The sequence below is a fragment of the Homo sapiens genome, chromosome 6 (assembly GCF_000001405.40).
Source record: "Homo sapiens chromosome 6, GRCh38.p14 Primary Assembly".
Classification (NCBI taxonomy): domain Eukaryota; kingdom Metazoa; phylum Chordata; class Mammalia; order Primates; family Hominidae; genus Homo; species Homo sapiens.
The window spans coordinates 114,962,127-115,034,215 of record NC_000006.12 but is presented as its reverse complement, the minus strand read 5'-3'; the positions used below and the strand labels follow the sequence as shown (position 1 = coordinate 115,034,215).

At 36.7% G+C, this 72,089-nt stretch overlaps 1 long non-coding RNA gene across 2 annotated transcripts, besides 4 other annotated features; it reads right to left on the bottom strand.

Annotated features, from left to right (window-relative positions):
• Positions 2,018-2,568: an enhancer, noted in NCBI's record as "OCT4-NANOG-H3K27ac hESC enhancer chr6:115352812-115353362 (GRCh37/hg19 assembly coordinates)". NCBI's record gives its function as "activates a minimal SCP1, AML or CMV promoter by ChIP-STARR-seq in primed H9 embryonic stem cells {active_cell/tissue: H9 hESC(primed)}" and the evidence as "EXISTENCE:reporter gene assay evidence [ECO:0000049][PMID:30033119]".
• Positions 31,723-32,922: an enhancer, noted in NCBI's record as "BRD4-independent group 4 enhancer chr6:115322458-115323657 (GRCh37/hg19 assembly coordinates)". NCBI's record gives its function as "activates an origin of replication core promoter dependent on BRD2, P300/CBP, MED14 and CDK7 cofactors, and independent of BRD4, by STARR-seq in HCT116 cells {active_cell/tissue: HCT116}" and the evidence as "EXISTENCE:reporter gene assay evidence [ECO:0000049][PMID:35650434]".
• Positions 31,934-42,787, bottom strand: LOC107986639 (uncharacterized). Of its 2 annotated transcripts, XR_001744318.2 has the most exons (3): positions 42,584-42,787; positions 35,797-35,959; positions 31,934-32,626 (listed from the first exon to the last, which is right to left on the bottom strand). It is a non-coding gene; the product is annotated as an uncharacterized LOC107986639 (long non-coding RNA). The 2 variants fall into 2 exon arrangements; XR_001744317.2 differs by lacking the exon at positions 42,584-42,787 and having other exon boundaries at positions 35,797-36,078.
• Positions 32,244-32,343: an enhancer, noted in NCBI's record as "active region_24975". NCBI's record gives its function as "activates an Ori minimal core promoter by ATAC-STARR-seq in GM12878 lymphoblastoid cells {active_cell/tissue: GM12878}" and the evidence as "EXISTENCE:reporter gene assay evidence [ECO:0000049][PMID:35858748]".
• Positions 36,322-36,411: an enhancer, noted in NCBI's record as "active region_24974". NCBI's record gives its function as "activates an Ori minimal core promoter by ATAC-STARR-seq in GM12878 lymphoblastoid cells {active_cell/tissue: GM12878}" and the evidence as "EXISTENCE:reporter gene assay evidence [ECO:0000049][PMID:35858748]".
• Positions 42,788-72,089: the final 29,302 nt, after the last annotated feature.

Sequence of the window (72,089 nt, the reverse complement as noted above, 5' to 3'; positions counted from 1 at the left end):
CGGCTTAGGAGGAATCCCGGGCTGCGGGCATTCCTTGGCCCAGTGGCCAGATTTCCGGCATGTGTAGCAAGCTCCTGGGGGAGGAGGTTCTGGAGGAACGCCTGGCTGCTGCGGTTCAGGCGTTTGGAAGTTCTTGTGTGCTGGAGATGTGGCTGGGGTTTGTCTCACAGTGGAGGCAAGGAATTGCAACTTTTTTCTGTTATTGTACACCTTGAAGGTGAGGTTAAGTCCTGTTGTGCGGTTTGAGGGCCAGATTCCAATTTTTGGAGTTTTATTTAATGTCGGGAGCAGATTGGGTAATAAAATGTATATTGAGAATAAGACGGCCTTTTGACCTTTTAGGGTCTAGGGCTGTAAAGCCTCTCAGGGTTGCTGCCAAACGAGCCATGAACTGGGCTGGATTTTTATATTTGATGAAAAAGAGCCTAAACGCTATCTGATTTGGGATAAAGAAAAAGGAGCATTAACCTTGACTATGCCTTTGGCTCCAGCCACCTTTTTAAGAGTAAATTGCTGGGCAGGTGGGGGAGGGCTAGTCACAGAACGAAACTGTAAGCCAGACCAGGTGTGAGGAGGGGAGGCGATAAAAAGATTATAGGGTGGAGAAGCGGAGGCTGAGGAAGAATTGGGACCTAGCTTGGCCTGGCAAGGAGGGGAGAGGTCAGATGGGTCTGTAGAAAAGGAAGATTAGAAAGACTGAGTGATGCTTGGGGTTGGGACTGAGGGGACAGGCGGGAGGGAAAGAAGGAAGATTTGGGACGAGTTGCACTGGGCACAGAGACTAGGAAGGGACTGATGTGTAAAAGAATGCCTGGATATCAGGCACCTCAGACCATTTGCCTATTTTACGACAAGAATTATTTAGATCTTGCAGGATGGAAAACTTCAAAGTGCCATTTTCTGGCTATTTGGAACTACTGTCAAGTTTGTATTGGGGTCAAGCGGCATTGCAGAAGAAAATAAGGCATTTAGGTTTTAGGTCAGATGTGAGTTGAAGTGGTTTTAGGTTTTTGAGAACACAGGCCAAGGGAGTAGAGGGAAGAATGGAGGGTGGAAGGTTGCCTATAGTGAAGGAAGCAAGCCTAGAGAAAAGAGAGAGTAGAGAAATGGAGGGAAGGGGTTCGGGGGTTCTTACCTTCCAGAAAAGTGGGAAAAGGGGTTGGGGTGCAGAGATAAGAGGTTGGGGCATGGAAATAAGGGATAGGGCACAGAAATAAGGGGTTGGGGCACGGAAATAAGGGGTCGGGGCATGGAAATAAGGGATTGGGGCACAGAGATACGAGGTTGGGGTGCAGAAATAAGGGACTGGGGGTTCTTTCCCCCTAGAAAAGCGGGACTTGCCACTAAGGGTGAAAGAGAAGGGGTTGAGGGGTACTTGCCCCTGCCCCAGGAAAGCAGGACTTGCCGCTAAGGGTGAAGGAGAAAAGGGTTGGGGGGTACTTGCCCCTGCCCCAGGAAAGCAGAGAAGGGGTAGAGAAAAGGAGAGAAGAGGTTGGGGTACTTGCCCCTTCCCCAGAAAAGCGGGACTTGCTGCTGAGGGTGAAGGACCAAGGTAGGCATCACTGCATGGTCTGACACCTTTGAAACATGGGTGAATAATCAGAGAGGTGTCCCTGCAATGATTAAACACCAAGGGAAGGCTGCCTTCCCAGTCTGTGACCAGCGCCGGAGTTTTGGGTCCACGGATAAAATGTGTCTCCTTTGTCTCTCCCAGAAAATGAAAGGAATTGAAATTAAGAGAAGGGAGAGATTGAAGAGTGGAAAGGAGAAAGTGGTTGAGGGACAGTGAGAGGTTGGAGAAGAGAGTAAGAAGAGGCTGCTTACCTGATTTAAAATTGGTGAGATGTTCATTGGGCTGGTCGGTCTGAGGACCTGAGGTCGTAGGTGGATCTTTCTCACGGAGCAAAGAGCAGGAGGACGGGGGATTGATCTCCCAAGGGAGGTCCCCCGATCCGAGTCACGGCACCAAATTTCATGTGCATCCGTGTGAAGAGACCACCAAACAGGCTTTGTGTGAGCAACATGGCTGTTTATTTCACCTGGGTGCAGGCGGGCTGAGTCTGAAAAGAGAGTCAGGGAAGGGAGATAAGAGTGGGGCCATTTTATAGGATTTGGGTAGGTAAAGGAAAATTACAGTCAAAGGGGGTTTGTTCTCTGGCGGGCAGGAGTGGGGGTCGCAAGATGCTCAGTGGGGGTGCTTTTTGAGCCAGGATGAGCCAGGAAAAGGACTTTCACAAGGTAATGTCATCAGTTAAGGCAAGGACCGGCCATTTACACTTCTTTTGTGGTGGAATCTCATCAGTTAAGGTGGGGCAGGGCATATTCACTTCTTTTGTGATTCTTCAGTTACTTCAGGCCATCTGGGCATATATATGCAAGTCACAGGAGATGCGATGGCTTAGCTTGGGCTCAGAGGCCTGACAGTCATGTTTGTCAAAGATCAGATGGTTGTAGATGTGTGGCAGTATTTCTGATGCCTCTGTTCTGTTCCATTGGTTTATATATCTGTTTTGGTACCAGTACCATGCTGTTTTTGTTACTGTAGCCTTGTAGTACAGTTTGAAGTCAGGTAGCGTGATGCTTCCAGCTTTGTTCTTCTTGTGTAGATTTTTATCTTTGATTTTTCTGTAGTATATTTAAAGTTTTTTTAAGATAATATGTCATTGGCTCTTCTTATTTTACACAGTCTAACTTTTTTTTGTCTTCTAATGAGTGCACTTAGACCATTTAATTTTAATGTAGTTATCAATGTGGTTATATTTTTTATCCACCATTTAATTATTTGTTTTAATTGTCTTCTCTCTTTTTGTTCCTTCTTTCACAATTTCCTATTATTTTTTGAATGGTTTTTAGAATTTTATTTTAACTTATCTACTTGCGTTTTGTCTATTTCTCTTTCTATTATTTTTAGTATATATACTAAAAATATATACATTTAGTATGTATTTAGTATATACTAAATATACTAAACAAAATATACTAAAAATATATACATTTAGTATATATTTAGTATATATACTAAAAATATATACATTTAGTATATATTTAGTATATATACTAAAAATATATACATTTAGTATATATTTAGTATATATACTAAAAATATATACATTTAGTATATATTTAGTATATATACTAAAAATATATACATTTAGTATATATTTAGTATATATACTAAAAATATATACATTTAGTATATATTTAGTATATATACTAAAAATATATACATTTAGTATATATTTAGTATATATACTAAAAATATATACATTTAGTATAAATACTAAAAATATATACATTTTAGACCTATATACATTGAAAACATCACCCCTGCAGTTGAAAACCCATGTGTAAGTTTTAACTCCTCAAGATCTGAACTACTAATAGCCTTATGTCGACTGGAAGCCTTACAGATAACATAAACTGTCAATTAGCTCATATTTTGTGTGCTATATGTTTTATTTACTGTATTCTTACAATACAGTAAGCTACAGAAAATAAAATCCTAATTAGAAAAGTAATGAGAGAAAAATATATTTACTATTTGTTAAGTGGGAGTGGATCATCATAAAGGTCTTTATCCTCACAGTCTTTATTTGAGTAAGCTGAGGAGGAGGAGAAACAGAAGGGGTTGTCTTGCTGTCTCAGGTGGCAGTGGAGGGAAAAGGTGGCGGAGGTGGAAGGGGGGACAGGAGAGGCAGACATATTCTTTGTAACTTTTATTGAAAAAAATCTGGATATAAGTGGACCCATGCAGTTGAAACCCATGTTGTTCAAGGTTCAACACCATATACTTTTTGCTTTGTCTTTCATATTTTGAAGGACTCAAGAGGAGAAAGTCTATTCTAATTACCCAGAAGCATACCATTTTGGTTACTCTTTCTTCATTCCTTACATTCCAGGTTTTCTTCTGTTAAAATTTCCCTTACATTTGAAGAACTTTATTTAGCATTTCTTTTATATCAGGTCTGTTGGCAACAGATTTTCTTAATTTTTCTTCATCTGAAAATTTCAAATTTGTTTTTCCTGAAAGATATTTTAAATGAATATAGAACTTTGTGTTGACATTTTTGTTGTTGTTTCAATACTAATACCACTTAAGAATGGTATATTCTCTCTCTGTCTTCTGTCCTCCTTCATTTTTTCCTGGTAAGTAATCTAAATGAAAGTGCAGCTCTCTGATATGCAGTGTGTCATTTTCTCTGGTTGCTTTCAAGGTTTATTCTTTATGTTTGGTTTTTAGCAGCTCTATTTTGATGACTCTGAGCATGATTTTCCTTGAGTTTATCCCTTTGAGTATCAGATGAGCTTTGAATCTGTATGTTTGTCTTTCAACAAATTTGGGGTGTTTGGCACCATTGTTTTGTAAAATATTTTTTCTGTATCAGTCTCTTTTTATTTTACTTTCCTCAGTAATTCAATGTTAGAACTTTTGATATTGACCCACTTTTCACTGAGTCTCTGCTCATGTTTTCTAAAAAATCTTTGTTGTTTCTGCTCTTCAAAGTGACTGATTTCTATTGATCTAGCTTTAAATTCATTGATTATTTACTGTTATCTCTCCCACTTAATTGAACCCAGTGAATTTTTCTTTTAGATCTAAACTTTTCAGTCCTTTAGTCCCTATTTGTTTACTTTTTTGTCTCTCTTTCTCTCTTTCACACACACACACACAGACACACACACCACTCAGCAAAACATATTTATTTCCAAAAATTTCAGGAATCCATCTTTATCTCATAAAGAATGATTATAATGACTGCTTTTTAAGTCTTTGATAATTTCTGGTTTTGGCATCTGTTTATGTTTTTCCCCTTCAAATTGGTGAGATTCTCCCCCTTCTTTTGGATTATGTTCTAGATATTTCATATCATGTTGTGGAGCTCTAGGTCCTATTAAAACTCGCAAAGAATGTTAATGTGTGTATGTGTGTGTGTTTGCTGTCTGTAAACCCAGTTAGATTTAGGATCCAACTCTGATCTCACCATCTGTGTGCTGTGGTTATAATGTCAAGTTCAGTTTTCACACTCAGTGATATGTTTTTTAGATCTGTACTATGCATATACCACCCTAAGGTTAATCTAGGCATGGTCAGTGGTTTATATAACAGCTTGTGCTGTGTTTGTTTAGATCTAGCCCATGCATGTGCGGCTGAAGACTTGGTATACCCATGAGTCCAGGACTTGAGTTTTTGTGCACACAGAATTAGTGAATAAAATTCTTTAGCTTCCTCCACTTTTTCTTTTTTATTTTTCTCTACATTTTCCATATCCCAGAATGTCCTTTTCTTAGTTAATCTAGTTAGAAGGAAAGATTTATTTCAGAGTTTTAGTTCCTGTGCACTTGTACATCTGTGTGCAACTGGGCTGCCCTATAGACAACATAGTAATTAAAAAGAGTGAAAAAAAGAGTTTCCAACACATATAAGCTGGTTCTCAGGAGACAATTTTCTTGATTTCTCTGGCCAGAGGGGTTGATTTTTCTCTCTGGATTTCACATACCCACACTATTATTTTTATTGGGGTAGTGTAGCTGGCAAAGAGATTAATCTCAAGTCAAAGCTGGAAATTAAAGAAAAAAAATAAACAGGAAAGTTGACAGTGATTTTTGTTTTTCAACTTTTGACTTCTCTTGCCAATTTTCCTGTTATTGCTTATTTTTATGTCTTCTGTTAGCTGTTTTTCATATTGTGCTCAGTTGACAGTTGTAATTAGTGAAGGGCATAGGCTGTAGTGGGCCTACTCCATCTTGATTAGCACTAGAAGTAAAGAATATGATTTTGAAGGACCTATGAGAGATTCAAATAATTATATCTAGTGAACAATATGAGTCTGGATCTTTGAGTTTCTATTGAATTCAATTTGGGATTCATATATAAGTATATGCTAATTACATTTCTAGGAATGACTGAGAGTACCCAATTGGTGAATGTAAATGAATAAGAAGAGAGCACAATCTTGGTGCCAGCAACATTTAGGTAACATTTGAAGAAAGGGATGCATGCAGTCAGGCTGAAAGGGAATGAGAGATATTTGTGCATTACAAGGAAATCACAGAGTATGAATTCTTATCAACTAGAATGTTGCATGCTACAGAAGCTAAGAAAAAGAAAGCTTTATAAAGCAAGAAATTGTTAAAAGTTTGAAATTCTACCCAGAGATCAAGAAGCATGACATCTGAAAAGTATCCATTTAATTTAGGGACAAATATATCATTGTTGGCCTTGAGAAAAGCAGTTTAAGTGAAGTTTTGTGTGCCAAATAAAAGTAATTTGACTAGCGAGAGGGAGGTAAAGTAGATGCCACAAGTTTAGACAACACAAACAAGAAATTAGTCTGTAAAGGGAAGGAGATAGGGCAGCAGGTAGAGGGGGAAGTTGCTTTTGGAGAGAGTGAGAGATATTTCTGGTTTTATTTTAGTAGATTGTTTTATTCCTGAACTGGATTTGGCCTTAGTATAGTACCTGAAAGTGCCAATGAGGAAAAAAAAACAGTATATAAGAAAAGGTTAGAGGCAGAGAACAAAGAGAAAATAACACAAAGAATGAAATCCCTGAGATGATGGTAGGGAAAGAGATCATAAGCACAGGGGGAGATATTAGTTAAGAATGAACAAAGGACAACTCTTCCGAATAGCACTGAAAGTTTTTCCTCAGAGTTCCCAGTGGGATTTCTTGGCCTTATTCTCTTTTCCACCTTCTTACTGGTTTCTTCTGGGAGCACTTGTCTAATGAATTACTAGCATATAAATTCTCATTCCAGAGCCTGCTTCTGGGGAATCCAATCCAAGACAACCCTAAATTTATTTAGCCCTGATTTCAAATTTTTTACAGGATTCCAAATTCATCCATCCAAATGCCTATTTCATATTTCCACTTTTAAAAAATAATAAGTATCTCAAACATAGTATGTTCGTATTAGTTCATTCTCACACTGCAATAAAGAAATACCAGAGACTGGGTAATTTATAAAGGAAAGGGGTTTAATGACTCACAGTTCCACATGGCTGGGGAGGCCTCAGGAAACATACAATCATGGCAGAAGGTGAAGGGGAAACAGGCACTTTCTTCACAAGGTGGCAGGAGACAGAAGTACAAGCAGGAAAAATGCCAGAAGTTTATAAAACCATCAGATGTTGTAAGAACTCACTCAATATCATGAGAACAGCATGGGGAAACCCACCCCCATAATCTAATCACCTCCCTCCCTCGACACGGGGGGATTACAAGTCTCTCCCTTGACACGTGGGGATTAAAATTCCGGATTAGATTTGGGTGGGGACACAGAGCCAAACCATGTCAATGCTCAAATACAACTCTTCTGAGGTTTTTTTGTTTTGTTTTGTGTGTGTTTTTTTGTGTGTGCTTGCTGTTTTTCTTTCAGTCTTTCTCCTTTTGGTAAATGGAAATATAATTTCCTCAAGACAAATAGTCATCTTTAATTTCTCCTTTCCCTTTAACCTACAACCAATGAACAAATAGAATTGACTGAGAGTTACAGAATTTGTTAAACTCCATACGCATACTTTCATCTGTACTGCTACCACTCTTGCCAATCCCCATTACTTTCTACCTGTACTATTCCAATAATCACCTAACTGATTATCTAATATGTGCATCCCTCCAATCTAATTAATAGAATATTAGCTGGAGAGCTCTTTGTAAGTGTATCTCAAATGATGTCCTGCACTGCTGTGGTTTTCTGTTTAACTTAGAGGAAAATCTCTAATTATCACATCTACATTCAGGGGGATATGAAACATGTAACAACAGGTGTAGAATAAGCATTCACCCGACAGAAGACATATTGGTCATAATATGTATTGCTGAATCAGTACATATTAGCAGCATTGTCTATAAGGCTCTACAAAACTATTCTCTCCTTCACTCATTCTGGCCAATCAGGAAGTCTTTATTCCAAAGGTTCCCTTTTTCCAGAATCTCTTCATGGCTTACTCTCCCTTGTTGTTCACGTACTATCTCAGATATTACATACTTAATGAGATCTTTTCTGACCAATCAATGTCTAGTCCTTACCTAGTCCAAGTAGTCACTATCACACCTGTTTGTTCCATTTTTTATAAGACTGAAAAATATATAGATTTATTTAGTACACTTATTTATGTATTTTAACCTACCAGTTGGAATTTAAGTTCATCAATAACTGAAATTTTATTTTGTCTTCTCACCAGTGTATCTACAAAACCAAGGAGAGTGCCTGACATGTGGCAGATATTCAGTGCTCACCTGTTAAATGATTGAGTACATGAATAAATAAATGTAATCATAGATGGATAAAAGAAAGTGGCTACACAATCTAGAAAGTAAATTAGATTATTATTTTGTTAGCTTAACTATCATTTTTTATTTTTTGCTCACCAATGGGTTGCAGACCTATACATCCAAATTCTTATTAGAATGCTCACTGTCAGCTAATTCTGGATATAAATTCATTCTTTTACTTTGAGGTATTTCTCTTTTATTTCCTGTCATGACAAATGAGGTATACTCATCCTATCATGGGGTGCAATATGGTTTAAAAAGTAGGTTCTGAATTTAAATCTAATGGGTCTAAAACCCATTGCTGCCACTTATTATCTATGAAGAAGTTATGTAACCTCTCTGTTATTCAATTTTCTTTATTACAAAATAGTGATAATGAAAATATCTGCTTCATAAATTTGTTGGGAGGATTATATGAGTTAATTTATATAACCCCTTAGTACTATGCCTGGTAAAGAGAAAGCACTCTCTATATCATAGGTATTAGTATTTGCCAAGCAACAAGTGTGAAAATAATCCTATATCTCTCTAGGTCTCTTACTTTCCCTATCTGGTAGGAACACAGTATCTGCAAATTTTGCTATCCTACATGTCTTGAATTCTAACTCTAATTGCCATTCATATCTGCACCACATCTTGACTATTTACCACACAATACAGAATACTCCTGTATTCTTCATCATCCCCTTACTTGTTCATTTTAATCCTAATGATCTTGCCAATATTAAAACTGATATATAACATCCCTGTGTATCATTTCTCAACAGCTTTCTATAGCCTTCAAGACAAAACCTAAACCAAGCATCAAGAAAAGCCTGTCATTTCTCATCACTTCCCTCTGGAAAATCTATTCTTCAGCCACATTGAAGGGTTCACAATTGATATTAGGTGTGGTATTATAAGTGGGGGTATTAGTTAAGCTTCCTAACTAATTTCCAGCTTTCCTTATGTTCTTGAGTCTTTTATTATACTGTTCACTGCTTGGAAGGGAAGCACTCTCTTGACATTCTCTTTCTTCTCTTTCTCCTTTGAATACCTTTATTATTTTTAAAATAATATTTAAAAAATTTTTATTTTAGAATCGGGGGAGGAGTGTACATGTGCAGGTTCATTACCAAGGCATATTATATGATGCCGAGGTTTGGAGTATGAATGAATCCAACTCCCACATTTATCTTTAAAAGTAGCCTTTACAATTGATGCAAGTTCTCATAACCTTTTTACTGAATGACTTAATAATGAACAAAAACTCGTAAAGGCCTATTTCATGCCAAAGTACTTGTGGTTATTATTGCCTCAATATTGCCAATATTCTGCAAGCTAGGTTTCTTTTTCTAGGCCTCCTTTTGTTTGTCCCAGAAAATCCTACATTTGACTTAACATTTAAGCCCATGATCTTTTTGTGGCTAAGATAATTCATGTTTCCAAGTGAGTTTTCTTTTTCCAAACACCTTTAATTTTATGTATTTATATTCTCTCCTCCTAACACCTGAAATTGTCACTGAAAATCTTCTTTGCTAACTTCTAAAATATCATTTTCAAGTTCCTAAGTTTATATGAAGTTTTGTGAATATTAAACTTGGAACAGAAAATACTGATGTTTGAATGGTTATATAATAGTTTATTTACAGTTATCCAGACTTTAATGAATAAGAAAATTATTATAGTTGCATTACAGGTAGAACCTTGATTTTTTGTTAAGTGGGAAGTAAGCAATGATGATAATTTAAGTATGGTTGGTTACATCCAGACTGTGTAATTTTTATTTATATTTCTGAAAAATAAAACTAATGAAAATAACTTTGTTAGTCATGACAGTTCTCTCAACATGTTTAGTCCAATTTCACACCTATTTTTAACAATTTAGGCACATCAAACTCTAAGCTGCAGGCATCATAAGACTAGTAGAATGATAACTCCCTGGTGATAAAAGAATGCATTGCTCTTGGCAACGTCTCATCAATAAGCCAGAATGAGACATGTTAAGGACCACAGTGTGATACACAGCTTGTAAAGTGGCAAATGTTATGTTGCTAAGGATGAAGAAATTCAGGTGTAAACTAGAAACTAGAAACTTTTATTCTCTGGTGAAGAATCTTCCCAAGGTAAATTACATAGAACTTTAGAAAAAGAATTAAGCTTCCAATTTATCATGAAAATAAATGGAATCTTGAAACTATGGCAGTAAAAGACCTGCTACTTGATACCATCCTCCATATTACCAAGGGACTTCCATACAATCATTAAAAACTGGTGAATGTTTGCTATCAACATCTTTGTACTTCCAAACTAATGTTTTCTCTTGGCAGGGTTCTCTCCAGTAAGGCCGTGAAATAGTTATCATAGAATGCATAAATGGCACATTATCCAAAATATAGGGCTCCAGATTGTTTTCTTGGAGTCTAAGGGGCTTCACAAAAGTAGCTCCATGGCTGTTGTAGTTGGAGAAGTGCTGGGACAATGTTGAGCAGATGGGACTCCAGTCTAAACCAGTGGTTCTGCCAAAATGGCTGTTCTCTTACCTGATTACATGAGTGATGTTTACATAGACTTTGAAAAACGAATTCAAAGATGTATTGTAACTGGGATGGGGGCTAAGCTATTGAAGTTACCTTATACTTCAATGCCTTAAAATATATGCATGTATAACTTTTGCAAACCTATTTAAGAAAAAATGAATTCTAAGGCTATTGCAAGTCTTAAATCCACTACTCTCAAGTAAGCTCATTCACGCTTTAAAGTACTTCGGAAGCCACTTAAAACACTAACAATTTGAAGGTGTTTATTGGAGAGTAAGCATTTTCTTTTACATTACAAATAGTATATTTCTTTTTAGTGAAAACTGCATAATCAAAATGTATAACTTAAAATAATGTAAATGTGTTTAGTGTGATTTGGACCAGTTATAACTATTTCATAAGCCATCTATATAATATAAAGCTGTAGGCAGATTCCAATGCTCTGTAATTATGTAACAAACATTTCACAATATAATGCATAATCCTTAAAGTAACTCGAGTGGTTTCTGGTGTGTTATAATTGTTCTTTGCTGTAAATACTACATAAACAATTTGTAAGCTTTTTATGCAGCACTACATTTTCTTTCTTCCATATGTGGTAGCTATTCTAAAATATATCTCTTTTTGTTAACTGGGAATGTATCACTAACATTTCTGAAAATGATTATCTCAAGTCTTTGGAAATTACTTATACATTGGTATATAAACATATAACTCTGGATTAGGACTAACATGATAAGATTCAAAGTGAAGAACATATCTCATCTGATATTTGTGAAAGGGACTCACTATCAATTAATTATTTGTGTCATATACACGTCTACAACATATTAAGCATCCTGGAAAATTTGCGAGTAATAAATAATATGATGTGGCTTCTGCACCCAAAACCTTATATATTGTTTAAGGCAATAACTATTAAACATGAAATAAGGATACAACAATGATGTATTCGACTAATCTCTCATTTCCAGTATGTCACTTTTTTTAGTTGATCGGCAAAATTACTGATAGGGTAATATGGTTTGGCTGTGTCCCCACCCAAATCTAATCTTGAGTTGTAACTCCCACAATTCCCATGTATTGTGGGAGGAACCCAGTAGAAGGTAATTGAATCATGGGGGCAAGTCTTCCCATGCTGTTCTCATGATAGTGAATAAGTGTCATGAGATCTGATGGTTCTAAAAAGGGGAGTTTTCCTGCACAATCTCTCTCTTCTCTTGTCTGCACCATGTGAAACGTGCCTTTCATCTTCTGGATGATTGTGAGGCCTCCCCAGCCACGTAGAACTGTAAGTCCAATAAATTTCTTTTTTTATTGTAAATTGCCCAGTCTCAGGGATGTCTTTATTAGCAGCATGAAAACTGACTAATAGAGTAAATTGGTACCAGCAGAATGGGGCACTGCTAAAAAGATACAGGAATATGTGGAAGCAATTTTGGACCTGGGTTACAGAGAGAATTGGAACAGTTTGGAGGGCTCAGAAGAAGACAGGAAAATATGGGAAAGCTTGAAACTCCCTAGAGACTTGTTGAATGGCTTTGACCAAAATGCTGATAATGATATGGGCAGTGAAATCCAGGCTGGGGTGGTCTCTGATGGAGATGAAGAACTTGTTGGGAACTGGTGCAAAGCTGACACTTGTTAAGTTTTAACAAAGAGACTGCTGCCCTAGGGATCTGTGGAACTTTGAACTTGAGAGAGATGATTTAGGGTATCTGGCAGAAGAAATTTCTAAGCAGCAAGGCATTCAAGAGGTGACTTGGGTGATGTTAAAAGCATTCAGTTTTATAAGGGATGCAGAGCATAAAAGTTCAGAAAATTTGCAGCCTTAAAATGCAATAGAAAAGAAAATCTCATTTTCTGAGGAGAAATTTAAGCCAGCTGCAGAAATAATTTGCATAAGTAACAAGAAGCCAAATGTTAATCTCCAAGACAATGGGGAAAATGTCTCCAGGGCATGCCAGAGGTCTTCACAGCAGCACCTCCCATCACAGGCCCAGAGGCCTAGGAAGGAAAAATGGTTTCATGGGCTGCACCCAGCATCCCATGCTATGTACAGCTTAGGGACTTGGTGTTCTGTGTCCCAGCCAATTTAGCCATGACTAGAATGTGCCAATGTAGAGCTTGGGCCATAGCTTCAGAGGGTGTAAGCACAAAGCCTTGGCAACTTCCCCATGCTGTTGAGCCTACAGGTGCATATAAGTAAAGAATTGAGGATTGGGGAACCTCTGCCTAAATTTCAGATGATGTATGGAAATGCCTGGAGATCCAGGCAGAAATTTACCGCAGGAGGGAGGCCCTCATGGAGAACCTCTGTTAAGGCAGTGTGGAAGAGAAATATGGGGTCAGAGCTCCCATACAGAATCCCTCCTGGGGTACCACCTAATGGAGCTGTGAGAAGAGGGCTATTGTCCTCCAGACCCTAGAATGGTAGATCCACTGACAGCTTACACCATGCACCTGGAAAAGCCTCAGACACTCAATGCCAGCCTGTGAAAACAGCAGGGAGGGAGGCTGTACCCTGCAAAGCCACAGGAGTGGAGCTGCCCAAGACCATGAGACCCCACCTCTTGCATCAGCATGACCTGGATGTGTGACATGGAGTCAAAGGAGATCATTTTGGAGCTTTAAGATTTGATTGCCATGCTGGATTTTGGACTTGCATGGGGCTGGGGCCTGTAGCCCCTTTGTTTTGACTAATTTCTCCCATTTGGAATGGCTGTATTTACACAATATCAGTACCCCCATTGTATCTAAGAAGTAGCTAACTTGCTTTTGGTTTTACAGGCTCATAAGCAGAAGGGACTTGCCTTGTCTCAGATGAGATTTTGGACTGTAGACTTTTGAGTTAATGCTGAAATGAGTTGAGACTTTGGGGGACTTTTAGAAGGGGATGATTAGTTTTGAAATGTGAGGACATGAGATTTGGGAGGGATTGGGGCAGAATGATATGGTTTGGGTTTGTCACCACCCAAATCTCATCTTGAATTGTAATTCCCACAATTCCCATGTGTTGTGGGAGAAACCTGGTGGGAAGTAATTGAATCATGGGGGCAGGTCTTTCCTGCACTGTTCTCGTGATAGTGAATAAGTCTCATGAGATCTGATGGTTCTAAAATGGGGAGTTTCTCTGCACAAGGTCTCTCTTCTCTTGTCTCTTCTCTTGTGCTCTTCTCTTCATTTGAGATGTGCCTTTCACCTTCTGCCATGACTGTGTGGCCTCCTCAGCCATGTGGAACTGTAAGTCCAATAAACCTCTTTGCTTTTGTAAATTTCCCAGTCTTGTGTATGTCTTTATCAGCAGCATGAAAATGGACTAATACATAGGGACTACCATGAATTCATGCTACCTGAAATCAATAGGCTCTCAATGCTTTTTGCCAAATATTTTATGCATCTCTTTCCTATCATAGTTCTTGTAAAATTGTCCCAAATATTCTTTGCTTGTCAATAGATTTTAGTTCTACTCCCAAAAACCATACCATTTGGAGATCAAATATGATGTATGAATGGAAAAAAAATCAAGGCCCTTAGACAAATATTCCAATTCATTCCTTAGCACAAACATACAAAATACTCATTTTCTTTATGTTTATTTGCTTCTCTTGTAGCAGATAGATAGGCCTACTCTTTGTGAGGTGAATACTTTCACATGCAACTTATTTATAATTCTTCTCTTCTAAAACTCTGATTCATAATTTTCTTCTGTCAGTACATCCTCCAGGTTCTACCTATCAGCTGCATCCTCCCCTCTTATCAGAAAACAAGCCCAAATCTCAGCCATAATGAATATACATAGACAAAAATCAATCACAACCAAAATAAACAAATAATTTTTTCCCTTTAAAGCAAAGGCTCTTTCCTCTCTTACAATCAAATTTTGAAAAATCTACCTGCCAACTCCACTTCATCCCCATCACTCTTCATTTTTCACTTTAGTGTCTTCCATAACCACTATACTGAAAATCTTCCATAAAGGTTACCAAGGTCTTATTAATAATTCTACTGTAATTGTGTTCAAGATATGTGAAAACTAAGAGACACAACAATATTTATTTTGCGAGTATCTCTTTAAGCTATGTAATGCTGTTACAGAAATGAGCAGGACTTAGCACACTAGCCTTTAATAAATATGTGCTGAATTAAAAGAAATGAAATTCATCCATCTATGAAATCCAAGAAAGCAATAAAATAATCAAATCAATGGCCTTTGCCTGATTTTTAATCATTCAACATTTTGAATAGCATTTCTGACTGTTGAACCATAATCTTCTCCTTGGAATTTTTTCTTCTATTGACTTTTATGAAATTATTCACATTTTATCAGTCAGAACAGGATTTGGCAGAATAAGCTCATTTGGGAATTGATGCACCAAACTAAAAGTTTTGAAACAACTTAGAGGTAGCCATTGGCATAGTAGCAGGTTTCGTTTATAGACTGAGAAATCAGGAAACCTGATTGTACAGTGGGGATACAAAGTACAGTGGATACAAGGTTAAACAGTGGATGAGAGTTGAGTCAACCGGGCATCATAGAAGAGGTTTATCACAGGGGATTATCCTGAGATGCATATTCAGCCTGGAAAGTGGTGGTCAAGAAATAGGCAGATGGTTAAGATGCAGCAAGAGGCCCATACTGCATCAGAGATTAAGGCAGTAGGGAGTCTCATATGTAGGCACAAACCTATATCTAGAGAAACAGCTAGCAACCTGGGAATACACTATCAACAGAAAAACCCAGGTTTGGGCTTAAGATCCAATTTCTTCAGTTGAATACAGAGCCAAAGAGCCCAATTGGTAAATTTTTGATTTGTATAAGGTATCTGTTTACTGAGCTCTCAAGGCTGGGCCTAGGGTGAGGCAAACAAGGCACTTGCTTTCAATACAAAATTTGAGAAGAGGTTAAAAAAATTGAATAATCAAGATAAAGAAGATTTTAAAGTAATATTCTAAATAATAAAATTAATGCAAAATTAATAAAGAACAAAATATTACAGATTTAGACTCTTAATCTCTTTTAACTTTGACAGCAACATAAGAGATACAACAAGATATTAGATACCTAGCTGCCAAATAACTGATATAAAAAATAAATATTATAAGCACATAAAAAGAGAATAAAACTCTAGATCTGTGAAGAGTGAAAAGTCTTTGGAAGTGAGGCAGAATTTGCTGGCTAGTATTGAAGACAGTTAATACAGCCATTTTTCTTAATTATCTCCACCTACACATAAAATGATAGAGTAAGTTTTATTCACCAGATTCTCTCTTGGAGATAGCATTGTATGTTTTTGGAAAAGTTACTGTAGCCTTGTAGTATAGTTTGAAGTCAGGTAGTGTGATGCCTCCAGCTTTGTTCTTTTGGCTCAGGATTGACTTGGCGATGCGGGCTCTTCTTTGGTTCCATATGAACTTCAAAGCAGTTTTTTCCAATTCTGTGAAGAAAGTCATTGGTATCTTGATGGGGATGGCATTGAATCTATAAATTACCTTGGACAGTATGGCCATTTTCACGATATTGATTCTTCCTACCTGTGAGCATGGAATGTTTTTCCATTTGTTTGTATCCTCTTTTATTTCCTTGAGCAGTGGTTTGTAGTTCTCCTTGAAGAGGTCCTTCACGTCCCTTATAAGTTGGATTCCTAAGTATTTTATTCTCTTTGAAGCAATTGTGAATGGGAGTTCACTCATGATTTGGCTCTCTGTTTGTGTGTTGTTGGTGTATAAGAATGCTTGTGATTTTTGTACATTGATTTTGTATCCTGAGACTTTGCTGAAGTTGCTTATGAGCTTAAGGAGATTTTGGGCTGAGACAATGGGGTTTTCTAGATATACAATCATGTCATCTGCAAACAAGGACAATTTGACTTCCTCTTTTCCTAATTGAATACCCTTTATTTCCTTCCCCTGCCTAATTGCCCTGGCCAAAACTTCCAACACTATGTTGAATAGGAGTGGTGAGAGAGGGCATCCCTGTCTTGTGCCAGTTTTCAAAGGGAATGCTTCCAGTTTTTGCCCATTCAGTATGATATTTGCTGTGGGTTTGTCACAGATAGTTCTTATTATTTTGAGATACGTCCCATCAATACCTAATTTATTGAGAGTTTTTAGCATGAAGGGTTGTTGAATTTTGTCAAAGGCCTTTTCTGCATCTATTGAGGTAATCACGTGGTTTTTGTCTTTGGTTCTGTTTATATGCTGGATTACATTTATTGATTTGCATATATTGAACCAGCCTTGCATCCCAGGGATGAAGCCCACTTGATCATGGTGGATAAGCTTTTTGATGTGCTGCTAGATTTGGTTTGCCAGTATTTTACTGAGGATTTTTGCATCAATGTTCATCAAGGATATTGGTCTAAAATTCTGTTTTTTGGTTGTGTCTCTGCCCGGCTTTGGTATCAGGATGATGCTGGCCTCATAAAATTATTTTGATTAGTATCATAGGGGTATTAGATTTTAAATAACAAAATATGATTCATTGATGCTTGTGTGTAAGGTGTTTAACTAATAACCTTTTTTTTATGAGGACTGAAGGTGGTCTGGGTTACTATTATAAAGTTTGAAGATAGAAGCCGGGTAGACCTGAATTTTCTCTGTGTAATTGGGCAGCAGGGGGCAGGGAAAGCGTGCATGTGAGAGCATGGGGACCAAAGGCAGTAAATCTGAGGAACATATTGTGTAGGAGCAAAAAGAGAAATCTTGGTTTTGGGACAATGCAGTGAAGTGTTTTCATTAAGCAATTTAATAAAAAAATCCCAGTTATTTTGTTTGTTTTTGCTATTTGAAGTGTACTGTTATCTGCCTTTTATATGTCCCCTAAAATATCAGCATTGTTCATTAATGTTTTTATGGAAGTCAGTAGTGCATGTAAACAATCTTAAGAAGATCAAAAGAGAGTACATATTTATATTACACATGAAACAAGTATAAAGAGCCTATGACATGCATGTTTTGTTGGATATTTTTCATAAGATGAAAAAGGGGTGCAGAGAGTGTTTTGACTCAATATGGCTAAATTATTCTTATATATCTCCTTCCAATGTTTCCATAAAATTGCAAGAAAACTGGCAATAGCATTGATAGCTAAAGAGAAGGTCATTGGTGGTTATTTGGGAAACTTTGTGCTACCTCCATTGTGGATGGTGTGAATCATAAAACAACACTTCCTTGACTGTATCCTTGTGATCTATCCTTCAAAGCAGAGCAAGGCAGGTATCTTAAAATATATATATATAGGCAAAGACCTTCAAACTCTTCCCTACTGTAAGTTCCTACCTCAGAATACAGTAAGCACACTGAATAGAAAAAGTTATATGCTTACCTCGTATATAATAAAGACATTTTATGGGACAGGAAAAAAATTCTGATACATTTTCCCAAAATTGATCTTCTAAGGCATACAACTAGCTGAAAGAGGAAAAGTGAACACAGATATACAGGAAGTTTAGTTAGGGGGAAAATTGAAAATAAAACGGGAAAACATAAAACTGCTAGAAAAAAATAGAAGTGGAGTGTAGTCTTTCATTCATTAAATTGCTCAAAATAGACTCCAAATGCCTCCGTACTCTTAGAATAACTGACCATAAGTGTCAGAGTAATTCTGTCTTTATCCAGCAGCCCTGGAGAGGTTCATTGATGCTTAGGCATTGCAATTGGGCTGTACACATTAACCTGAACTTTGTTTTTATACTGCAAAGTTGTGAAGGTATTGAGAAAAAGACACTGCCGGGAAGATGCCCATCCCACCTCTCTAAGCTGTATGGAAGCAAGAGGTCCTATAAAATCTCATTCCAATTCTAGGCTAAAACCAAAATCAGATAGATAATCACTCAGTGACATTGAAAGATATTGAGCATGAAAGAAAGTATTTGATGACAAAAGGGAAGAATACATTCCTGCAAATAATTTCATATATAAACAGAATAAATTTAGTCTTTTTTTGGTCCAAAAATTTTCATAACTTTTAAACATTAAATGCATAACACAACACAAAGTGCTAAATTACAATGGAGAAACAAACATCAAGTTTTGCAAAGAAATGATTGTGTCCCAAGACTTTTATGTCCAACCAGATTGTTGATTATGTATAAAGGTGACCATGATGTGACTCAGAACCTGTAACTCTAGTGCATATTTTTTGAGACTGTATTCATAGATCAAACCAACTTAGAAGCTAATCAAAGTCAGAAACTCAAGCATAGAAGTAGATTATTCAATTGCATGAGTATAGAATAGAATGAAGGCAATTAATCTCATATTGCTTAGACTGACTACATTAAATTAAACTGGTCATTGTTGAGAAGCAGCTGTTGTATCACTGGTTAAAGCCCAGATTCTGGAACTAGGCTGCCTGAGTTCCGATTGGCATGAGCCATTACTAGCTCTATGTATCAGTTTTCAAATCTATAAAACAAGAATATTAATAGCATCTACCTCCCTAGGTTGTTGTGAAAATTATGTATAAAATTATATGTATGTCACATAGCAAGTGCTTGATAAATGAAAGATATTCTTATTGTGGGATATTTAAATAGTTTTTTTCATTATTATAAATACTATTTGATTGTTTTGGTATGTTTATTAATATAGGTGCCATTATTCTTATTGGACAACACTTAGAAATAGAATTTCCAGGTCAGAATATGTGATCATTTCAAAGGCTTTCGATACTAATTCTCACCAGAAAGATACCCAAGAACAGATGTAAAAATTAATTTCTCCCTCTTCCCTTTAAAGATAAGTCTTACAATTAAAAATGCATATTTTAATTAACAGGTAATAATTAATATGCTCATATTTACACATGGAATTTGTAATTGTGATATCATTAGTAGAAATTTGTTTTCTTTTGTAAATTGCCCATTTCTGAATGATAGCTATATTTCTTTTTTTTTTTTTTTTTTTTGAGATCAGAAAATAGAGTTGTATTTATTTATATTTTTTTTATTATTATACTTTAAGTTTTAGGGTACATGTGCACATTGTGCAGGTTAGTTACATACGCATACATGTGCCATGCTGGTGTCCTGCACCCACTAACTCGTCATCTAGCATTAGGTATATCTCCCAATGCTATCCCTCCCCCCTCCCCCCAACCCACAACAGTCCCCAGAGTGTGATGTTCCCCTTCCTGTGTCCATGTGATCTCATTGTTCAATTCCCACCTATCAGTGAGAATATGCAGCATTTGGTTTTTTGTTCTTGGAATAGTTTACTGAGAATGATGGTTTCCAATTTCATCCATGTCCCTACAAAGGACATGAACTCATCATTTTTTATGGCTGCATAGTATTCCATGGTGTATATGTGCCACATTTTCTTAATCCAGTCTATCACTGTTGGACATTTGGGTTGGTTCCAAGTCTTTGCTATTGTGAATAATGCCGCAATAAACATACATGTGCGTGTGTCTTTATAGCAGCATGATTTATAGTCCTTTGGGTATATACCCAGTAATGGGATGGCTGGGTCAAATGGTATTTCTAGTTCTAGATCCCTGAGGAATCACCACACTGACTTCCATAATGGTTGAACTAGTTTACAGTCCCACCAACAGTGTAAAAGTGTTCCTATTTCTCCACATCCTCTCCAACACCTGTTGTTTCCTGACTTTTTAATGATTGCCATTCTAACTGGTGTAAGATGGTATCTCATTGTGGTTTTGATTTGCATTTCTCTGATGGCCAGTGATGGTGAGCATTTTTTCATGTGCTTTTTGGCTGCATAAATGTCTTCTTTTGAGAAATCTCTGTTCATGTCCTTCGCCCACTTTTTGATGGGGTTTGTTTTTTTCTTGTAAATGTGTTTGAGTTCATTGTAGATTCTGCATATTAGCCCTTTGTCAGATGATTAGGTTGCAAAAATTTTCTCCCATTTTGTAGGTTGCCTGTTCACTCTGATGGTAGTTTATTTTGCTGTGCAGAAGCTCTTTAGTTTAATTAGATCCCATTTGTCAATTTTGTCTTTTGTTGCTATTGCTTTTGGTGTTTTAGTCATGAAGTCCTTGCCCATGCCTATGTCCTGAATGGTAATGCCTAGGTTTTCTTCTAGGATTTTTATGGTTTTAGGTCTAACATGTAAGTCTTTAATCCATCTTGAATTGATTTTTGTATAAGGTGTAAGGAAGGGATCCAGTTTCAGCTTTCTACACATGGCTAGCCAGTTTTCCCAGCACCATTTATTAAATAGGGAATCCTTTCCCCATTGCTTGTTTTTCTCAGGTTTGTCAAAGATCAGATAGCTGTAGATTTGCGGCGTTATTTCTGAGGGCTCTGTTCTGTTCCATTGATCTATATCTGTGTTTTGGTACCAGTACCATGCTGTTTTGGTTACTGTAGCCTTGTAGTATAGTTTGAAGTCAGATTGTGTGATGCCTCCAGCTTTGTTCTTTTGGCTTAGGATTGACTTGGCGATGCGGGCTCTTTTTTGGTTCCATATGAACTTTAAAGTAGTTCTTTCCAATTGTGTGAAGAAAGTCATTGGTAGCTTGATGGGGATGGCATTGAATCTATAAATTACCTTGGGCAATATGGCTATTTTCACGATATTGATTCTTCCTACTCATCAGCATGGAATGTTCTTCCATTTGTTTGTATCCTCTTTTATTTCCTTGAGCAGCGGTTTGTAGTTCTCCTTGAAAAGGTCCTTCACATCCCTTGTAAGTTGGATTCCTAGGTATTTTATTCTCTTTGAAGCAATTGTGAATGGGAGTTCACTCATGATTTGGCTCTCTGTTTGTCTGTTGTTGGTGTATAGGAATGCTTGTGATTTTTGCACATTGATTTTGTATCCTGAGACTTTGCTGAAGTTGCTTATGAGCTTAAGGAGATTTTGGGCTGAGACAATGGGGTTTTCTAGATATACAATCATGTCATCTGCAAACAGGGACAATTTGACTTCCTCTTTTCCTAATTGAATACCCTTTATTTCCTTCCCCTGCCTAATTGCCCTGGCCAGAACTTCCAACACTATGTTGAATAGGAGTGGTGAGAGAGGGCATCCCTGTCTTGTGCCAGTTTTCAAAGGGAATGCTTCCAGTTTTTGCCCATTCAGTATGATATTGGCTGTGGGTTTGTCATAGATAGCTCTTATTATTTTGAAATATGTCCCATCAATACCTAATATATTGAGAGTTTTTAGCATGAAAGGTTGTTGAATTTCGTCAAAGGCCTTTTCTGCATCTATTGAGATAATCATGTGGTTTTTGTCTTTGGCTCTGTTTATATGCTGGATTACATTTATTGCTTTGCGTATATTGAACCAGCCTTGCATCCCAGGGATGAAGCCCACTTGATCATGGTGGATAAGCTTTTTGATGTGCTGCTGGATTCGTTTTGCCAGTATTTTATTGAGGATTTTTGCATCAATGTTCATCAAGGATATTGGTCTAAAATTCTTTTTTGGTTGTGTCTCTGCCCGGCTTTGGTATCAGAATGATGCTGGCCTCATAAAATGAGTTAGGGAGGATTCCCTCTTTTTCTATTGATTGGAATAGTTTCAGAAGGAATGGTACCAGTTCCTCCTTGTACCTCTGTTAGAATTCAGCTGTGAATCCATCTGGTCCTGGACTCTTTTTGGTTGGTAAGCTATTGATTATTGCCACAATTTCAGATCCTGTTATTGGTCTATTCAGAGATTCAACTTCTTCGTGGTTTAGTCTTGGGAGAGTGTATGTGTCAAGGAATTTATCCATTTCTTCTAGATTTTCTAGTTTATTTGCGTAGAGGTGTTTGTAGTATTCTCTGATGGTAGTTTGTATTTCTGTAGGATCGGTGCTGATATCCCCTTTATCATTTTTTATTGCATCTATTTGATTCTTCTCTCTTTTTTTCTTTATTAGTCTTGCTAGTGGTCTATCAATTTTGTTGATCCTTTCAAAGAACCAGCTCCTGGATTCATTAATTTTTTGAAGGGTTTTTTGTGTCTCTATTTCCTTCAGTTCTGCTCTGATTTTAGTTATTTCTTGCCTTCTGCTAGCGTTTGAATGTGTTTGCTCTTGCTTTTCTAGTTCTTTTAATTGTGATGTTAGGGTGTCAATTTTGGATCTTTCCTGCTTTCTCTTGTGGGCATGTAGTGCTATAAATTTCCCTCTACACACTGCTTTGAATGCATCCCAGAGATTCTGGTATGTTGTGTCTTTGTTCTCGTTGGTTTCAAAGAACATCTTTATTTCTGCCTTCATTTCGTTATGTACCCAGTAGTCATTCATGAGCAGGTTGTTCAGTTTCCATGTAGTTGAGCGGTTTTGAGTGAGATTCTTAATCCTGAGTTCTAGTTTGATTGCACTGTGGTCTGAGAGATAGTTTATTGTAATTTCTGTTCTTTTACATTTGCTGAGGAGAGCTTTACTTCCAACTGTGTGGTCAATTTTGGAATAGGTGTGGTGTGGTGCTGAAAAAAATGTATATTCTGTTGATTTGGGGTGGAGAGTTCTTTAGATGTCTATTGGGTCCGCTTGGTGCAGAGCTGAGTTCAATTCCTGGGTATCCTTGTTGACTTTCTGTCTTGTTGATCTGTCTAATGTTGACAGTGGGGTGTTAAAGTCTCCCATTATTAATGTGTGGGAGTCTAAGTCTCTTTGTAGGTCACTCAGGACTTGCTTTATGAATCTGGGTGCTCCTGTATTGGGTGCATATATATTTAGGATAGTTAGCTCTTCTTGTTGAATTGATCCCTTTACCATTATGTAATGGCCTTCTTTGTCTCTTTTGATCTTTGTTGGTTTAAAGTCTGTTTTATCAGAGACTAGGATTGCAACCCCTGCCTTTTTTTGTTTTCCATTTGCTTGGTAGATCTTCCTCCATCCTTTTATTTTGAGGCTATGTGTGTCTCTGCATGTGAGATGGGTTTCCTGAATACAGCACACTGATGGGTCTTGACTCTTTATCCAATTTGCCAGTCTGTGTCTTTTAATTGGAGCATTTAGTCCATTTACATTTAAAGTTAATAGTGTTATGTGTGAATTTGATTCTGTCATTATGATGTTAGCTGGTTATTTTGCTCGTTAGTTGATGCAGTTTCTTCCTAGTCTCGACGGTCTTTACATTTTGGCATGATTTTGCAGCGGCTGGTACTGGTTGTTCCTTTCCATGTTTAGTGCTTCCTTCAGGAGCTCTTTTAGGGCAGGCCTAGTGGTGACAAAATCTCTCAGCATTTGCTTGTCTGTAAAGGATTTTATTTCTCCTTCACTTATGAAGCTTAGTTTGGCTGGATATGAAATTCTGGGTTGAAAATTCTTTTCTTTAAGAATGTTGAATATTGGCCCCCACTCTCTTCTGGCTTGTAGGGTTTCTGCCAAGAGATCCACTGTTAGTGTGATGGGCTTCCCTTTGAGGGTAACCCAACCTTTCTCTCTGGCTGCCCTTAACATTTTTTCCTTCATTTCAACTTTGGTGAATCTGACAATTATGTGTCTTGGAGTTGCTCTTTTCGAGGAGTATCTTTGTGGTATTCTCTGTATTTCCTGAATCTGAACGTTGGCCTGCCTTGCTAGATTGGGGAAGTTCTCCTGGATAATATCCTGCAGAGTGTTTTCCAACTTGGTTCCATTCTCCCCATCACTTTTAGGTACACCAATCAGACGTAGATTTGGTCTTTTCACATAGTCCCATGTTTCTTGGAGGCTTTGCTCATTTCTTTTTATTCTTTTTTCTCTAAACTTTCCTTCTCGCTTCATTTCATTCATTTCGTCTTCCATTACTGATACCCTTTCTTCCAGTTGATCACATTGGCTCCTGAGGCTTCTGCATTCTTCACGTAGTTCTTGAGCCTTGATTTTCAGCTCCATCAGCTCCTTTAAGCACTTCTCTGTATTGTTTATTCTAGTTATATATTCTTCTAAATTTTTTTCAAAGTTTTCAACTTCTTTGCCTTTGGTTTGAATGTCCTCCCGTAACTCAGAGTCATTTGATCGTCTGAAGTCTTCTTCTCTCAGCTCGTCAAAGTCATTCTCCGTCCAGCTTTGTTCCATTGCTGGTGAGGAGCTGCGTTCCTTTGGAGGAGGAGAGGCGCTCTGATTTTTAGAGTTTCCAGTTTTTCTGTTCTGTTTTTTCCCCATCTTTGTGGTTTTATCTACTTTTGGTCTTTGAAGATGGTGATGTACAGATGGGTTTTTGGTGTGGATGTCCTTTCTGTTTGTTAGTTTTCCTTCTAACAGACAGGACCCTCAGCTGCAGTTCTGTTGGAATGCCCTGCAGTGTGAGGTGTCAGTGTGCCCCTGCTGGAGGGTGCCTCCCAGTTAGGCTGCTCGGGGGTCAGGAGTCAGGGACCCACTTGAGGAGGCAGTCTGCCCGTTCTCAGATCTCCAGCTGCGTACTGGGAGAACCACTGCTCTCTTCAAAGCTCAGATGGAAATGCAGAAATCACCCATCTTCTGTGTCGCTCAGGCTGGGAGCTGTAGACCGGAGCTGTTCCTATTTGGCCATCTTGGCTCCTCCCCTGCCAGAAAATGATATCTATGTTTCTATTGGAGTATTTGTATTTTACTTGATGATGACTAATCCAAAAGTTAGTTATTGCTGAAAAAAAGAACTGTATTATTAAAGAAAAAATTATGTACTAATAGATTAAGTATATTACTGTATATTAAATTTACAAAGATTGAAAATATTGAGAGAAAGTTTTTATCTTTTATAGTGAGAAATCATAAATATATTCTCAACAAAAATAGTAAGAAACAAATACACACCTAGCAAATCAAAAAACAAATTAATGAGCAAGGCAGCTAAAAAAACAAATAAAAGAAAAATAGAAAACTTGCCAACAAAATGATGACAGATGTTTGAACATATTAGAGATGCCAATAAAGTTAAGTAAATTAATCTCATTGAATGGTTAAGTTTCTTAGGATGGGCTTTAAAAATAAAATGACTCAAGTACGCAACAGTTTTTAAATAGAGGCAAAATTAAAATAAAATCTTACAGACAAAATAAAAGTATACATGTAATTTAAAGAACATTTGAGAAAGTTTTACAAAAGAGAAAAAAAATGAAAGGGTATTTTCAAGCTATTTTTAAGTGTATGAGTCCAGAAGTTTTCTTTTTTCTTTTTTTTTTTTTTTTTTTTTGAGACAGAGTTTTGCTCTTTTTGCCCAGGCTGGAGTGCAATGGCACAATCTCGGCTTACTGCAACCTCCATCTCTCCGGTTCAAGTGATTCTCCTGCCTCAACCTCCCGAGCAGCTGGGATTACAGGCTCCTGCCACCACACCCAGCTAATTTTTGTATTTTTAGTAGAGACAGGGTTTCGCCTTGTTGGCCAGGCTGGTCTCAAACTCCTGACCTTGTGATCCGCCCGCCTCGGCCTCCCAAAGTGCTGGGATTACAGGCATGAGCCACCACAGCTGGCCTCTTTTTAATTTGATATTAGAACAAAATAAAAAAATTAGATCGCATAGTCTGTAATATAAACATACCTATATGGATGTATAAGATTGAATAATAATTAAGGAATGAACTGTTCAATAAATTTAGTATTGGGGAAAAATCAAGTTTGCTGGCTCGCAATTCATACAACACCAAATTGAATTCCATGTTATTTAAATATTTAAAAGTGAGAAATGAAAGCACAATAAACTAGAAGAAAGTAGATGTAAATTGTTCATTGATTCTGGGGTGGGAAAGTTTTCCTAAGCTTACACAGAATGATAAAAAGTATCAATGTAAATAGGCAAACTTGGCAATGTATAAACAAAAGCATTTAGATGCAAAAGAACACCATAAATAAGTTATAAGGCAATTTAAAATCTAGAAACATATGGGCCACAAATATGACAAACGTTAGGTTAGTGCCTTATATAAAGAGGTCGTAAAATAGAGAGGAAAGCACTAATAAACCACTAAAAGGGCCATGAACAGACAATTCCCAGAAGATCCATCTTCACTGGTAATGAAAGAGATTAATATTAAAACAACAATGACATTGTTTCAATGTAAAATTAGCTAAAAATTTTGTAATTTGTAATTCTCAATATGACTGAAGAAAAGGTGAAACAGTCACTCTTCTACCCTCCAAGTGAGAGTTCATTACATGAACTTTTATTCATTGGGAAACACATGTGAAGAATTTTTAAAAATCTCCTCACTTGCCCTTTTATCTTCAATATTTTCTAAAAAATAAATCACATATGGCCAGGCACCATGGCTCACACCTGTAATCCTAACATTTTCGGAGGCTGTGGTGGGCAAATTGCTTGAACCCAAGAGTTCAAGACCAGCTTGGGAAATATGGTGACACCCTGTCTCTACAAAAAAAAATTCAAAAAATTAACCTGGCATGGTGGCTGACACCTGTAGTGCAAGCTGTCCAGGAGGCTGAGGGAGGAACACTTGAGCCCAGCAGGTCGAGGCTGCAGTGAGCTGTGATTGCACCAGTGCACTCCAGCCTGGGCGACAGAGTGAGACCATGTCTCAAAAAAAAAAAAAAAAAAAAGAAAAGAAAAGAAAAATAAATAATTATATATAGATTTATATATATGACTTTTGTATAGAATAATATTTGTTGAATTATTATTTATAAAAGAAAACATTAGAAATAGTTTCTATAGGTTCTTGGTAAGTTATAGAACATAAATATAAGGGAAAGGGAAAAGTATATTCATTAAAATGTGTTGAAACAGTATTTAATGGGATGGACATGGAAAAATGGACAATGGAAATGTTAGTTATGTAATATTTAATAAAAAATATATATAACCATCTGCAATAGTGATACAAATATATATATCTTGAGGGAAAAATGGAAGAAAATATGCCAATATATGGATCATTACTTTTGAAATGTTAAAACACTGCTAATTTGTGTTTTTATTTTTATGCCTTCAGTAATTATTCCTAATGACGATGACTTTTGTTATCAGGAAAAAGTAGCATAAAATACAAATATCAGGAAAAAAGGTGATATGGGCTGGAGAGCAGACATAGCCTTCAGAGGCCAGGTACCATGATGGCCCATGGCTGCCCTCCAGAGCACCTACACAGCTTATCACTTGCAGCCACTATCACTGCATTCACATCAGAGCCAGAGTGCCTAGGTGGGGGCAAGTGCTCATAGTCAGCATATTTGCCACCCTTAATATATTTGTTTGTAACTTAATATATTTGTATATATGTACATATATACATAACACACATTCATAAAGGTATACATTTCTCTCTTTTTTTATATATATGTATATTTCTCTTTTGTGAGTACATATGTTAGGGAGGGATTCTACACATAAACTACTGAATTTATGAGTCAGAGGGCATCAAACATGGCTAAACGTCAGAATTACCTGGGAGACCTTTAAGTAAAAAATGACATACCCAAGCCTTATCCACAGATATTCACATTCAATAGGTCTGGGAGGTGGGAACTGGACATCATTTTTAAGTCTTTACGGCTCCTTGTGTGTAGAGTCGAGAATCATTGCACACGGAATTAAAAAAAAGGATTTTCACTTGCAGCCAAATACTTCAATACTATGTTCAATAACTCCTATAGTGCATTTAGGTATTACAATGCTATTCAATTAAGCCCCAATGATGATGTCTTGGTCTTCTGGACAAAATGATGAAACGTTTTAAAGACATTAAAAGCAAATATTTTAATTTTTTTGAATGGTATGCTCTTCAATAACATCCAATAGTGGCTTTTGGGAGTTTTCAATTAAATCTTTGAGCAACTTTATAAATGTTGACTCACATTTCAGATCAGGGTGCTAGGAGGTGCTTTTGGTGTAACAAGTCCTCTCAGATTATTAGCAAATATTCTGCAACTTTCTGTATGTTGAGGTCTCAAATACCTCTAATAGGTGGTCATCCTTTTCCCCAAGGGTAAGAAGGAACTACTTTAGGAGAAGGAAGCCTAGTAAAGACTAGTTTCAGCCAGCTTGGGTGGATTTCACTGTGGGCCTCACTGTTTATTCACTGAATTTCAATTTCAGGAGTGATGGTAAGAATTAAAAGTGAGGCTCCCTGTGAATCTCCAAGTAGAGGATGCACCAGAACCGGTCCTACCCTCCCCTGTGTTTTCCACTTCAACTGCCTGGTCCACGCTCCAATACATATAATGCTCTTATTATTTTTCATCATTTCCTGTGGGATGTTTTCTTTGGGTCTCTAGTGAGATCCACAACCATGCTGTATGCTCTGTTTATTGCAGAACTAAATGAAGCATGCCGGGCAGCATCTGAAAACAATTAAAAATAATTGAAATGAGCTGTGGACTCTACTAGTCTCATTAAGTTTTTTATTTCAGCCTCTACACATTGGGAGATTTAGATCTGAAACTCCAATCCCTGTGGCCTCCTGCTGGCAGGAGAGATTCCCCTTCCCAGGGCAGATAAAGGGCCATCAGTTTTCAATGTTAAGGCTGCACTCAAAACGATCAGGAAGGGAAAAGGCCTGATCACTGCCAAGAGGATTCTGTGGGAGGAGATGTCGTTCTCCACTAGCTGCCTTTGAGCAGCTGCTTTATGAATTAATAAACATCACTATGAATATGCACACTTCTCTTATTAAGAATTCACAAGCGTATTAATCAGTCAGCTCACTGAAACTCAAGGTATTAAAGTTAGCTTTTCTGTTGTCTTTCTTTGAGAGAGACAGAGAGAGAGAGAGACAGAAAAAGACAGAGAGTGAGAAAGAGCCAGGCAGCCAGACAGACAGAAGAGACAGAGAGAAAACCAAAATATTTCAATTATTTCTCTATATAAGGAGGCAAGACAATAAAAAAAAAATGTTAAGTTACTGAAATGAGATCATATTTCAAAAGTCCTCATTAAGGTAACTTGGATATAACAGCCTAAATATCTTAAAAGTTATATTGGAACCCATTTGATGGTTTAGTTACATGAAAATAACATGCATGCTTTTCTACAGAATAAGTTAGTTATCCTAGGAGATACTGTTACTGAGTGGCAAAAAAAAAATCATTTTTTGTAACTAGGAAGGTCAGGGAAATTTAGCTGCGAGGTAATTATTCTTATTCAGATATTTAACATGATTCAGTGACAGGTATGAGGAAATGAGATTAGCTCTTTCCATGAAGAATGACTCAGATGTGAGCTTGGAATAATGTGTGTATAAGGAAGATAAAGGTAGGTATTTTATTAAAGTGATGGTACTTGTGAAGATTATTCCATAGGCAGCACTATGCATTTGCATGTTTGACATAAAATAGCACTGGGAAGATTCCAAGTATAATTGACCTTTTAATTTTCCCTATTTCAGAAGGATCTGATTACCCCTAAGCTCATCTTAAAATGTTCTTCTCCTTTCAACTTTAGAACTGATATTACAATTTATTCCGGATGATCATGTTGATGGGACTAGGAGAATTAGAATCCCTTTAGTTTGTTTCTGTGAGTAAATTAGCTACAAGGGAAAACATTTGTTTCCGATAGAGGATCTTTTTCACTTAATAGTATAAATTCATGATTCTCCACATCAATTCTACATTAGGCAACAAGCCCTCCTTCCTGCCTCATCTAAAGAAAAACAAGAACTTTCCAGTTTCTTTCCTCATACAAAGCATTTTGTTTATAATAATAATAGCCAGCACTTATTAAATACCTACTATGCACCAGTCATTGTTCTCAGTGGCTTACATGCTCTTTCTCATACCAGACAGCTGCCTATGCGGTAAAATATTATTATTATTTTGATTTTGATTTTTATACATAAGGAAAGTATAACTGACGATGAAAAATAATTAGCTTATATAATGTTTAAAGGCAGAGCTAGAACTCAGACCCTGACATTTTAGCTCTTGCATCTGTGTTCTTAACCATCATACCTACTACGTTTATGGATATTGTCCACACTGCACTGGCCTCATTTAGATGCAAAATCCAGAAGAGAGGAGAGAAGAGACACCCTTGAGGTACTGAAACAAGCTCAAAAAGTCTGGAAAGGGGGAAGAATAGATTATGAGGAACTTACTCGTATAAGATGAAGACTAAATCAGGGTCTGGAATTCTAAGGGTCTTGTGCTCCTTGTAAAGGAGGATGAACTTTATCCTAAGGCCATGGAAGTCTTTCAGAGTGCTTCAATCATGGCAGTTGAATGGTCAGGCTTTACATTTCAAACAAACACTGACTGTAAACTGATGAGGAGAAGCAGAGAATAGATTAAGAGGATACAATCATGGTCCATTCACAGGTACAGATGGCTATGTTTTTTGCCCTGAGCGTGCTGGGAGAATGTAGTTAAACATTATGTGTTGATAGATGAAGTTCTAAGAAAGAGTAGGTGACAATATGTGTGTGAATTATAGTAGGCCCTAAATACATTTTATTTCCTTTTTTTCAAAAAGATAAGTGAATAAATTTTCCAGAATTCTCCTATTAGTACATATTCAAGTAAGCAAGTACCAGAAGCCCAGGAAAAGATTATAGGTTGTAGGGGATTGGATATGGAATGTTATGGGAACATTTAATAGTTCGGTGTAACTTTTTCTAGTTGTGTCACTCTTCTTCCTCCTAGTCCTATAGCCAACACTAATTTCCACGGCTGTATGAAATTGCAACCCTCTATTGAGGTGAATGTGAAAATGATTTTGAGATGATTATGGCTCTATATAATTACGTTTCTTGCATCATAAATTGCAGATTTATACTATTAAGACAGTTTAAGGAAAGATAGCAATCAAGACTGGATGAAATAGCATAAAACACAAAATTCTCTGTATCCTTAAAATCTTTTTTTAAATCATTTTTGTTATTCTTCCACTTGTTCAGAAATAAGAAATCTTACCTATAAGTTACAGTTCCTTTTTGAAATTCTAGTATATTGGAAGTGACTCCTGCTGTCATTAGAAAGAAAATGGGAATTAGAATCTGAGAATTAAAAGATTCAGTAAAGAACAAAGACTAGAATTTATTTTTATGAAACAGTCTTAGTGTGGATAAAAAAAAAATTCTTAAAGGCTTGGTATTTTTTACCTATTAGCGGGGAGTGAAAAATAACTATGATGTGAATAACTCTTGAATTATGTTTTCGAAGGAAGTGATATTGAGACAAGAAGTCTTCTTCTGATTGAAGGTTTTTCTCAATTGAAGGGTTCGTGGTCTCACAGGCTTCAAGGAATGAAGCCGTGGACCACAGCGGCGAGTGTTACAGCTCAATTAGAGAAACGTACAGACCCAAAGAGTGTGCAGCGCCAAGGTTTATTAAAGTGAAAGTAAAGTAAAAGCAAAAGTAAAGCTTCCACGTGGTGGAAGGAGACCCGGAAGGGTTTCCGTTTCTGGCTTGGGTGTCTTATGCTTATATCCTCTTATGACTCCTCCCCTTTTCCTTTTTCTGTCCCATAGGATTAGCTTATTTTCTATCTGCTTGTGGGTTGGCAGGCCTGATTGGTTAAAAACATCAGGCTGCAGCTAAAGCTTAAACTCCCTATATGATTGGGTGAAGTTTCAATCACTTAGTTTGCAGCAGTGACTCATTTTTGCTTAGGAGAAAGTCCCCTTTGATTGGTTGAAGTTTCAATCCCTTAGCTTGCAGCTATGACTCATTTTGGCTTAGAGGAATGTCCCCTTAGGGAAGTCCCTGTTGACCCAGGAAGTCTAGCTAACTTAGCCACTTAGTGCCTCAGTACCCCCTCTCAACAGGAAAGCCCAAGTGCTGTTGAGAAGTTGGGCAATGATCATTCTAGCTACTTCCTGCTGAACTGGGGCACAGAAGGGGATCTGCAGTTGAGGGTTCCTCAGGAGGGGAGTCTTCTTCAGTGTCGTGGTGTTAGAACAGGTTGGTAGGTCAGTCTAGGGGTCCTCGATAGTAGGTGCTAGTGGTGGTCATTTGGGGCTCCATTTGTAGAACCACTTGCAGTTTCATGGATTCTATTCTGGAAGAGACAAATTTTACAAGGAGGTTAAAAATGCAGGGTCCAAAGATAAGCAGCATCACAATAGTAGAGGGCAGAAAACCGGTATTCCTTCTCCTATATTCAAGTATATAATGGCCCCTGCTTTAGCTAATGTGTCCCTCCCTAGTAAAGGAGTAGGGCTCTCTGGCATAATAAGAAAGGCACATGAGAAAAATAAGTTTCCCCAGTCATAACTTAGGGGGTGGGAGAAATACCTAGTGACTGGCTGTCCTAGGACCCTTTTGATTTGACAGACCTGGAGGATTGTTGTCTGGGACAGAAGAGTAAAACTGAGAAGGCTGCACCAGTGTCCAGGAGAAAGTTAGTTTCCTGTCCCTCAATGGTTAAGCTTACCTGGGGCTCTGTGAGGGTGATGGCATGGGCTGGTGCCTGCCCCAGGCACCCTCAGTCCTGTTGTTGGACCATCTGGTTAGTGGCCCCTGGCCCAGAGGACCTTCGCCCTTGGGAGCAGTGTGCCTTCCACTGATCCCCCTGGCACAAGGGACATGGATGAGGGGGCGGCTTATGTTTGTTTGGGCAGTCCTTTTTGAAGTGCCCCTGTAAGTTGCACTGATAACAAGCCCTGTTAGGTGGGTTGCCTGCCCAGCCTTTCTTTCTTTCAGAGCCACCGAAGTTCTATTGCCTGAGGGCTGTGACTAAGGAGGCAGCCTTTTTCTTGTCTCATCTGTCTCGTTCAGCCTGCTTCTCCTGATCCCTATTATAAAACACTGAAGTTGCCAAATTCAATAGAGTTTCCAGATTTTGCTTAGGGCCCAGGAAAGACTTTTGAAGTTTTTTTCTAATGTCTGCAGCTGACTAGGTGATAAACTTATCCTTTAAAATTAGTTGGCCTTTAATAGAGTCAGATGCAAAGAGGTATGCTTTCTTAATGCCTCCCTTAGCCTCTTTAAAAATGCCATGGGGTTTTCTTCCTTTCCCTGCATTATATCATTGACTAATTTATTGGATTTTTTTCTGGTCTTTCTTAATCCCTTTAGTATACAAGTCAGTAAATGCCTGCGACTCCAGGCTCCATGCTACAAATCGAGGTCCCAGTGGGGATCCACGCTGGGAACCACCTGTTGGCCTGTGGGGAATTGTTCCCTTTCTTCTGATGTTATTTTATCATTTACCTGGCTTAGGTACCAGAGATCCCCAAACTTCCGGGCTGCAGTTAAGACGGCCTCTTTTTCATTGGGAGTTAATGTTTGACCTAACAACAATGTAATATCTTTCCATGCTAAATCAAAAGATTGTCCTAATCCCTGTAAGACATCTATGTATCCATCAGGATTATCTGAGAATTTTCCTAGGCCCGGTTTGATCTGTTTTAAGTCTGAGAGGGGAAAGGGGACATGTACTCGTGCTGGGCCAAAGTCTCCTCCTCCTACCACGGCTTGGAGGGGGCACAATTGAGACCATTGGCACCTTTCAGTTCCTTGACTATTTTTTTGTCTGGTTCCTTTTGGGCCATTAGGGCCAAAGGAGAGTCCTTACTAGGGGGAGCTGTGGGGAGACCTGGGTATGGGGGTAAGCTTTAAGGACTCCCGGTAGGATGTAAATTACATTTTTTACATAATTGTGGGTTATCTCTTAATGAGAAAAAAACCTGTACATATGGCACTTCACTCCATTTGCCCTCTCGTTTACTAAAGAGATCTAGCTGTAGGATGGTATTATAGTTTATACTTCCCTCAGGTGGCCATGGATCTCCTCCGGGAAGAGGATATTATGGCTAGGCAGTGCTGCAGAAAAATATGTTACTTCTTCTTCAGTGTTTGAGGGTCGAATTGGTCCCAATTATCCAGAATATACCTCAAGGGTGGCTTCACTTTTGAGGGAGCGCCTCCCATCTGAAAGGAGAACACAGGAGTGCCCACACCCCTAGTCATCCCCTAGTAAGCACTAGCCCTAGGGTGTCCCCTATGGTTCTAGTGTCCTTTTCTTTCCAGGGTGCACTATCACTCATGGAACACTGCTTATCAGATTTAATTGCACTTAACTGACATAGCAGTTTTGCCCGCACTTGTTTCCCACCCTTTTTTAGCCACAAAAAAGGGGGCCGGGGCTACTGGATTTTAGTGGCTCCTTACCAGCATGCCCACAATTGCCTTTGCATCTGCGAGTAGGTCTTAGGTTTGGGGTATATTTTGAGTTCAGAGACCAGGCACCAATTAGCATATTTCTGGGCCTGGAGCTTTCCCAGCAAGATAAATTCCTTGAAAGTGGCACTGAAGCACAACAGTTTTAGGGTAGGCAGCGGCAAATTGGAGGACCAAGGTTGGAGCAGTGCTTTTTGTACCCAAATTTTCTGTCAATAAATAAGAATATTTATTGACCTTTGGACTTGAATCGGGGGACCTATTGTCTGTTACATTGTTTTCACCCTATACCTCTGACTGCTTCTAGTGGACAAGTTCCACAGTTCTAATCACTGATCCCAGGCAGGAAAGGTGGTAATTAAAGTAGCCTCTACAATCTGGAGTAAGTTTTGGGCAACAAAAGGAAAAATGTCCTAGGCCTTCTATCAGCCACTGGAATGCCTTTTGATGTCCCGGATAGTGCCTAGGGTGTAGGTTATGAGGGACAGGTCCCCTATAAGTATATTGATACCCATTTGCATAAGAATAAGCCTGGGGGCACCATAGGCAAGGGTCTTGGGATTGCCACCCCTGTCAACTTAGACTCCTAGCTAAAAGATTCTTAGACTCAGGGGTAGGAAAGATCCTAGAGAACAGGGACCCAAGAAATTTTTCTCTGAGGACATTAGGACCCAGGAGGCATGGGTCAGAAAAGGCAGGGAATGCACACATGGGCGGCTGCAGCATAGCGGCTTCTCACTGTGCCATGATCTGGACTGATCAGTGCTGGGAGTCCGGGACAACAGTTTTCCACCTTTAGCCAGCCGTTGGCTTTTCCTGGGTAAAGGTAGAGAAAGGTGGAACTGGTTTCAGGCAAACCAACGCACCCAGCCTGGAGGGCCGGGGGTTGTAAAAGAGCCGTTTCCCAGAAAGCCTCACACCCATGTCTTAAGTCTGGTGGCCAGGCTTGTCACTTTTAAATGGCCGACAGGTGCTTGGTGTTTTCCTTCAATTTCTAGTGAGAAGGTAGAACAGAATAGCAAGCAAAAGGGGTCCGATGTTACTCACCACTTCAGAGAAATCCCGGACAGGCCCCCAGAAATGAGATGAGAAGTCTCTTCCGATCGAAGGTTTTTATCAATTGAAGAGTTTGTGGTTCCACGGGCTTCAAAGAATGAAGGCTTGGACCGCAGCAGTGAGTGTTACAGCTCAATTTGAGAAGCATGCAGACCTAAAGAGAGTGCTGGGTCAAGATTTATTAAAGCCAAAGTAAAGCAAAAGTGAAAGTAAAGCTTCCACACAGTGGAAGGGGAACTGGAAGGGTTGCCATTTCTGGCTTAGGTGTCTTATGCTTATATCCACTTATGACTCCTCCCCTTTTCCTTTTTCTGTCCTATAGGATTAGCTTATTTTCTATCTGCTTGCAGGTTGGCGGGCCTGATTGGTTAAAAACATCAGGCTGCAGCTAGAGCTTAAACCCCCTATACGATTGGTTGAAGTTTCAATCCCTTAGTTTATAGCTGTGACTCATTTTGGCTTAGGGGAAAGTCCCCATTGATTGGTTGAAGTTTCAATCCCTTAGCTTGCAGCTATGACTCATTTTGGCTTAGGGGAAAATCGCCTTAGGGAAGTCCGTATTGACCCAGGGAGTCCAGCCCACTTAGCCACTTAGTCCCTCAATATGGACAAAATTAAGCTATAAATGCAAACATAGATATAAATAAAGTATAGTTAAGCCATTATATATACGTGTATATAAATGTATATGTGTATAGTTTATGTGTATATGTTTATGTATCTATATCTTCACTGTCTCTATTTCTACATATGTGTGTCTTATGAAAATATGTTTGTATCTGAAATATACATATATACAGATACATATGTGTGTGTGTGTATACATGTATATGCGCATTCAAGATATTGGCAGAGCCTGGGGTGGAGGAAGAGTATAAAAAATGGTTAAATGAAAGTCACCTAAACTGAAAACACCCAAATTTTCCACATTTTATGATCTGTGTAGCAAGCCTAGGGAAACAAGAGGCAATGACACTCAATTAATAAATGAAAAGCATTTGGGTAGAAAGGAGTAGACAAAAAGAAAATGCCATTCAGGATTCATTTTATTTTTTACTTTATTTATCTTGATTAAACCAACTCAGGACTAATAAGGAGTGAAAATACAGGAGATAGGTGTTATACTGCTGAGTTTCTCACAAAAAGAGAAGGTGATTGGAAGGCAACTGGCTTTTTTTTTTTTTTAACTAATTTACCATGTGTAAAATGTCATTGAAATTTTCTTTATTTGAAATGCTATCTTCTAGAATTAATTATAGAAATCCTTGTATGGATTTTTTTAATGGCTTCATTCACACAAACCATTTTTTTCCTATTAAGATTTGATTGCTTAGTGGGAGATGTCTCTTCCATAAAAACGAATGTGTTTATGAATTCCTTCCTTTTAAATAATGTTTGAAGAAACTTGTTAATCCAGCAACCATTTTTGTAGCATTCTTATGTTGTGCTTCTGAAATTGTGCTTGGAAGCTCATCTGTAACTTGATTTATATGTCATGTAGTACATATTTCCTTCATGTAGAAGGTTAAGCACTTTCTGATCATTTATTTCATTTGAGCTATGTTAGTTTTGACTTGTAAACCAAAAAAAATAAAAATAAAAATAAATTCTAAGCCCACCAACCACCTGAATGGACTCCTCTTGGCCAGGAGCATCATAAAGTAAACCTGAAATAGTAGTTCAGGCCATGATGGGAATGTGGGGCCGGACATGCCTCATTCTACCTTCCTCCCTTTAGAATTCAGGCACAGCTGACCAGTATTAACATTAAAAAAGATACCTTCAGACTGACAAAGGGAATCTTTGTAATAATGCGACACCAACATGATAGACAGCAGGCCCTGATAGAAATCCAAGTGTTTTACCCCAAAATATATTTCTTTGACATAGTTTTAAATGGCCCTGCAAAGCTGTCTCTTTTGGGGAAAAATCTACATTCTGTAGAAAATCTCTGTACCTTTTTAAGTCAGACAAGAAACATTTGCAATCTATTCTCTCTGATGCCTGCTACCTGGAGGCTTCATCTACATAATAAGAACCTTGGTCTCTACACCCTCTTATCTTAAGCCAGACACTCCCTTCTATTGATTTCAGGTCTTTAGATAAAACTCTTTCAACCAATAGACAGTCAGAAAACCTTTGAATCCACCTATGACCTGGAAGTCCCTCTCCACACTTCAAGTTGTCCCACCTTTCCAGACCCAACCAATGTACATCTTACATGCATTGATTGATGCCTTATGTCTCCCTAAAATGTATAAAACCATGTTGTAGCCTGACCACCTTGGGCACATGTTTTCAGGACCTCTTGAGGCTGCGTCACAGTCCATTGGTCAATCATATTTGGCTCAGAAGAATTCTCTTCAAATATTTTACAGAGCTTGACACTTTTCATCAACAGACTGCATAATTTTTCCTGGCATTATACATTTCTATATTCACTTCAATCACTCTGATGCTCATGATTTAGCACATAAATTATACGGAAAATACTTAAATGTAATGTTCAATTTCACAATATAGATTAGATTGTTACTGAGCAAGATGGCCTTAAAAGTTCCCCTTGGCTTGACTACACTGTACACAGGTTTCTTCTCTGGTCTTTGATCTTCCTTTCCTTAGAGCATTTACTTTAGAAAACTTGAAACCAAATTCTTTCTCTGTGACTTTGAGATATAAATCTTCTTTTAGCTTCTTGATGGTTTTACATCCCAGGATTCTTTTTCATGTGGACCTTGGAACTGTCCTTTTGAAATGTGATCATCAAGAAAGACAGTGCTCCTATTCTCTCCTTTCTGTGGGAGGGGAGGAGCCTGCTTTCCATTAGTACCAATTATAGAACACAGATAACCTAATCACAATGACAAATTTTTTCCCTAAAATCTTCCAATTTTTAAAAAATTTATTTAGAAGGAACAAATGCAGATTTGTTACCAATAATTTTTCAGTAGCTCATCCTAGCCTTAATAACTCTCTGGCTTTGTGTTTCAATAGATTTGGGTTCAGTCTCTCTCCCTTTATTTCTCTTCAGCCCTACTGCAATCATCTTGAATAAAGTCTTCCTTACCTCTTTAACTCGTCTGGTGCAATTTTTCTTTGACACTACCAGATGTTATGCTTTATTTGAAATGTTTTCCAAAGACATAGGGCCAGAGATTTATATAAAAGTATAATTAGATTAGGCAACAAAGTTAAATAGGAGAAAAATACATTTAAGAATATTATGTGCATATTAAAATGATTTCATACATTTAATATAGAAAAAATTCATTAAATCTAAAACATATTTTTAATGCACTTGATATGGATCTAGTTTTAATAGGAAAACAGTATCAATCATACATATATTTGTGTGTATGCATATAATATTCATCAAAACAGCAAAAGGATACAGTGGTCTTCACTAGAAAGAGATGTTATTTTATAATTTAAAATTTATTTTCTTATATTTCTACCAGAAAGGGGTCCCAATCCGTTCTCCATGAGAGGGTTCTTGGATCTCATGCAAGAAAGAATTTGGGGTGAGTCCATAAAGTAAAGTGAAAGCAAGTTTATTAAGAAAGTAAGGTATTAAAGAATGGCTACTCCATAGGCAGAGCAGCCATAAGGGCTGCTGGTTGGCTATTTTTATAACAATTTCTAGATTATATGTTAAACAAGGGGTGGATTATTCATGAGTTTTCTAGGAAAGAGGTGGGCAGTTCCCAGAACTGAGGTTTCATCCTACTTTTAGACCATATAGGGTAACTTCCTGACATTGCCATAACATTTGTAAACTGTCATGGTGCTGGTGGAAGTGTCTTTTAGCATGCTAATTCATTATAATTAGCAGATAATGAGCAGTAAAGATGAACGGAGGTCACTTTTGTTACCATCTTGGTTTTGGTGAGATTTGGCTGGCTTCTTTAACACAACCTGTTTTATCAGCAAGGTCTTTGTGACCTGTATTTTATGCTGACCTCCCATTTCATCCTGTGACTTGTTGTAGGTCTCAGCCTTATTTTACCCAGTCCCTATTCAAGATGGAGTTGCTCTGGTTCAAACGCCTCTGACATATTCTTGAGTTTTTTCAAAAAATTTTAAACTTATAAATTTAAACTTTAAAATGATGTTTTAAAGGTTTGAATACTAATATTTAACCCTTTAACTTTGAATTTTAATGTCATGATAGATTTAGTATTCACGGCTGGCTCAGGCTGCATCTATTATTTATACTTGGTGGCTTTCATTCCCATAAAAACCCTATAGAGAGACTTCAACACTCTCAGCAGAAAAACATTAAAATGATTGTGTTAAGCCTTTTTAGTTTTCTAAAGTCAACATGGAAACTTTTTAATGGAAAATCCAAAACTTCCCTTGGAAATTTCTACTAAGCTAATTCTAAGTGAATAGAGGGAATTCCTGAGGCATAAGAAGTGGAAAATGAATATACCCTACAACTGCAGGGATCAGTCTCTGTCAAGTGAACATGAAGAAATTCATTAAAAAAAAAAATTCTATGTCTGTGATTCCACATCTCATTTGTATACTGGTCAAATTCAAGTCTTTTTTCCAGGAAGAGTAATTTACCACTTGAATGAATTACTTTCTTTCTACTTTTTCTTTCTCTCTCTCTCTTTTCTGTTTTTAATATGCATGGACTTGAGAAAGAAGCATTCAGCAAGGCAAAACTGCAGAATGTGGTATCTGAATTTTCAAGGTGCCAGGGTGACTTGTATACCATTTTCGCACCTAGGTAAATGTCAATGTTGCCAGGAAAATCTTTTTTATTTTCTTCAAATTCTTCTTTGTCTGATTGAAATGTTTCATTACCACAACATAAGACTGTGCTGAAGCCATAAGACCTGCAGGTGATTATCAGAGGTCCATATGACTGCAAAAATAGTGTTCCCAGCGTTTCAAACAGCACTCACACATGTAGTAAAGCAATGATTCATGAAGGTGGGGAAAACCAGGTTGTATTATCACATTATGGTGTAGTCTGCATTTTCTTTTCTTTTTTGATGGAAAGAAGTTAAAGAAAGGGTGAAGAAAGGCATGAGCTGATGTGTTTTAAAAAACTATTTGCTAATGCTAAATTATAAACATCACCAAAAGGTATAAGCAGATAAATGAAACATCATTTGCATAATAAAAACAGATTTGTCACAGCACAAAAATTTTCAAGGGAGGTTTTTAAAACAGGTATCTATCATCTTGAATTTTAAATACCTTTTAATTCCCCCAAAATAGCTTTATGTATACATTTTTTAAATTCACCTATTTACAAGCTTAGAAATTTGAAAAATGACTTTTTTAAACATAGAGACCTATTTCATAAAAAAATCACTGCCAACAAATAATTGTAAGAATTATTTTATTTTTATTGATTGAGAAACAACACTGATGGCAGATAATTCCCTTTAAAACTTTAATCTAAATGAAAACATATTAAATGATGTTTTAAAATATATATCATACTTTTGCAAACATAAATCCTCTGTGATCCAGTGTTTCTTTTAGAAAGAAAGGATTGTCGTATGATTGCATGATAGTGTTTGGATTGTAATATAGCTAAGAATTTATTCTCCTCCTTTAAAAAGCCTTATATGATTCAGCAGCTATCTTCTGCCGAAATCACTGATACAGATGATTGTTTTTTAACTTCTAACCCCTGAGTAATAGAGATTGTCGGTTAAATGCAGTCAGTCAATATTGTCTAGTATTGTAACTCTATAACTACATTAGAATCTGCTGAGGAAGGTAGAAACAAGTAGCAGGGATAGTGTTACATAAAGGGAGGGAGAAATTACCGCAATGGCATTCATGTCTCTTATCACCTTTATTAAGGTCTAATGAAGTAGAGTATAAGCAGTTTGTCCTTATTGCCTCTAACTAGCTATCTGGTTGGTGCTACTGCAATTATTGTTGGTGTGTGTGTGTGTGTGTGTGTGTGTGTGTGTGTGTGTGTTATTGTTGACCTGTTCTTTCCTGCTAAAGCTTTTGAGATTTTAAACAGAAGGTGATCACTAAAATTGTAGTAATGAAATCACTGTGTCTTTCTGTGTCGATAAAGTGATTGGCTAGATACTTATACAGATATGCATTGCTTAATGATGGGGATATCTTCTGAGAAATGCATCATTAGGGTATTTCATTGTTATATGAACATCACAGAGTGTATTTACACAAACCTAGGTGGTATAGACTACTACATACCTAGACTACATGGTATAACCTGTTACTCATAGACTATAAACCTGTACAGCATGTTACTGCACTGAACACCACAGACAATTTTAACACAAACACAAGTATTTGTGTATGTAAACATATCTAAACATATAAAAGATTCAGTGAAAATATGATATAAAAGATTTTTTAAATGGTACACCTGCACAGAGCACACACCATGAATGAAGCTTGCATGACTGCAAGTTCTGGGTGAGTCAGTGAGTGCAAAGGCCTAGGACATTACCATACACTATTGTAGACTTTAAAATCATTGCACATGTAGGCTACACTAAAATTATAAAACATATTTTTCTTTCATTAATAAGAAATTAACCTTAGCTTACTATAACTTTTTACTTTATAAACTTTTAAATTTAACTTTCTGATACTTTTGTAATACATAGCTTAAAATACAAATGCTTGTGCAGCAGTACAAAAATATTTTCTTTATGTCCTTATTCTAGAAGCTTTTAAATTTTTTACTTTTTAAAAATTTTTAATTTTAATTTCTAATGTTTTTACTTTTTAAAAATGTTTTGTTCAAAACTAAGACACACACACTTACCCAAGGCCTACACAGGGTCAGGACCATCAGTATCACTGTCTTCATCTCCACATCTTGTCCCACTGGAAAGTCTTCAGGGGCAATAACATGCATGGAACTGTCATCTCCTATGATAACAATGCCTTATTCTGGAATCCTCCTGAAGGACATGCCTGAGGCTGTTTTACAGTTCACTATTTTTTTTATAAGTAAGAGGAGCACACTCTAAAATAGCAATAAAAGATATGTCACAAATACATGACTAGGAACACATAGTCACTTACTATCATTATCATGTATAATGTGCTGTATATAATTATGTGCTATACTTTAGTGTGACTGGCAGTGCAGTATGTTTGTCTATACCTGCATCACCACAAACATGTAAATATGCATAACGCTGTACAATGTCACTAGGAAATAGGAATATTTCAGCTTAATTATAATCCTGTGGGACCATGATCATATGTGCAGTCTGTCATTGACCAAAATGTTATGCAGCGCATGACTGTACTCTATTTAAACTGGATAGAGCACCACTTTCTTCTGTGTCTAAGCACATTTGCAAAGTATGTATCTATAAAAGATATAATTGAAACTTCATTTTCTTGGTAAGACAGCATTATAATAATTAATTTTATATTATTAAAAGCCAAAGTACCAGTGGAAATTTATTTTAGAGTTTGATATACCAAGGACCTGCAAATGAGAGCAGAGAAATAGGCTTCAACTTTTCCTAATGTTTATATATTGCCTTGAGTATTTTAGTTTTTTAAAAAATACATATTGGAAGGTAAATGTAGGGAGTGTTCATAAAATATTGTCTATATAAAGCAACTATATAAGAAACATGCCTAACTTGTTCGTCATGTATAGAGAGCTCTATTAATATAAACAAGGCTTCTTTGAAAAATCTTTCTGTCTGTGTAAATGGTAGTAATGACTATTTATTAACAGTTTTCTGTATACTTTCTTTGAGAAGCCAATTTTGCTTTGTTTAACTGAATAACAACAACCCTAAAGGAGAGACCATTCTTGGTAAATAAGGGGAAAATAAATTAACACGGAGGTTGTATAGGCAGTCTGAATAATGATTAGAAAAAATGAAAAGCATCACAAAAATTACTCTGAGAAGTATAATTGAGTGGAATTTTTTATTATTGGTGGCCAGAAAAATCTACAGGGAAGGTCATATTTGGAGAAAAAAGAGTTTATTGAGCTTGCTGACAGAGCAAAGGGAGTGAACTGAATGGCTGCAGAGCACCTGTCATGGAGCTGTGGTAGCATGTTGCATCCGTCTCTCTATAGAAATACCCTGTCAGGCAGACCAGAAGATATATTTGATGATCGGATATGGTCACCTAGTCAGTCTTACAGACGTACCGTCAACTTGCTCACAAAGATTTTAGGTATTCAAGTGATGCCGTGTAATGTGATGCTGAGTAGACTCAAAACAAGAAAAGCTTGATAATTTTGTCATTTTGAAGGAAGGGAAAAGATAACTCTTGGATCTTTTGAAGATACTGACAAAAATGGCTTTGCTAACCCAGCTGTTACCCTCAACCCAGAAATTCCTTCTATCTCTATAGGCAGACAATTTAGGAAAGAAAAAATCATTCCAATTATTCTTAGTGTCAATAAATATGTGGTGGCCCTTTCCTCTTTCCATGGGGAATGGAATATTTTACTCACACAACCCACCTATGTGTATTGTCAAGAGGTTTGAAGAGAGGGGCGTAGCAGGAAGGGTGACATGTACCTCACTTTCTGCTTGGGGCGTGCGGCTAAAGAATCAAGGGACTTCACCCTGGTGTTGACATCAGAGTGTGGTCAGGGACTTCACCCTGGTGTTGACATCAGAGTGTGGTCAGGACATTCTCAAGAAAACATGACTACTTCCTTGCAATTTGGTTCTGGTACATAGATGTGGCCATTAGTATCTGCCAGTTAGCTGCAAAATTCTGGCAGTGGGAAGCTTGCTAAAGAAGCTAACATTACCAGGACAAGTAGGATCTAGAAGAATGAGAATCCCATAGCTTCCCCAGTTTTAAATGGCCTTTGGAAAGCTGGAAAGCAGAGTGATGGTTTCTGTGGTTCCATCTGACGGAGCACAAAGGTCACAGAATAGGCCTAAGAAAAGGTTGCATAGGTGGCTGCCAAAGAGAGAGGTTTTCTTCACCCAGAATTGGAGCTAAGAGCAAGGTCTACTCGCAGGGACTGAGGATGGCAATGTGACTCTGCCTAAGGAAGTCCTTTATGATGCTGGAGCCTGCAGTAAAGGAAAACACTACCCACAGGAAACCCAGCCATGCTGTCTACATGGAAACCATCACACCAACTGAAGCTACTAGGAACAAGACAAAACAGACCCTGCTAGAGTGGAATTAGTAGAGTGTCTCCATCTACAAACGGTAGCTGGAATGACACAACCACTCCTGTCTCCCCAGTTTCCTCTCTCCATTACAACACAGTGAAGAGTAGAATTAGGCATGTGTGCTTTCCCAGTGCAGGGCCCTGGCACCTGGACAAGGCACATGCAGCCTCCTCGAGCCACAGCAAAGCATGTGCAGGCCCTCAGAGAAAGGGTAAAGCATGATGTGAGGAGAAAGAGAAGTTGTGGGAGAGAGAAAGATGGGATGAGGAAATGTAACTGCACAGGACTGGATACTTTTTTAGGTTTTTTTTTTTTTTAATGTGAAAGTAAACAGAAAATTATGGCTCTCCATGAGTTGTCATTAGGAGTAGGAAAGGGGGCCTGGTGCGGTGGCTCACACTTGTACTTGTAATTCCAGCCTTTTGGGAGGCCAAGGCAAGCAGATCATTTGAAGTCGGGAGTTGGAGACCAGCCTGGCCAACATGGTGAAACACAATCTCTACTAAAATACAAGAAAATTAGCTTGGCATGCTTGTGCATACCTGTAATCCCAGCTACTGGGGAGGCTGAGGCAGGAGAATTGCTTGAAGCCAGGAGACAGAGGATGCATGCAGTGAGCCGAGATTGCGCCACTGCACTCCAGCCTGGGAGACTCTGTCTCAAAAAAAAAAAAAAGAGTAGGAAAGGGAAATTTCCCAAACTAGTGGTAAAGGCAGTTGTCGAGAAAAGTAAAACTATTTTCTTATTGTACCCTATGGAGTTGATTCAGTTCAATAAACCTGAGAGAATGCCTGTACCCCCATTGTATCTTGGAAGTAACTAACTTGCTTTTGTTTTACAGGTTCCTAGACAGAAAGTACTTAGTTTGTCTCAGATGAAACTTTGAACTTGGACTTTTGGGTTAATGCTGGAATTAGTTATGTATTAGTCAGGCTTTTCTAGGAGGACAGGACTAATAGGATGAATGTATATATGAAAGGGAGTTTATTAAGGAGTATTGACTCACACAATCACAAGGTGAAATCCTACAATAGGCTATCTGCAAGCTGATGAGCAAGGAAGCCAGTCTGAATCCCAAAACCTCAAAAGTAGAGAAGCTGATAATGCAGCCTGCAGTCTGTGGCCAAAAACCTGAGAGCCCTAGCAAACCACTAGGGTAGGTCCAAGAGTCCAAAAGCTGAATAACTTGGAGTCTGATGTTCAAGGGCAGGAAGCATCCACCATGGGAGAAAGATGAAGTCTGGAAGACTCAGCCAGTCTAGTCCTTCCACCTTCCTCTGCCTGCTTTTTATCTTAGCCATGTTGGTAGCTGATTAAATGGTGCCTACCCAGATTGAGGGTGGGTCGGCCTCTCCCAGTTCACTGACTCCAATGTTAATCTCCTTTGGCAACACTGTCACAGACACACCCAGGAACAATACTTTGCATCCTTCAATCCAATCAAGTTGACACTCACTCAGTATTAACCATCACAAGTTAAGACTTTGGGGGACTATTGGGAAGGCATGATTGGTTTTGAAATGTGAAAGGGACATGAGATTTGGGAGGGGTCAGGGATGGAATGACAGTTAAGCTTTGTGTTCCCACCCAAATCTCATCTTGAATTGTAATCCCTAGGGGATTACAGAGAGCGAGACCTGGGAGAGGTGATTGATCCTGGAGATGGTTTCATCCATGCTGTTCTAGTGATAGTAAGTTCTCATGAGACCTGATGGTTTTATAAAAGCCTCTTTTCCCTCTGCTTCCTTCACGTGCTCTCTGTTTCCTGCTGCCTTATGAAGAAGGTACCTACTTCCCCTTCTGCCATGACTCTAAGTTTCCTAAGGCCTCCCCAGTCATGAGGAACTGTGAGTCAATTAAACCTCTTTTTCTATAAATTACCCAGGCTCAGTGGTATATTTATAGCAGTGTGAAAACAGACTAATACACAAATATATATATATATATTTCTTTACAAATAAATATATTTGTAAATATGTACATATTTCCTTACACATACACAAATATATTTCCTTACAAATATATATCCTTAGAAATATATATATATTTCCTTGCAAATATATACATATATAGATAATTCAGTTATAAGCAAATTATATCATTGATTATTAACTGAAAAATGTGAAGAGATAATGAAAACGCTAAATTAGTTTTATGAATAAAGACACTGAAACATTAGAAATCTTTAAAATAATGGCTTTTCACTAGTTGCGGCTCAAAGGAAACTAGAAATGTTATCTCAGGAAATAAAAGCAAACTCTATTGTACCCATATTTTTGTCTGTAGCTAGAGGAGCCATATTACATTTACAATAGCAACAGAGAGAATATGCTGACTACCACAGGGTGATATGTTAAGTATAGTTTATTGTGTATAGTGGATGTGAAACTCAAGGATAAGGAAATAATTTGCTGATAGGGTGTAGAGAATAGAATGAAACTTGGTTGATTACTGTTTGGGGCACTAACATGAAGAAGAATATACTTAGATCTGAAGATGTCCTGGTTTGGGAAATGCAGAGTTATTCTTCTCTGAAATCAATGAAACAGCTCAGAAAGGTGCCTAAGTTATTGCAGGCTCCAACAGCACAATTTCAATATAGATAAATTATTTTTAATGTAAAATATTGCTCTAATGTTTTATCACTATCATCTCTTATCTGTACAGTAGTTACAGACTGAGATAGATACTATATGATATTCAGATTAATATCATATAGTATCTCTAACTATGATCTCAGTATCTCTAACTGTACAATAGTTAGAGACTGAGATACTATCTGATCATAGTATCACAAAGACTTTCATTAGATAAAAAAAGTACAGGAAAATGAATACAAGTTTATCAAATCTTACTATTTTATTCTTTTTTTAAACACTATTCTACAAAATAGAAGCAACCAGCACATTTTAGGTATTATAGTTAAATTTAAGTTAACATCAAGTTCTATAGAAATACAAAGATTGAAAAGATGAAGTTCCATTTTCCAGTGGTCCAGTGGGAAATTTCATTTATGACGTCTTCTCAGCCCTGATACTATATCATTTTCTGAAACTGACATAAAGTGGAGGACATGGAAATTTAAGGAAAATAGTATTGTGTATTATGTTATTTTTTTGTATGTATAATAATATAATTATAACAAACATAATTTTCCTATTACATTTCTGAATGTATAATTACTAGGCTTTCACTACTTAGAACATATTCACAATGCCTATCCATTTGTATCTAAATTCCTTTTATTTTTCCACTGAAGAATCATATTCCATAATTTAAAAATAGCATAGCAAGAAGAAAAATCTAATACAATCTACATACTTTGTGATGGCTTTCTTAAGAAAGTATTTTAAATCAAGCAAGAAGAATATTTTTTTCTCTCAAAATCTTCTTCCTCTCTTCAAATGAGTCTTTCATTTTATTGATTCTTTGGCACTGTCAATAAATTTCTTAAGTCTGCTAAACTTGGGTTTCCATTTTACTTTAACATGTTTTCACCTATTTTTCTCTTTTTCATCATGCATAAGACAATATTTCTGTGTTAAAAAAGCTTCTGAAAGCTAATATATCAAGAAAAAAACATATATCAATTGCTGTGGCCAGCCTGAAGGACAACAGAATTGCTTTGCATGTTGCAGTCTTACTTTGTTCAAACAGGGTATACTGCATTTCATCAAACTTATAATGTTCTTTATTTTTTATATATTTATTTTATTTTGTAGCAACAGGGTCTTGCCATGTTGCCCAGGCTGGTCTTGAATGCCTCACAGTAAAATTATAATTGAACTCAAAGTTGCTTTTGTACTTTTATTAGCATTTACATTTTTGTCTATTTGATTCAGATTATTTTAGTCTATTTTATTTAGGTATTTTATTATGTAGAAACAAAATGTGGATCTAGCATTCAACAAAGTGCTTCTTTTAAACAATAGTCATTTAGTAAATGCTCAACTGAATTTGTTGAACTTAACATATGTTAGGTATTCTGAAAATATACATGGCATCATGTGGCTCTGAGGAATCTGAGATTATATTTTTGACTCTAACATAAAGAATATTCTAACCGCTAGATCTAAAGATGATTTCGTTTAAGAGATGTAAAGTTATCCCTCTCTAAAATACACAAAATGACACACCTAACCCACTAGACAGGAATGTAGAAAAGACATTCAACTATTGGGTGGTAAACCTATATGTCCTTGTTATACACTTCTGGAAAGAACATGTTTGTTTTCAGGTAAGAAAATCCATGCATCCATTCTAAAAATGTTTATTAGTTAGTTAGATCCTCTGAGCTATAAAGACCCAGCGGAGGATGCATAGAGACATGCTTAGCAGTTGGCAGTAGAAATCTGCAACATGGCAGACACTTAGGAAAGAGATCATATTTTTATAAAAAGAATAATTGCAGCAGCTGATATAGAAAGATTTTCTAAGAAATCCATACATGTAGAGGCCCTCAGGAAGGCAATGACCATCAACAGAAACAGGGTAGGAATGAGCAGAGCTAAATGGTGGGATGTGGCTGGTCTGACTTCTCTCTTGTTTTCCCCTCTCCAGAATGTTGAAGACTTTCAGTACTTGTACTCTCATTCAGATGCACAAAATTCCCTCAAAATTCACACACATAAACACACCCTCCACACCCCTGTGGGCTAGCCTCCAGATTAAAATTTTTAAAACAATGTCTAACAAACATCTCAGAAGGCTCTCTTGTACCCCCTGCAAGTAAGTTAATACCCCCAACCCCAGCAGTGACTACTGCTTTGACTATTACCAGACTCAAATCCTTTTCAAACTTGTGTTATCTACATATGTATACATTTAAAAAAATATGAAATGGACAAATGCATACTCATCAATCATCTTAAGAAACAGAACACTGTTTTTTATTTTCATTTTAACAATGCTGTTTTGGTTCATTATAAAAGAAATTTTAGTACAAATTTAGATAAATATAGCATTTTTGTTTGTCTACCAGTGCCCCAAAAACTAACTCGGTTTGTGTGTAAACTTTCACTATTACCAAGGCTCTGTAAAAAATATGCTTTATAAGTGTCCTGGTGAATATTTGTGACAATTTTTCTATTATTGATACCTAGAAAGTTGGTCATAGGATAGGCATTCTTTTGTTCCATTAAAATATTTTACATGGTTCTCTAAATAGTTTACATTATTATTGTAATTACATTATATTAGTAATATTTTTTTATTTCTTCCATGTTGTTTTCAATATTTGGGGACATCAGACATAACATTTCAAACTAATGAGTATGATATGGCATTTGGTTTTTGTTTTAATTTATAATCTCTTTGGTACTTTTAAAGTTGAACATTTGTATATGTTGATCAAACATTCAGATTCTTTATTCAATGCACTGACTGTTCATTCTCTTTGCTCATTTCTCATTTTATTTTTCTCTTTAATTCCTGGTTTGTAGACATATTCATATATTCCAGAAACTAGTCCTTAACTGGTTATATAATTTGTAGATATCTTCTCTGCATGTGTAGGTTAGTCTATTAACTTTGAATGTGGTATGTTTGTTAAACATACGGTTAAATGAAGTCGATTTTGTCCAGTTTTTCGTTCTTGGTTGTACATTTTATATCTCATCTACAAAATCTTTCCTACTGTCACTACATAAAGATATTCTTCTCTATTTTATTTTTAAAATTACACAATTATAATATTTATGTTTAAGTCTTTAATCTATCTGCAAATTACTAACATATAAAGTGTGATAGGCAAATCCAATTTCATCCTTTTTTCCTGTTACATTATTACATTGGTTCATTGACTGTCTCTGTGCTGGTATCATACTGTTTTTATTGATACAGATTTATATAAAATCCTGATAAATGGCAAACTTATTCTCTTTTTTAAAAACTGACTTAGTTATTGATCACTTATTAACTTTTTATTAAGATTTTAAGATCAGCTTGTGAAGTTCTGTAAAAAAAGCCATTAAAATTTTGAATGGAATTGCATTGAATTCATAAGGTGAGTTGGGAACAAATAGCCATCATTAAGCTATTGACTCCCTCTATATACACCTTTTAATTAGGTCTTTTTCTACATTTTCTTGTTTTTCCTGTAAAAGTCTTTATATATAATGCACAATTTAAGATGGTTTGGTTATTTGTCAATTTATATATACACTTCATGGTTTTTGTTTTTGTTATAAATAAGGTAATTTTTTTCTTAATTACATTTTAATATACTGATTGTACTTTCTTGTGTGTAAGAAAATCCTTAATTTTGAACATGAACTTGCTTTTGGCAAATTATGAGTTTGGTTTGCTCCTTGATTTTTATAGATAATCATATTATCTACAAATCATATGCATGTTATTTCCCCACTCTAGTCCTTATAAAATTTTAGCTGCTTTTCTCTTCTCAAGAAGAGAACTCAACATTTTGTTGAGTAGAGCCTCAACTAAAATGTGTAATTGAAATAAACATAGTGATAGTAGCTATTTTTATCTTTTTTCTGATTATAAGGGGAATGCTTTAATATTCCATTCTGAAGTCTAATGTTACTCCAATTTTCTGAACAATACCTCTTTGTGTTAAGTAAGTTTTGTTGAATTAAAAACTTGAATGATTGCTAAATTGCGTCAACATTTTTCTGCAACTATAGAAATGAGGATACATTTTTTCTCTATCAGTCTGTTGAAATAGTATGTTTTATGAATACATTTTATAATATAAAAATATTTTACAAATTCTGTGATAAATTTTACTTGGTTATTATATATGATATATATATAACATCATATATAATAATATATAATATATACTAACATATAAGTTATATACATAAATATATTTGTGCATTGGATTAAGTTTACTATTATTATCTTTAGCATGTATAGACCTATTTTTTATATGAGAGATTACCTATAATTTTACTGGTATAGCCTTTACCCAGTTTTAAAATTAAAGTAATATTAGTTTCCTAAAGTACATTGAGAAGTTTTAGCCCTTCTTTTTTATTTTTTAGGACAATGTACATGCATTCATATCATCTGTCCTGTGAAGGTTTGATAGAACTTGTATGTATAAACTTATGGGAAGGAGAAGAGAGTGTTGTATGACAAAAGCAATGTGAAAATATTCTTTAGCAATACAGATAGTGTTGATTTGCTCCAAGAAGAGAAAGACTGAGAATTGACCATATAATTTAGCAAAATGGATATCATTGTTGATTCTGATTGGAGTACATCTAGTGACGTGGATTAGGGCCTATCCAGAGTAGATTTAAGAAAAAAAAATGGAGGAGTTGGTTTTGAAACACAAGGATAAAGAGTTCCTTCACTAAGCTTTGCTGAAGTAGACAGCGGGTAAGTGAGACAGCAGCTTGGGGATGCTCTTCAGTATTGCAACTTTTATTGTTTCTCCTTTGTCAGTTAAATAAGAGCAAGATTATCAGCTGACGTGAAGAATTGGAGGAGGTACTGTAGACTTTATGAAAGAGGAGATGGTATGGAATGGTCATCTAGAATACAAATGTGTATATACTAGGGAAATGAACGCATTTGTTTCTAGACAGCTCTCACCACCCCAATTAATGTTCGTGGCCATTAATTTAAAGTGAGATTAATCAGCAAGATTTTTTGGGTTTGCTACATTCAACTCTATTAATGTAAAATATAGAGTAGATAGAGTTCAAATTATCTAGGGTACATATTTTTATTTTTATTCATTTTTTGACAACTGAGTACAACAAAGTGAAGAAATTAAGGGAAGGTGAAGATTAGAGAGTGATCATGATGGCACGTGCAATTTCAGCTGAGTAAGATGAGAAAAGAGGATGTATGTGAGGAGCAGGAGCCTGAAAAATGGCAGAAACAACACATTGTAAAATTATTAGGATAGAATGATTGCTGGTGTCAGGATAGTAAAGGGGCAAACTAGAGAGAAATGAGATGGTGGTCAAAAAGTGGAAGTCTTGAAATTAAGACTATGAAAGGGTTACAGTTATTGATAATCTCAAGGCTTAGTCAGTGAGTAGCTGACATGGAGTAATGGATAATGTCTTGGAATATAAGGTCAAGAATTTGAGTCATTTTGGTAAGTCCTGTGTACATAAAAGTCATAAGAATAAAAATAGACATGTCAAAGAGGCTTGAAAATGAACAAGGGATTAAAATATTCAAAAAGCAGCAAGGAGGAACCCACGTGCTATAGATGTAAGGGTAGTTGGTTGTAGAATCATATGACAGAACTTTTGAAACTGATAATTTTAGGAATGACAGAATTAGAAATTTCTGGAAGAGGCAATGAGGACATTCCTCATCATCAGAAGAGGAGATTCCAGAGGTAGAGGAAAGGACCAGCCCCCTCTTGACAAGGATGCTAGGGAAGCAGTAGCCTAAGGGGAAAAAGAGCAGGGAGCAAGAAGATGACCCTCAGCTTCAGAGAAGAAGTTGAAGATGCAGTGGAAGTGAGATCCTATGGACACAGGAGAAGGGTGCTCCTGTCTCAGAATGGATAATCAATCAATGCTACTTCCATGGATGTCTTTCCATCTGGTCCCCAACATAAAGTAGTCAATAGTCAATGAGCCACTGTGTTTCTGCTCATATAATCCTATGTGATACTATTGTCTTCATGTTTGGAAGCCAGGATAGAACAGATTTGGGTGAGGTAGAGTAGCAATAAGAGCAAAGTAGAGGGCGGTAAAATGGGAGAAAAACACAAGAGAATATTTAAAACCAAATTTATAAAAGAATACACACAATAACGTAAGAGGAAAGCAAAATCTAAGTAATACTGATAATCAATTCCTTCTGTGTCAATAACACCTGAACTAGCTGTATTATTATTTTCTAGTTTGGAATTTATGACTACTTTGGAATTAATGACCAAGGCTGAAAAAGAGTCAAGGAGCTATTCCAACTGGTCTGTGTTTTATGGGAAACAACAAAGTATCTTATTTCATCAAATAGATCTAGAACTAGGGAAGCATTGCCAGTTATTGGAGCTCCACTTCAACCAGATGGGTACGGGCATTGAACTAGAGGCATCCTGCTCACACATACATCCAGGCTATCCTGTTGCTATTACCTAACCTCTCTGTATGTCAGTTTTCTCATCTGCAAAATGTACAAAAAAGTGACTACCTCATATGTTGATATAATTACATGAATTAATAGTGAGTGAGTACCTTAAACATGACCTGGAACATTGTAGGGATTTTATTATTATTATTCACATTGTTCTAAGATTTGTAAAGTTATGAGTCATGGGACTTTGTCTTGGAGGTGTCAGGGTAAAAAAATAAAGCAATAGAACATAATTTCAAATTACTCAGTCTTATTACTATTATTTCACAAATCTTGAGAAGGGGATAAAAGTCTATGCAATACTTCTTAAGATAGCTTCCTTTCCCCTTCACCTTTGTTGTCCATGTGCTGTTCACACTCTAGCTGTTTCATCTCTTCTCTCTTAAAGATCTTCTCTAATGACATTGGTTAACAAGTCTTTGTGCAAATCTCAACTTCTCAATAAAGTTAATTCCTTACAACTGTGTATAAATGTATAATAAGTCCCCCATAACCAACCATGCCTATACTCTTCATCAATCTTACCATTTTATCATGGAAACTTTCAACTTCTAACAAACTACACAATTTACTTATTTATCATGTCTATTATCTGTCTTCTTCTGCTAGAATAAAAGCTCCATAATGGTATAGATCTTTGTTTTATTCACTGAAGTGTCCAAAACACCTAGATAATGTCATGCCTATAGTGCATGCTCAATAGGAATAAGTATTTCCTCTATTATAACATGTGCAGGTTAAGGATTTTCTTTCACCTCCAGGAATACAGAGACAATCTCTTACTCTAAATAAATATTTCTCATGCTCCTCCTACCCCTTAGGACCTATTCTCTACTATATACTCTTTGCTTACAAAAGCCTCAGTGCTGTTTGATTGATTGATAGAAACCTAGTGTGGAAACGGTGACGACGACTGGATGGGAAGTCAGTTTTCAAGGAGCTTGGAGAAAAGAATTTGTGAAAATGCCATAGCAATAATTACGTGTTTCCTTTTCATCGTCTCCATAGTTGTTTTTGATATACTGGTAATTCTTCTTTTCAGCTAGAAATAAGTTATTCAAAGCGATCTCAATAAAGTACTTGCCATCTAAGAATGTTATATTAGGATGCCAAGCAAATGGAACAAATTGTATAACAAAGCAACTGAATTGTCTTCCAATATATTTTATGATGCCCCACTGTCATACTAATTAACTTTTAAGCACTTAAACTGAAATTTATATTGACTTCCTCAGTTTATTCTCAACCAAATTTTTAAGCTTCATTTCTCCCTGATCCCTTAAAAATATTCTAAACAAACACACAGCAAGTTGAAGAACAAGAAACTGGCCTTTAATATTGTTAATACTGATATATTTGACACAGTTGCATATATTTGACTCTGATAGTGTAAAACTCTTGAGGAAGTCTTGAGGAAGCAACGCTGCGCTTCTGCAGTTATACATGTGTCTGATGTAAACAAGGAGAATTTGTGTAAAAACCTTAACACAAACCCTTTTTTACTTGTGGGAAGCCAAGGGCTAAAGATATTCATGTCAATCTAATATACAAATGGTTATTTGATGAACTACTTAAAAATGCTGGGGATTACACAGAAAAATCATTCATTGTAGGAAAAAATTGTTTAGGATAAAATTTTAGTCTTTCCATTCCCTGATGTTTTAATATTTGTCATTGTAGACTGTGAATTACACATAAACTGTGAAGTCCCAACAGCCAAAAAGTGAGTAGTACCATTTCCTACTCACTAAAATTCCTTTGGGACCAATTCCTAAAAATGTGTGACAGTAAATGTATAAAATGACTTATATTCTTTATCTTTTTAAGATATTTGTATTCTCAACTCTGACAAAATGAAAAAAGTACAACTTCAATTTAGAGTATAAAGAAAATCAAAAATTGCTGGAAGGCCCACAAATGATTAAGCTTTTACTCTAAAGAATTTACTAGAAAAATGGAAACATTATATACTGGGAAAGACTTTCCCGCAGAGCTGGGTTAATAGGTTCAGATAAGCCCGTGGCCTAAGTAGGTTCTTCACTACTTAGCTTTTTCCTTCAAGGACTCCTCCAGGTGTGTCTGCTGTGACAGCAGTTTTAAGAGTTTAACAACACAGTGCCTTTTGATCTCATTTCAACTGCTGTGATTAAACAGACACACATCACTTGCTGTGCCACGGTGAAAGAAGCTTGTGGTTCACCTTTGCTGAATTAGTACCCACTGAGCACTGCAAATATTTAAAATGTCAATCCATTTGATAATGTCAGGGAGGCCTGCAAATACCACAAAATGGCATGAAGGAAGCATTCAACACAGACAAAAAACAAAACAAAACAAAACAAAACAAAAAAACACTTAACATCTCTCTCCTTCAAGATAAAATGAGAGTTAAATGGAAATAGTAAACCTCTGATGAAGTTACTAAGGTGGGCAATGTAATAGCTCCAAGTGAGACATGGGCATGTAACTTACTGTTTTGTATGTTCTTGATCTTAAACCCAGTACTATTTTTGGAGAATTAATTTATATTGACATAAGATTATGGAGTTCTTACCACAAAATTCAACTGATGTCATCCTTAGACAATCTGTGGATACCTGCCCCAAGAGCTCAGCTCTAAATGGAAACTTCAAGTCTCAAGTGACATCTTTACTTCATCATCAAATATTTAATTCTAAAACCACAGAGGACATCATTCTGGTGTAGAGTTTGGAAATAAATATCAGGAAAACCACAGACTACCCAGTAACCTCATGATCTTTTCATAAACTCCTGCTACTGAAGTCAAGCTCAAAATGCAACTATCCTTTTGATGTAATTTAGTTTGGTTAGATTATAACTGTTGATACACAATAAATAGGATCTCAAACATTTTTGGTTTCTTCTACTTATATTTGTATTCATTAGAGTAAAAGGCTAAATTGCCCTTCAAAAATACCCAACTTATTTCTCAGTGAGGGAACATTGAGAAGTAAGTATCCAAAGTCATTGGAAGCTCTGCTCCATGGGATAGTTAGGGTCCAGGAGGGCAGGTCTGACATATGCACAGAGGAATTCCAAGACCTTTTGGTTTGCTGTCATTCTTGCCTGTGGAAAAAAGGAAAGAGCCCTAGATTTCCTCTTAAAATGTAGAAGAGGCGAGGTGGCTCATGTCTGTAATCCCAGCACTATGGGAGACCAAGTTGGGAGGATTGCTTGAGCCCAGGAGTTTGAGAACAGTCTGCGCAACATACTGAGAACTCATTTCTTCAAAAAAATTTAAAAAAAATAATGATGTGGGAGGATTGAACCCAGCAGGTTGAGGCTGCAATGAGCCATGATTGCTCTACTACACTCCTACCTGGGTGACAGAACAAGACAAAAAAAAAAAAAGAAGAAGAAGAAAGAGAAAGAAAAAGAAGAGAATAGTGTAGCGAAAGTTGCAAATATCTCTCTCGCATTCTACTGATGTGAGCTTAGTCACATGGCCACAATTGGCCACCAGTTTGAGAGTTATAGTCTAATGTCCAAGAAGAATGCAAGAAAATTAATTTCTCCCCATGGAAAGTTTGCTCATCTATGTGTTGTAGTGTGAGTCCATTCTTGCCATTACCCATGGGAAAGGATGACATTTTGAGTTGAATATGGTAAAAGAGATAAAGAATATATAAGCACAGGAGTCAAGAATATTCAAATATTGATAAACATAAAATTCACATATAAAAAGTTAAAGAAATATTGGTACATTTGTGTCAGCATCCTAAGTCACAAATTTTTCCTATTGAATACAGTTTTGTTGTATTTTCCTTTGCTTTAAGAAAATAAGTGGAGGAGCCAAGATGGCCTAATAGGAACAGCTCCTGTCTACAGCTCCCAGCGTGAGTGACGCAGAAGACGGGTGATTTCTGCATTTCCATCTGAGGTACCGGGTTCACCTCACTAGGGAGTGCCAGACAGTGGGCACAGGTCAGTGGGTGCGTGCACCGTGCGCGAGCCGAAGCAGGGCGAGGCATTGCCTCACTTGGGAAGCGCAAGGGGTCAGGGAGTTCCCTTGCTGAGTCAAAGAAAGGGGCGACAGATGGCACCTGGAAAATCGGGTCACTCCCACCCGAATACTGCGCTTTTCCGACGGGCTTAAAAAACAGCGCACCACGAGATTATATCCCGCACCTGGCTCGGAGGGTCCTACGCCCACGGAGTCTCGCTGATTGCTAGCACAGCAGTCTGAGATCAAACTGCAAGGCAGCAGCGAGGCTGGGGGAGGGGCGCCCGCCATTGCCCAGGCTTGATTAGGTAAACAAAGCAGCCCGGAAGCTAGAACTGGGCGGAGCCCACCACAGCTCAAGGAGGCCTGCCTGCCTCTGTAGGCTCCACCTCTGGGGGCAGGGCACAGACAAACAAAAAGACAGCAGTAACCTCTGCAGACTTAAATGTCCCTGTCTGACAGCTTTGAAGAGAGCAGTGGTTCTCCCAGCATGCAGCTGGAGATCTGAGAACGGGCAGACTGCCTCCTCAACTGGGTCCCTGACCCCTGACCCCCGAGCAGCCTAACTGGGAGGCACCCCCCAGCAGGGGCACACTGACACCTCACACGGCAGGGTATTCCAACAGACCTGCAGCTGAGGGTCCTCTCTGTGAGAAGGAAAACTAACAAACAGAAAGGACATCCACACCAAAAACCCATCTGTACATCACCACCATCAAAGACCAAAAGTACATAAAACCACAAAGATGGGGAAAAAACAGAACAGAAAAACTGGAAACTCTAAAAAGCAGAGCGCCTCTCCTCCTCCAAAGGAACGCAGTTCCTCACCAGCAACAGAACAAAGCTGGATGGAGAATGACTTTGACGAGCTGAGAGAAGAAGGCTTCAGACGATCAAATTACTCTGAGCTATGGGTGGACATTCAAACCAAAGGCAAAGAAGTTGAAAACTTTGAAAAAAATTTAGAAGAATGTATAACTAAAATGACCAATATAGAGAAGTGCTTAAAGGAGCTGATGGAGCTGAAAACCAAGGCTCGAGAACTACGTGAACAATGCAAAAGCCTCAGGAGCCAACGCGATCAACTGGAAGAAAGGGTATCAGCAATGGAAGATGAAATGAATGAAATGAAGCGAGAAGGGAAGTTTAGAGAAAAAAGAATAAAAAGAAATGAGCAAAGCCTCCAAGAAATATGGGACTATGTGAAAAGACCAAATCAACATCTGATTGGTGTACCTGAAAGTGATGGGGAGAATGGAACTGAGTTGGAAAGCACTCTGCAGGATATTATCCAGGAGAATGTCCCCAATCTAGCAAGGCAAGCCAACGTTCAGATTCAGGAAATACAGAGAACGCCACAAAGATACTCCTCGAAAAGAGCAACTCCAAGACACATAATTGTCAGATTCAGCAAAGTTGAAATGATATGAAGGAAAAAATGTTAAGGGCAGCCAGAGAGAAAGGTCGGGTTACCCTCAAAGGGAAGCCCATCAGACTAACAGCAGATCTCTCAGCAGAAACCCTACAAGCCAGAAGAGAGTGGGGGCCAATATTCAACATTCTTAAAGAAAAGAATTTTCAACCCAGAATTGCATATCCAGCCAAACTAAGCTTCATAAGTGAAGGAGAAATAAAATACTTTACAGACAAGCAAATGCTGAGAGATTTTGTCACTACCAGGCCTGCCTTACAAGAGCTCCTGAAGGAAGCACTAAACATGGAAAGGAGCAACCGGTACCAGCCACTGCAAAAACATGCCAAAATGTAAAGACCATTGAGACTAGGAAGAAACTGCATCAACTAACGAGCAAAATAACCAGCTAACATCATAATGACAGGATCACATTCACACATAACAATATTAACTTTAAATGTAAATGGACTAAATGCTCCAATTAAAAGACACAGATGGGCAAACTGGATAAAGAGTCAAGACCCATCAGTGTGCTGTATTCAGGAAACCCATCTCATGTGCAGAGACACACATAGGCTCAAAATAAAAGGATGGAGGAAGATCTACCAAGCAAGCAAATGGAAAACAAAAAAAGGCAGGGGTTGCAATCCTAGTCTCTGATAAAACAGACTTTAAACCAACAAAGATCAAAAGAGACAAAGAAGGCCATTACATAATGGTAAAGGGATCAATTCAACAAGAAGAGCTAACTATCCTAAATATATGCACCCAATACAGGAGCACCAAGATTCATAAAGCAAGTCCTGAGTGACCTACAAAGAGACTTAGACTCCCACACATTAATAATGGGAGACTTTAACACCCCACTGTCAACATTAGACAGATCAACGAGACAGAAAGTCAACAAGGATACCCAGGAATTCAACTCAGCTCTGCACCAAGCAGACCTAATAGACATCTACAGAACTCTCCACCCAAAATCAACAGAATATACATTTTTTTCAGCACCACACCACACCTATTCCAAAATTGACCACATAGTTGGAAGTAAAGCTCTCCTCAGCAAATGTAAAAGAACAGAAATTATAACAAACTATCTATCTCTCAGACCACAGTGCAATCAAACTATAACTCAGGATTAAGAATCTCACTCAAAACCGCTCAACTACATGGAAACTGAACAACCTGCTCCTGAATGACTACTGGGTACATAACAAAATGAAGGCAGAAATAAAGATGTTCTTTGAAACCAACGAGAACAAAGACACAACATACCAGAATCTCTGGGACACATTCAAAGCAGCGTGTAGAGGGAAATTTATAGCACTAAATGCCCACAAGAGGAAGCAGGAAAGATCCAAAATTGACACCCTAACATCACAATTAAAAGAACTAGAAAACCAAGAGCAAACACATTCAAAAGCCAGCAGAAGGCAAGAAATAACTAATATCAGAGCAGAACTGAAGGAATAGAGACACAAAAAACCCTTCAAAAAATTAATGAATCCAGGAGCTGGTTTTTTGAAAGGATCAACAAAATCAATAGACTGCTAGCAAGACTAATAAAGAAAAAAAGAATGAAGAATCAAATAGACGCAATAAAAAATGGTAAAGGGCATATCACCACCAATCTCACAGAAATACAAACTACCAACAGAGAATACTACAAACACCTCTACGCAAATAAACTAGAAAATCTAGAAGAAATGGATAAATTCCTGGACACATACACTCTCCCAAGACTAAACCAGGAAGAAGTTGAATCTCTGAATAGACCAATAACAGGAGCTGAAATTGTGGCAATAATCAATAGCTTACCAGCCAAAAAGAGTCAAGGACCAGATGGATTCACAGCCGAATTCTACCAGAGGTACAAGGAGGAACTGGTATCATTCCTTCTGAAATGATTCCAATCGATAGAAAAAGAGGGAATCCTCCCTAACTCATTTTATGAGGCCAGCATCATTCTGATACCAAAGCCGGGCAGAGACACAACCGAAAAAGAGAATTTCAGACCAATATCCTTGATGAACATTGATGCAAAAATCCTCAATAAAATACTGGCAAACCGAATCCAGCAGCACATCAAAAAGCTTATCCACCATGATCAAGTGGGCTTCATCCCTGGGATGCAAGGCTGGTTCAATGTACGCAAATCAATAAATGTAATCCAGCATATAAACAGAGCCAAAGACAAAAGATGCAGAAAAAGCCTTTGACAAAATTCAACAACCCTTCATGCTAAAAATTCTCAATAAATTAGGTATTGATGGGATGTATTTCAAAACAAGAAGAGCTATCTATGACAAACCCACAGCCAATATCATACTGAATGGGCAAAAACTGGAAGCATTCCCTTTGAAAACTGGCACAAGACAGGGATGCCCTCTCTCACCACTACTATTTAACATAGTGTTGGAAGTTCTGGCCAGGGCAATCAGGCAGGAGAAGGAAATAAAGGGTATTCAATTAGGAAAAGAGGAAGTCAAATTGTCCCTGTTTGCAGATGACATGATTGTATATCTAGAAAACCCCACTGTCTCAGCCCAAAATCTCCTTAAGCTCATAAGCAACTTCAGCAAAGTCTCAGGATACAAAATCAATGTACAAAAATCACAAGCATTCTTACACACCAACAACAGACAGAGAGCCAAATCATGAGTGAACTCCCATTCACAATTGCTTCAAAGAGAATAAAATACCTAGGAATCCACCTTACTAAGGATGTGAAGGACCTCTTCTTCAAGGAGAACTACAAACCACTGCTCAAGGAAATAAAAGAGGATGCAAACAAATGGAAGAACATTCCATGCTCATGGGTAGGAAGAATCAATATCGTGAAAATGGCCATACTGCCCAAGGTAATTTACAGATTCAAAGCCATCCCCATCAAGCTACCAATGACTTTCTTCACAGAATTGGAAAAAACTACTTTAAAGTTCATATGGAACCAAAAAAGAGCCCACATCGCCAAGTCAATCCTAAGCCAAAAGAACAAAGCTGGAGGCATCACACTATCTGACTTCAAATTATACTACAAGGCTACAGTAACCAAAACAGCATGGTACTGGTACCAAAACAGAGATATAGATCAATGGAACAGAACAGAGCCCGCAGAAATAACGCCGCATATCTACAACTATCTGATCTTTGACAAACCTGAGAAAAACAAGCAATGGGGAAAGGATTCCCTATTTAATAAATGGTGCTGGGAAAACTGGCTAGCCATATGTAGAAAGCTGAAACTGGATCCCTTCCTTACACCTTAAACAAAAATCAATTCAAGATGGATTAAAGACTTAAACGTTAGACCTAAAACCATAAAAACCCTAGAAGAAAACCTAGGCATTACCATTCAGGACATAGGCATGGGCAAGGAGTTCATGTCTAAAACACCAAAAGCAATGGCAACAAAAGACAAAATTGACAAATGGGATCTAATTGAACTAAAGAGCTTCTGCACAGCAAAAGAAACTACCATCAGAGTGAACAGGCAACCTACAAAATGGGAGAAAATTTTTGCAACCTACTCATCTGACAAAGGGCTAATATCCAGAATCTACAATGAACTCAAACAAATTTACAAGAAAAAAACAACCCCATCAAAAAGTGGGCGAAGGACATGAATAGACACTTCTCAAAAGAAGACATTTATGCAGCCAAATAACACATGAAAAGATGCTCATCATCACTGGCCATCAGAGAAATGCAAATCAAAACCACAATGAGATACCATCTCACACCAGTTAGAATGGCAATCATTAAAAAGTCAGGAAACAACAGGTGTTGGAGAGGATGTGGAGAAATAGGATCAGCTTTACACTGTTGTTGGGACTGTAAACTAGTTCAACCATTGTGGAAGTCAGTGTGGCGATTCCTCAGGGATCTAGAACTGGAAATACCATTTGACCCAGCCATCCCATTACTGGGTATATACCCAAAGGACTATAAATCATGCTGCTATAAAGACACACGCACACGTATGTTTATTGCGGCATTATTCACAATAGCAAAGACTTGGAACCAACCCAAATGTCCAACAATGATAGACTGGATTAAGAAAATGTGGCACATATACACCATGGAATACTATGCAGCCATAAAAAATGATGAGTTCATGTCCTTTGTAGGGACATGGATGAAATTGGAAATCATCATTCTCAGTAAACTATCACAAGAACAAAAAACCAAACACCGCATGTTCTCACTCATAGGTGGGAATTGAACAATGAGATCACATGGACACAGGAAGGGGAATATCACACTCTGGGGACTGTTGTGGGGTGTGGGGAGAGGGGAGGGATAGCATCGGGAGATATACCTAATGCTAGATGACGAGTTAGTGGGTTCAGCACACCAGCATGGCACATGTATACATATGTAACTAACCTGCACAATGTGCACATGTACCCTAAAACTTAAAGTATAATAAAACAAAACAAAACAAAACAAAAAAATAAATAATCTTATGCTTTTTAAAGATAAAAAAAGGAAAATAAGTAACTTTTATTTTTGTCATTAGATGCCTCCAAGTTTTAAATGTAAGGAAGTTTATAAGATGGAATCAAATTTAATAATTTAAAATAGAGTTAATACTTCTACTGAGCACAGGTTTAAACATTATAGGAAACGATGCTTGAAAGTAAACGTTTGTGAACAGCACTATATTTCCATTATTTGTTTTATTTTATTAATTTATTTATTTTCTGAGTTTTAGGTCCCACCCTTAACAGCAGTTCAGCCTATTTATTTAAATTGATGCATAATAGATATTATGAGAATGCACTCATCTTGGAAAATGAATAGTTTGGAACTGGAATTTTATGCCTGATTGATTGAAAATTTTCAAGCCTAATTTCACTCTGGAACTAATCTTTCTATGAAACACTTTCTATCCTCAACTAGTGTTTGCATGCCTTCAATAATTGTAGATGATTATCGCCTTTCCTTTAAACCACCTCTGACCCATGCTCTTAAAATATAATTTCATTTTGAAAAGAATAATTTAATTTGATAAATATACCACAGATTAAAATGTAGAGATGAAGATGAATGATGTTCAAACCAAGCTATATCAGGGTCTATACAGAATGCTATTTAACATGCAATGATGAGCTAGCTCATCATTATTATTCTTCCCACATGTATCAATCCCTGTAACTCATTAATCATTTTCACCATCTTTCTTGAAAGTTTCCCCACTTTGTCTTCATCACATACCATTTTTTAAATACATTACACCTAAATGATACTTGTTTCAGATATAGCCTGAGCAATATGAAGTAGTGATACTCTATCACTTTTAGAGTTGGTAATTGTTCTTAATTTTAACTTGAATTAATTTTATGTTAATAATTATAATGAAGATAGCATCTCAGTTTCAGAATTTTTATTTTCCATGGTATAATACACACAATTCATTTATGTCATTATGCAGTGAATATTTCTTGAGTGCCAAGTGCTAGGCATTATACTAAGTACTGGAGTTTTCATGATGAGCACAAGGAAATACAAAAGCAGGTCTCATAAAGTTTATAGTTTAGTAGGAAAAACATTAATGGAAGAATCAAATATTTAAATTAGAAACTTCAGATGTGGCACTTTGAAGGGGAGTTGCTAAGTACTTTCCAAACTTACGATAAAGAAAACTGATCTAGTTAGTGAGAAAAGAAAGGCCCTCTCCGAAGATGATTAGCTAAGCTACTATCCAAGGAACTGATGGAAGTAACATAAAAGCAGAGGTTGGGAAAGCTGTAAGAGGTAACAGTCTGTGTCAGAAAGGAACATAAGCTCATTCTGGAAACTAGACATAAGCCAGACTTACCAAAATATGGAAAGGAAAGAAACAAGCTGTGAATTAAAATTAGAGAGGTAGGAAGATGCTTACAAAAAGTCATATCAGATATGTGGCTTTTTATATTACACTTTTAGAATTCTTTTAAGCATGTGGATAATATGACCAGCTTTAAGTTTTGAGAAAACACTGTCAACCCTATAGAGATCCACAATCCTAAATGTGGAAATCCCAAAAGAACAAAATTTCTGAAGTCTAAAATCCCCAAAATCACAATTCTAAAAGATAAAAATCCTGAAAATATAATTACAAAAATAATAATTTTTGCAGACGTATGTTTGCAAGCATAAACACCTAGCTATACTAACAAAAACCACATCAATATAACAGTTATGAGCAGAGAAATTCTGTTCAAAAAGAAATATGTCCAAAAGATAAGTATATAAACACATATCACTATGGTTGATCATTGTGTGCATAGGTTTATGACTATGGTCATCTGAAATACTGTGATAAACAACTTAAGCCTTCTGACAAAATCGATCAAAAACCACAACAGCTCACCATCATATATGCAGTTACCCAAAGAGACAAACCTCTAAGAAATTTTGTCTTTCACAAATGCAGTTGTACAAAAATGGCATCTTTCCATTTACTAAGGAAGTTTCAACATTTTTTACAACATGCACAATGCTTACACACAAAGTCAAGTTGTGATAATCCACTTTCGTAGAGTCACAAAAAAACACATGAAAAGAATTACAACTCTAAAAGTACTGGAAATGATGGAAAGATAAAATATGTAGCATAGTGAATTGTGTAAAATAATGCTGACATTTTAAAATAGTGGGTGAAAACTATAAAAAGAAAAAAGAAAGAAAAAACCCACAAAATTTCCCCAAAAACAGAAAAGAAAATTTGATACACACACAAAAAAAGGGTATTGCCGGGAATCCCCAGAATTAGTCCATATGGGCTGGCCAATTTTCACAATCATTAACTATATTTTGAAGTCTTTCATAGCAATGATAGCTGCTTTTTTTTTTTTTCTTTTAAGCCATGGCTTTCCTTGGAGAATACATTCACATACATTTTCTGTGCAATGTTGCTCTTTTTAAAATTATTCTGTATTTCTATATACACTGACATGAACATTTCCTAATAAACTTTCCAATCTTCTGTGCCATGCTTGTATGTTGCTTTGGGAAATCTGTTCTTCATGCACTTAAACACCAAGCACATATTTGGTGTAAACAATACTGGTGATCAAGCAGTAACACTGGTGCATAGATGTCTTCTTATCCTATTGTGCAAATAATTATTTGCAAGCTAGTCAGTAATTTGCTGACTTTTTTCAGGCAAATGTGACTTTAATTCATTAAAAGCTATTGGAATTTCATCAAAAGGGAAGAATTCTAATTCAGACAAATGCCATATTTTTAAACTGAAGTTTTTGTCATTGTTGCATTGTGTGGCAAATCCAGGCATCTAGATTTTTTGCCAAATGCAAATAAAGGCAACAACAAGGTAATAGTCTAACCTATCATGTTGCAACAAACATGATGTAACTATCCTGCTTACAACTGAAAACGTACTAATCCCTTTCTCAGAATTCAACTTCCAGAATTTTGAAATATAGGATTGTAACTGTTTGTTTGGGATTGTGATTTTTGGGATATTTTACATTAGGAATTTTAAATATTAGGGATTTTGCTCCTTTGGGATTTTGACATTCCAGATTATGATCAGCACTGGGAGATCCAAGGGTGGCCTGAGATGATCTAGAAAGTTAAATTAGGAGACTATTTCTGTGCTTTATACAATAAATTTTTATAATTTAGGCTACAGTTATGGTAGTGGAGAGATAGAGGAGCAGGTTCACTCTAGAGCTTCTTACTTCTTATGAGGTAAAATCAGTAAGACTTTATATAATGCATATGGGTAGAAAGGGACAGAGCAGTATTGAAGTTAGCCCTATGATTTCTGGCTTGTATAACAAAACAGATGTCGCTACTGTTGTCTGCAATGGAATGGTGCTGAGAACCAAGATGTAGGAGAAACGTAAGATTCAGTTTTGAAAAGTTTGATTTGCATTTCTCTTAAGATAGATATACAGTAGAACCCCAAATTAGGTAGTTGGATAAATAAATAGGTCTGATGCTCAGAGGGGAGGTATAAGCTGAAGATAAAAAGTTGTGAGCCCCCTGAAAAAAGGCGAAAATTTAAGCCATACACAGAAGTACACTTATCTAGGTATAACAGATAAAATAAAAAGTGAGAAGATAAAATAAAAATATTAAAGAACTTTTAATATTTAATGCCTTAGTAGAGGAGAATGAGCCTGCAGAAGAGAGAGAGAAAATGCATAGAAAGAAATATACAATAAATGTTATGTTACATCAAATCAGCAAAGGTAATAAAGCATTTAGAGATGGAGACAAAGGGCAAAAATGTCAAATGTTTCCAAAGGTTCATGTAAGATAAATAGTAAAAGATTTCCACTAGACTTAGTGACATTGTATTCACAGGTCAGATTATAATAGAGTGAGAGATGTAAATCAAACTGGAAGGGTTGATGATTTAGTGATAGGTGACAACGTCTCTCTTATAAAAATTTGACTATGAAAAAAATGAGATCAACAAGCAGTTGGAAGGTCTAGTGTATTCATTGTTTTTATTAATGCTTTTGTTTATATCTTTAAAAATGTTTGAATGAGAAATATTTCATTATGTTTAAAGATTATCGGAAAGAAAAAGTGGGTTGAATACGATGAGATAAGGGATAATCAATAGTGAAGAGAGAAGATATGAGGGGTTAGGTTGCAAAACACATGTGGGAAAGAGGCACCTTTATGTTATTATCAGGGAAGGAAAAGATGGTGATAAGATTAATAGAATGGGTTTGCTTTTCAGTAGAGATATTTGGCCTTCTGGTGGTTTCTGCATTCTCTGTGAAACAGAGGCTGCTTTGTCAGAAGTTTGAGGGAGTGGAAAGTTTTAAAAAAATCATTGCAAAAAGCAATATATAATCTAGTGCATGTTACAGAAGAAATTGGAGTGATTGTTAATAACATTTCTTGCTAAGGGTATATCCCTTGATAAATCCTAATTTAATAGAAAATCAATAGAAAGAAAAAATATGTCTCTTTTCAGTATCATTTATACTAAATTCATTCACTTGTATATGACTGTTACTAAGGGTTACAGAAAAAATAGAAAAGGACTCTAAGTTTCTTATCAAATCTGAGATTGAAAACAATTTGACATTTAAAATAAAAAACTTTGCCTTTTGTTAAATGTGTTCCTTTTTATTTGACTAGCATACTATTTCAACTACTTTCAAATGTGTTTGGTACAATAAAATTCTTCTTCAAAAGTGCTTTAACTTAATTCCAAAAATCTGGCTTTTAGAAAGATACTGTAGTTTGTAAATAGTAGGGACTATATTGCATCAGAACGTTTCTAGATCATTTACTTGAATGCTATATCTTCAAAATATTTTGAAGAAATTTTCACATTTGAAAAGAAAAAGGTTTTAAAATATTTGACATAAATATTTTTAAAGAAAATTACACTTTTTCTGTTACAAATAATTCAAATCATTGAAAAATTTGAAGTTAGAATAAAATTCAAAATCTGTTAAATTTTATTGAACATTGTTCATGTTGGTATTATCAGCATAAGCTAAAAATATCACAAACACAATAAATCAGTAGATTAGACAGCTTCTCTGTTATACCCATGTTTTAATAAAAACTCCCACTCTTTTCCCAAAATATGGGTTAGCACTTTCGCAACATTTATTTCACTCTGTTTAATTTTGTTACCATTCAACTTCCCATGAAGCAATTAAGTATCAAAGATTGATAACATCGGTTGTCATAATAGTTTTCAGATTACATACTGACAACAAATCATTGAAATTATGTCCCAATCTCATTCAAAGTGAAATGCTTTACAAAACCCAACAAAATTTGGAGTAGATAAATCAATACAAAGATTTCTGCAAGAGTAAATGAAAGATTTTCATATTTTCAATGATAAATTGTAAAATTACAGGTTTCATGGTGATTCTCAAACTTCTTTGTAAGCCTGACACAATTGAGGGACTCATACAATCTGATCAACGATGACTTATATCTACAGCAATATTTCTTGAAGTGGGGAAGATAAACCGAAAGAAGAAAGTAGAGTCTGGTGATGAACAAGAATGGAAAGGGAATATATAATAAGCAGAAAAAAAATAAGTAAGTTAAAAAAATACTACACATAAGAATAAACTGGCTGGGTACGGTGGCTCATGCCTATAATCCCAGCACTTTGGGAGGCCGAGGCAGGTGGCTCACCTGAGGTCAGGAGTTCGAGACCTGCCTGGTCAACATGGTGAAAACCCATTTCTACTAAAAATACAAAAATTAGCTGGGCATGGTGGTTGGCACCTCTAATCTCAGCTCAGGAAGCTGAGGCAGGAGAATCGTTTGAACCTGGGAGGTGGAGGTGGCAGTGAGCTGAGATTGCACCACTGCACTCCAGCCTGGGCGACAGAGGGAGAATCTGTACCAAAAAAAATAAAAATAAAAATAAATTATCCAGATGGCATAACCCTTCTCCCACCATTGAAAAATCACTAGTTTTCTATATTTGGCTCTGGGGTAGAAATCTGGCCTGGCCCATTTACTGACATGTTTTTCCATCAGTGGACACAGGAGAGAAAGATAAAGAAACAGACACAGATCTTATTCTCTCCAGTTTGATTCTAGTTGTTTGCGGATCAACATTGTAAATCTATGTTTTTAAAATGTATTAACAGCACAAATATTCATCAGTGGATGAATGCATAAACGAATTATGCTGTATACACACAATGGAATATTTTTTACTCTTAACAAAGGTTGACAAATACATGCTACAATGTGTATAAACCTTAAAAAGGTTATTCTAAGTAAAAGAAGCCAGACACAAAATTCACATATTGTATGATTACATTTATATAAAATATGTGGAATAGATAATTCCATACAGATAGATAGAACACAGATTGGGGGTTGCCGGGGGTAGGGAAGGAGTGCATGGGAGAGAATCCTTAATGGATAAGCAGTTTTACTTTGAAGCGACAGAAATATTTTGGACCTAGATAGTTTTGTGTGTGGTGGTTGCACAACTACATGTTGTGATTATTAAGTGTCACTGAGTTCATTTTAAAATAGTTCATTTTATAGTATATTAATTTCACCTCAATGCATTATTTTTTAAAAATTTAACCATATTACAAATGAAAATGCTACTAAATTTAATAAGTACTGGTAGAATTTGAAGTCAATATTTATTACATAATAATACTAGCTCCCATTTATTATCTGTTATTTTACTTAGTTCTCCCTACAATCCTGTGAGGTATATGCTATATCTCATATTGAGAAACCAAAATAGATTAAGTTTGAGTTACTTGCTCAAAATAATGTAGCTTGTGAATGGCAAAGCTGAGCTTTACTTTTCTGACTTTAAAACCTATATTCTGAAAGATAAAACTGCCATTGACTCAGCAATCCCATTTCTGAGTATTTACCAAAAAAAAAAAAAATTGTTCTACCCAAAAGTTACATGCACCCACATGGTCATAGCAGCACTACTTAGATAAGCAAAGACATGAAAATCACCTAGGTGCCCATTGAAAATGGATTGGATAAAGAAATGTGGTACATATATACCATGGAATGCTACACGTTCATTAAAAAGAACAAAATCACGTCCTTTGCAGCAGCATGGATGCAACTAGAGGCCAATATCCTAAGCAAATTAATGCAGAAAAAAAAAAAATAAATATCGCATGTTCTCACTTATAAGTGAGAGCTACACTTTTGCTACATATGGACATAAAGAAGGGAAGAGTGGACACTGAGAACTCCAAAAGGAGGAAGGGAGAGAGGGGCACAAGAGCTGAAAAGCTTCCTATTGAGCACTATGTTCACTATCTTAATGACTGCACCAACAGAAGCCCAAACCTTAGCATTAAGCAATAAATCCTTGTAAAAAATCTGCACATGTAACTGCTGGATCTAAAATTAAAATGTAAATTTAAAAAGTGAATTCAACAGAAAGATTTTGTAATAATGAAAAAAATCTATGTTTTTAAAATTTTACTTCTCTACCCTTTATTGTACATGCTCGAATTCTCAAGTACATACCTTTTCAATAGAACTCTACTATATCACAGCCAAAGATGTGAACTACATGGTCTTTAGCTCCATTAAAAGAAACCTTTTAATGGTTTACCTTTTAATGGTAAGCAGTCAGAGAAGTCAGGGAAGTATATCCGGAGACAGATGAGAAGACAAGGAGGAAATAAATCTATCTAGAAGGAATATTTTTATTCTAAACCTTAATATGTAAACATGTTGGAAATTTGTGAAAGGCTAAAAGCAATGAAACAATGTATTCTTTAAAATAACAAATTGAGAAAATAGCTAATAGGATAATCACATGGAAACAACCAAGCAATTAATGTTCCTCATGAATCATAGACATGAAGGCATAAACATAGGTATTAGTGTTTTATCCTGAAGGTGAGGGATTAGCTGGTATAGGAAGGAAACCCTGAGAACAAAGATGCAAAGTGAGCACATAAAAAAGATATAAGTGGAATATGGTGGAATACCCTTTTGTTGAGTAGCTATAAAATACGATAAGGCAGAAATCTAATTACAGTGCCTTTCCAGAACTATAACTGATGAGGGACATAAGAGCAAAAAATTAGCAATAGTGAAATCATCAATACATTTCTTTTTTTTTCTCTCTCTCTGTCAAACATTTATACACACACACACACACACACACATTTATATGCCCACATGTATGCACACGTGTGTGTGTGAAACACTGGACTAATGTAATCTGTTCATTCATATTTTT